Genomic DNA, 68664 nt, shown 5'->3' with positions numbered 1-68664 from the left:
AACATCTAAGAGCTACTGCTGTTTTTATTTTCCTCCCCTGCCAAAGCAAAAGCCAGAACTTAGTGTTTAAAAAGCAACATCAAAAGATGGTGGTGGGAAGCAGATGTTGCTCAATCAGTTGGGCACCAGCCTACCACATGGGAGGTCCTAGGTTCGAATTCTGATGCCTCCTGGAGAAGACAAGCAAACAATGGGCAGACAGACAAGAGAACACTCTGGGGCAGTGGGAATAAATAAAGTAAATAAATAAATCTTAAAAAAAAAAAAGACGGTAGTTGGGAGCAGATGTGGCTCAAGCAGTTGAGTGCCTGCGTCCCACATGGGAGGTCCCAGGTTCAATCCCTGATCCTGGTACCCTAAAAAAAAATGGTGATTGTGCCATGTCTCTGGGTTTTGGGTGTCTTGCAATGAGCAGAGTCTTCTGCCAACCTGTATTGGTCAAGTAGCAAGAGCAAGAAATTAACCTCAGTTTGGTTAAGTCACTGAGATTTGGAAGTTATTTGTTACTGCAGCATAATCGAGCTTATCCTGACCAATACAGTAATAAAATTATTTTTAAAAAGCAAGGGAATGATAAACACAATATTCAGGGTAGTGATTACTTCTGAAAGGGAGGCAGGTGGATATGATAAGGGGGGAGCACAGAGGAAGACACAAATTTTGTTTTAAGGTTCCAGATCTTGGGTTGAGCTCAGAGTTCACAGGTGTTCTGTTATATTATAAACAAACAAGCAAGCTAAATAATTAAAGTGGCCTTGGGCCAATCAGAAGAGTGTGTCATAACCAAGGGTTGTGATTAATCCCATTCTGTGTACCAGAGGTCCACTTTAAAAAGAAAAAGGGATAAGCTAGAAGCCCTGTCACTGCACCTGCCCAAGGCAGCATGAACCTCGACTTGCAGGTAGTGGGCACCCACCAAAGGGCAGAGGGCCCGGAAGGAGACGAGCTCAGAGGTGAGTTTTTTCCTAATTACCTAAGATCCTGGCCTGAGATTTCATTCCCCGCAGCAACTCCTCCAGGCCCCTTGGAGAAGCTGTCACTCAAGCCAGCTGGTTGGGGAGGTGGGCGACAAGAGGATCCCAGAGCCCTTGTTCCTAGCAAAGCTGCCACAAAGCCTCATTTCAATGCATTTGCATGAGTTTCACCCCAGCTGCTGCTGCTCCCCACTCTCCAGCCTCCCCCCACCCCCCGAGGTGCTTGCAAGGCCTGGTTCCAGCTCCACGACCTCACAGACCCCCGGCCAATCCCAGGTCCCGGGTGATGATGTCAGATTTTCCGCGAAGACGGCTGCCTTCTCTGCACCTTGGGCATCAAGGATCGTACATTATCCATGTGGTGCAGCAGTGCTCAAAAACGTCTTCACCAAATGCAACGAATGTCCCATTATTGTTCATACGGGAGGAGTGGGGTGAGGGGGGGGTATAGGGGGACCTTGTATTTCTTTAATGTAACATTAAAAAAAATAAAGACCAAAAAAATATTGTGCATTCATCACCACAAAAAAAAAAAAAAAAAAGAATCAAACCCAACATTTTCCCTACCAATCTTGGTGCTAAAATCATGACATTCAGCGGGGAGTCCCTGAGGAGTTTTAAGCTGGAGAGGGATTTACAACCTGAAAGCTCACTCCTGCTACCAGCGAGGGGCGAGGCCCGAGGCAGCGAGAGCCTTGAGGCAAGACGTGAAGGGCGTCTGGACTGGGGAGGGACAGAGGTGATGGGGCCACCTGGGCAGATCTGAGGGCCACTCGAAGGTGGACTCACGGGCCCTGGCAGTGAGCCAGAGGTGGCAAATGCCCCGGAGAGGCCTGGCTGCCCTGGGGCGGGCCTCGCAGCTACGCCTTCAGCCACCCCACCCTGTGCGCCTCCTGAGAGGATCACAAGGTCAACTGCCAGAAGAGGAAGAAAAATCATAGGGGAAATGCTGCAAGCAGGAGGGTTGCCACCTCCGGAGGAGATGGCATGGGAAGCAGGGGCAAGGCTGGGACTGCCAGGTTTCAATGGACCTTTAACTCCACTTGCATGTACTAGTAGGACCAAAAAAATTTCAACTAAAAAAAGACAGACAGCGCATTAAAATCAGGCTCCTTAATCATGGACCTTAACATACGGCACAGGTGAGCTGCAGGGAGCTCAGGATCCCCAAAAATTGTGCAACAAATGGGGTCTGTGGGTGCAGGTTTTTCTAAAAAAGCATCCATATATACTATTGAATTCTCAAAAGGGTCTATGACCTGGGATTAATGATAACATTTAACATATGTATAACCCTTGCTATGCTTCAGACATCGTTAATGTATATACATATTTGATTCTCACAACAATATTCTATTGCTGTCCCATTTTACAGATGTAGAAAGTGAGTTCCAAGGAAGTCAAGCAAAGGCCAGAGCTTGCCCAGTTGGTTAGACATGAGCCGCTAGAGTCTCAACCACTGCCCTACACCTGGTCTGGCCCGCTCTGGGCAGGTGAAACCTCTGGGCATGGAATGGGCCATCTAAGAGCTGGCCAGCCAGGACAGTTGTCCTCCAATCTCCCAGCCCTGCTCGGGCCCTCGCTTCAGGAGTGATAGGCTGCCCTTGTCCCTGGCAGGGCGCCCTCATCCCTGCCCGTGGCCAGCATTGGGGAGGGGCCTCCCACCCACAGGACCCAGCCCCTCCTGGCAGCCCAGGCATCACTGCAGAGGCCACCCCATACTAGCAGATGCCCAGCAGGGGCAGGGACTTGTCTTCTGGGCTAATAAAGTTTTATCATATCTCTGGCCTCTCCTCTACGCCTCCACCCTCAGCTGCATCTGCAGCAGCTGACCTTTCATGGGACCCAGCACTTCTGGCCTTAGTTTCCCCATCTCCTCCCTCTAGCCCTGCCCCAGCGGGTGTTGGTCCCTGTCCACGGGGATTTGCCCTCGGAGGCTTTGTCTGGGGCTGGTCCTCCTCTCAGGCGTGTGTGCCCCATGGTCAAACTGAAACCACCCTCGGTGACTCATGGTGGAGGCAGGACCCTGGAGAGGAGGTAGGAGAAGGGGCTGCAGCCACCAGCAGGGAGGGGCTGCCTCTGGAGGCAGTGAGGGCCCCATCCCAGGAGGCATGTAAGCAGAGGTCAACTGCCCACCTTGACCTGGGAGGTTGCCTGGACCATGCTGGGGCCTCAGGTTCTCCCGCAAGGACCTTGTGTGGAGAAAGGGGACACTTGGGCTCTGGCCAAATGGGCCTCAGAGCTGGTATCCAGGCCAGGTCCCTGATTCCCCTGAGGCCCAGGGAGGGACAAGGGCTTGCTCAAGGTGCCACAGCATCTCGAGCAGCACTAGGCAAAGGGAAGCCTGGGGTCCCAGGGTGGCCGAGGGGGAGGGGTCTTCCAGGGAGAGCTAGAGCTTGAAGGAAGGGCTGGGGCATTGAGCCTGAGGTTCAGAGGAAGTTCCTGGAGGAGGGAAGACACAGATGAGGAGTCACCAAAGTAAGGATGGCTGGACAGACACCAAGAGCAGGGCTTGTTCAGGCAGAGGAGAAGAGAGCTGGAGTCAACATGCCGGCGCGGAATCTCCACGGGGACGTTGGGCCAGAGCCCAGAGATCTGGAACGCCTAGCTGAATAGAGAGGCCACCATCGACCCCCCCTCCCAGCCCACCCAGGACAGAACCCCCTTCCAAGCCAGGCCTCGGCCTGCAGGGGAGTTCCTCAGTTATCCTAACAATAGGGTGAGGGGCAAGGTGGGCCCCCACAGCCTTCCCAGGGCAGGGCCGTGACCCCACCAGCCCCAGCCCACCTCTGGGCCCCAGCAAGCAGACACGGGAGGGCTTGCCCCAGCCACCCCTCCTGAGCCGGGTCTTCCCAGGTTCTAGCAGACAGCAGCTGTCAGCATAGCGGGCTATTTTTAGGGGGCTCCCGGCAGCAGCAAGCTGGCTCGGAAGTACCAGCATGGTCGGTTCCACACTGTTCTCGGCTTTTAGCTCTTGCAGGGAGTGATTCTCGCACCCAGCACGTTTGGATTACCAGGGTGACCTGAGCAGCTGCTGCAACTCTCCTGGCCATGCTGGTGCCCAGGGGGTAGTGGGTGGGGTAGATTAGTGGACTTCAACGACTTAATCGGCATGACACACCCTGGGGCTGCACGGGGTGCCAGGCACATTTGGAGAGCCCTCCGCTGCTTCCGCCCTGGGCAGAGGGACACATCTTGGAGGGGAGGGGTTGGGTGTAGGTCACCCCACTGAAAGAGGAGCTCGAGAGAAGAGCCCCACGTTCCCCTTGACAGGGCTCAGGGGTTCGCCTGCTTTCTGGGGAGCGCAGGGGCGCCAGGGGTGAAGCGATTTGCTCGAGGATTCCATGCTTTGCATGTAAATGGTTCGCGTCAGTCTTCAATTCCACAGAGGCACCTATGCACACTGTGTTGATAGGTCTTCTAGTTTTCTAAGAGAACTTTAACATTCAAAATTTGTTGTGGAATCTCGCAGGTTTTAAATGTTGGCAACCAGGTCACATTTTTTAAAGAACATTGTGCAGTTTAAACAAAACATTGACCTTGGGCTGGGAGATGGGAGTGGATGTTAAAGGCGGGCCCAGTTTCCAGATCCCTGCTCTGGCTATACTATACCAACATGAACCCCTTGGGAGGTCCCTCCAGCCAGAGGTCCCCAGATCCCAAACACTAGGGCACCGTGCTTTAAGGGTCGTTCAACATTTTCCAAACAATCCTCCAGGAAAACCATCTCCTGGGGATGTTCACAGATATTCCTTATTTATGGTCTAAACACTCTGGGAATCCCTGGGCTAATAAAACAAAACAGACTTCTTGATGACAGGACTTCTCAGAGCCTTTAATATGCTGACAAGATGCCGCGGGAGTTTCCAGGAGGGGAGCACAGATTCCAAGGGAAACCCATTTCCAAGGCACACCTCTTAACTCTGGAAGGACGTCGCTGTCCCCTGGAAGGTGGTTCTGGAAGCGTGGTTCAACGCACTAGCCTACTGACCATGATGAATTCACCTGAACCCCGTGGCCCTGTTCATGAAACAGTGGAGGTGGAGAAACCCCGCTCTGTGTTACTAACCAGGGCCCTTGGCCTGGCTAGGTCCTGGGCTGACTTCCCCTGGACCGCAGGCCCCGGCCCTCCCCACCTCGGCCCTCATGGAATTCAGATAGAGCATGCGCCACCCAGCCTCAGCAGCAACGGCGAGTTTGCACGTTATGGCGTTTTTTGATTCTGGACACCAAAGGTTTTACTGCAGCAAGGAAGCCAGACGATTTGCAAAAACGGAAGCAGCGTCCAGCTTCTGGGGATGGAAGCAATTTTTATGGATATAAAAAGGAAGTTAGTTTGAGTCCCGTGGATTGGTTAGGGGTTTGTCCATCGTACAAGGACAGGTTTAGGGCAGGCGGGCTTTATTTTATATCAGGTCAAAAGTAAGTAGTTAGAGGCTTGATTGGCTATCTGGGTCGGCTACCTTGGTGGGGATTTCAAATTTCAAAAGATTTCAAAGGGAAACTCAAGAAGGAATTCAAAGAAGAAGTAGGGCACCTGTTGGTTTTTTGTTTGGTTTTGGCTCTGAGGGGGGTCTCCAGGGCTTTCTCCATATAGTGTTATCAGTAAATTCAGGAGATAATTCCATGTCATCCACATACCCTGCTGCTTGACTGCGCCCTCCAGTCCTTTCCCACCTAGCTCCCCAGTCCTTAAAAGCTCTCCCGCCCTCTGTCAGTATTGCATGTAGCTCTCAAAGTCTTCCTAGTCTACGTAGCATCACTGGTGGCTGCTTTTTTCTTGGCCTCTATCCATTTCACAGATCATCCCTCCCATGTGACTGGAGCCCGATGATGGCGTGGGGAGAAGGGTGAAGGAGAAGCGGGGCCTGGTGAGCAGGTCAGGAGTGTCACTTTGTCCTGGGGGCAGTGGGAGCTGGGAGGGTTTTAGGCCTGGGAGGAAGCTGGTGGACTGGAAGATGAGAGAGAACCCTGCGTGGGGGTGGACTGAAGGAAGGGGACAGCTGGGAGGTGACTGCCGTCACCCAGACGGGAGGCGCCGGCACGACTGGGCCAGAGGCAGGGAAGCTGGTGCAGAGTGGGCAGTCACAGCGACGTTTTGGAAGTAGGAGGAACGGCCAGGGCTTGGGGACTGAGGGGACGTGGGGTGTGCGAGGGAGGGGTAAGGACAAGGCCAGGTATCTGCAGTGGCTTAAAGAAGATAGCTCCTCCGTGTCCCCCACCCCGCAGCGCTCCTCAGGGAGCCGGGCTCCAGGCAAACTTCAGCCACCTGGGGTTCCCATGGCAACTGCAGGAAAGCAGCAGCCGGGCACCTGGGGGAGCGAGGAGGCGAAGTGGGTCAGGGGAGGGGGCTACTAAGAACGGGGTCCTGCAGGCCTGGTCAGTGCCCTGCAGGCTCCAGGGACCCAGAACCTGGCCACCCCCCCTCCAGGACAGCTGGCAGTGGGCAAGGGGGCGACCAGGAGAGGCAGCCCCGCCCTGCTGCTACCCCCCAGAGCACCTGCGCTGAGAGCAAGCCTAGGAGGGTGGTCCAGGGGCCCCACGCCTCTGCAGGTCCGGCTCTGTGTCCGTTTCTTTCCCCACAGCCCTGGTCGTGACCTCTGAGGGGAAAGGGGGGGGGTCGATTCCCACGGCTCTCTCCTGCTGCCCCCACAGTCATAAGGCTAATTTTAGCTGCAGCCGGAGGGTGCTGGGCCCGTGAGGACCATGTGACTGCCCAGCTCTAAACGCAGGCCCTGGGGGCCAGCGGGACCAACGGCCGGCCCACCCTCCCGGGCAAGCAGCAGCCCCACCAGCCCTGGCACTGCCCCCCCTCCCCGGACTCCCAGCCACGCCCTTAACTGGCGCTGGCCCTGCCCGTTATTTTGGTCAATCCCCGCTGCTCTGGGCTCTCACCAACCTAATCAGGCCATTGGTAGCCAGCCAACCCCCACTCTCCTCTGAATCTTTATCCATGCCGTGCCTTCTGGGCAGGATGTTTCCAGACATTTTTAACACAACCACCTGTTCAAATCCCCACCCTGTGGCTCCGATCAAAGGCCACCCCTCCCCGGCAGCTGCTTTCTCTGTGACCTGAGCTCCCTCTGTGTAGCTGTCTGCGGACGCACTGTCACCCCAGGAGGCTCTAGGCTCCCTGAAGGCAGGGACTGAGTCTTGTTCATCCCTCTATCCCCCACGACGCCCGGCCGCGTGTTTGACACACAGTGGGCCTTGCTGGGGCTGGGAGGGAGGGAAGGAGGCGGCCAGGGCTGGCGCTGGCAGGTGGAGGGCTGCCAGCTCCCCGTCCAGGCAGCTGGATGTCCCCGAGCCTGCCGAGTCTCTGTCCACGGGTGCTCCTGGAGAGCAGGGGCCTGGGGTCTGTGTGACCCACTGTGGTGACGCCATCCCCGAGAAGCCCTCGGTGGTGGTGACGGAGGAGACGAAGATGGATCAAAGCAGGAGGCAGGGAACGGAAGGTGCAGTCCTGCTGCCCAGACCCACCCCAGCCCTCCTTCCCCAGGGCCCCTCCCGCCCCAGGCCCACCCCAGCCCTCCCTCCCCAGGGCCCCTCCAGCCCCAGGCCCACCCCAGCCCTCCCTCCCCAGGGCCCCTCCAGCCCCAGGCCCACCCCAGCCCTCCCTCCCCAGGGCCCCTCCAGCCCCAGGCCCCCCCCAGCCCTCCCTCCCCAGGGCCCTGCCCACCCCCAATCCCACCTGTGCCCATCGGAGCCCTGCCCGAAACCAGGCCCCGGGGTTCCACCTGGCAGGCTCACAATGCCAGTTCGAGGCCCCGTCTCCCATGTCAGGCTCCCCTCGGCCAGTCAGGCGGCAGGCCCCTGCCCAGCTCCCCTGCCCCGCCCGGGCTCCTGCTCAGGTCGGGGGCCCAGCCACACCCCTTCTGAGAAGAAGAGGCTCAGGGGCCCCAGAAGGGCCCCAGTGGTGGGTGCGGTCCCTTGGAGGTTAAGGTGTCTCGCTGTGGGGAGGTGGACTGCCTCTGTCCCAGCCCCGAACCCCTCAAGGTGTGCAGGCTGCAGGGATCAGGAGACCCCAAGTCCATCTTCTAGCTCTGCGGAAGGGAGGCAGGGAGTTGCCTCAGGGCCTCCACTTGCCTGCCCATAGAATGGGCGCGTCCTCAGACAGTGGAAGGTCTGGGTGAGTCAGCGTGGGGCAAGTCCCCTGTGCTGTGCTGGGGGGACAGAAAGTGGACGGGCCTCGGCCCCCCTCCCCATCCTGCTGCTCCACCTCCCAGGCTGGGGCTGTGAGCACGCCAGGCTGCACCGCAGCCCACACAGAGGGATGCCTGGAGGCCACCGCTGGCCCTGTGAGTCCCCTCCTGGGCCTCGGTTTCCCCATGTGTGAGCTCCCAAGGGCGGGACCCAGGATGACTTCTCCATTCCCCAGTCTGTGCATCAGGGCTGGGCACCCTGGCACAGATGTGGCTGCCTCCCCCCAGGAGGTGCTGAAGGAGGGGGCCCCAAAGGCCGGGAGCAGAGCAGGCCCAGGAATGCCCACCCCCCGGCCCCAAGTCCCCGAAGAGCCACCTCTGCAGTAGAAGGGACCCAGGTCGCAGCTGGCAGTCCCAAAACCATCTCGAAAGGGCCCCTGACGGCCGAGCCTAAGTGCCCGAGGCACCATGGACAGCAGAGCCATAATTACCGCCGAGGGTTGCACCCCCCAACCTCCGTGTTTATATCTGCCTCGGTGCCCGAAAATGGGTATTTATGCATCTTCAATATTCAGGGAGGATGCACCGTCACTCAGTCACCCACTCCAGACACGTTCCCTTCCACCTGGTTCACCAACTCCCCGCTTCCCTCCAGGGTGGGGCAGGACCCCAAGACCCCAGTCCCATCTGCAGGCACCTGTCGCCCAGGCTGGGGATGGAAGGGAGCCGGGGGCCAGGCTGTCATCCCCTCAGAGCCTCAGCCCCACTCAGAGGCTTGATCTGCTCCCCAACTTTACAGATACAATAGCCAAGGCTCAGAGAGGTTAGGCAGGGTCACACAGCATCCTCGCTAGGTCAGAGTTCCTTCCCCACACCCCCTGTCTGTTGCTCTCTCTCTGAAATGCTGTCTCTTGCTTCCCTAACTTTTTTTTAAACTGTTATCTGATTTCTGATTTCTTTTTTTTTTAATTTTTAATAGATTTTTTAAAAGATACATAGATCATACAAAATGTTACATTAAAAAAAAATAAGAGGATCCCATATATCCCCCCCACCCCACCCCACATCACCACATTCTTCCATCCGTATGGCACATCCATTGCATTTGGTGACTACAGCTTGGAGCACTGCTGCACCACATGGATAATAGTTGACTTTGTAGTTTACACTCTCCCCCAGTACATTCAGTGGGTTATGGCAGGATACATAATGTCCAGCATCTGTCCCTGCAATATCATTTAGGACAACTCCAAGTCCTGAAAATGCTTCACATCCCACCCCTTCTTCCCTCTCCCTGGCCTCAGCAACTCCCGTGGCCACTGTCTCCACATCAGTGCTACAGTTTCTTCCATTGCTGGAGTCACCATAGTTCTATAGTAGAAGACCAGCAAGTCCACGCTAATCCATATTTTATTCCTCCATCCTGTGGACCCTGGGATGGCGATGTCCACTGCACCTGTAAATCAAGAGGGGGCTTAGATCCCACGTGGCTGATGGGTAGGATTCTCCTGCTTGGAGTTGTAGGCACTCTTGATTCCCTGGTGTGGTGTTTGACCACCCCACCTCCCTGCCAGCTGACCTGGGTAAGTCCAATGAACTGGAGAGTAGGAGCTGCAGTTCCACTGAGGCTCAGGGCCCAGCTGGCATATGGACAATCCAGAGATTCAAGTCTCCTGAGCATACACCAACCCCAGTGCCAAATACAGGTTCAGTAAAAGTGACAGAAGAGGCATGTGCAGAGAGCTCACACCTGAGTTCAACTCCATCACACTCAGGAGCACGAATTCCAAAGTAGGGCCCACCACAAGGCACCGAGCTCCAGAGCCAGCCGCCCTGCCCATAGGACCTGTGCGTCTCCGTAGCCCGCAGGGGCACAGTCCCTGGGTTGTGTCTACGCTGGCTGTCTCTGGGATCCTGCTGAGACGTGCATAAGCACCACCCTCTGATGATCTCCCCGCTCACTTTGAAGTCTCTTAGCCGCATGAACTCACTTTTCCCCCTCAGTTTGTTTCCATCTCCTGTCTTTCCTGAGCTCTGGCTCTTTCCTTGCGCCCCTTTACTCTGCCGTAGTCTCTGTCACGCCCTGTCTCTGGTTCTTTCTAGGCTCATGTCGGCGGGTCTCGGGTCTGACTGGCTCTCAGGCCTCCGTCTCTCCCCATCCCCGCTCTCTGTTCCAGGCCCACCCCCGGCGCACGCGCCCTCTCTCCGCTTCACGCCCTGTTCCTCCCTCAGAGCCCCTGGTCTCCTCTACCCGCCCCCCCCCCCCCCCCCCCCCGGCTCCCTGACATGGTCTCGGGGCCGAGGCTCCAGGGCCAGGGCCAGGACGGGGGGTGGGGACAGCTGTCCAGGGGTCCAGGAGGGGCCTCCGTGGGCGGTCGTGTCTCCCCACCCTGGCCCTTGAGAGGAGGGCACCCACGAGCCCGGACCCCCGGACCCACAGCGCAGAAGCAGGGCTGAGGGCGGGAGACCCCAGAGCAGACTCCGGTCAGTGGAGGCAGGCGTGGACCCCCACGCCCAGGGCCAGCAGGGGGCCTGCCCAGGAGCTGCTGTGGCCGCTGGTGCCGGCCCCCGGCTGGGGCGGGTGAGGAGCCCCCAGGCCTGCGCGGGCTGAAGAGGCTGTGCCCCTGGCCCGCCTCCCCCTTGCCCCCATCTGCCCCACCCCCTCCTCCTGCAGGGCCCTTCTCCTCCCTTCCTCCCTCCTTCTCCCTCTCTTTCTCTCTCCATCCCTCCCTGCCTCCCTATCTCCCTCTGTCAGGAGTGATAAGAATTAATGAAATGTGTCCTCATCTCCTGTCTCCTCACTGCCCCAGGGAATTACCTGGTCCCTGTACCTCAGGCCTTGTTAGACTCCAAGAGAAAAGGAACCCTCGTGTTTACACGTGCGCGCGTGGAGGTGGACACAGTGCAGCAGCCCACGTGCCTTGCACGTTTCTGCAGGCCCGGCCTGCAGGTTTATCAACGTGTCCACGGCTGTGTACAATCCCACGAGCACGCTGCGTCTGGAGGCACATATCTGCACGTTTGTGCGAATGCAGCCACGGGTCTTGGTGTGTGTGTCTCCACTCCACGGGGCTGGCCCCACGGGCACCGCGTGCCATCATGTTTAGTGCACCTCTGCACACGTCTCTGTATTGAATCTATGTGCTTGTAAGTACGCCGCAGGGTGTGTGTGCTGCCATCTGAGCCTGTGTTTGGGTGTGGACATGTACAACGCTGGATTTTGCATGTGTCGGTGTGCGTGCCCAGCCAATGGCACAGCTTGCATGTGTGTGCATATTTTGTGTGCGTGTCTGTGTGTGCACTGGGCGCTGGGCACTGTGTGTGTGCAGTGGCCACCTGGCGCACACATCTCCTGGCTGCCCCGGGAGCCGGCAGCGTTTGCTCCGAGAGGGCCATCACACTGTGTCTCTGGGGTGATGTCAGTGGTGGCGGTGGCGGCGCAGGTGGCAGGAGCCTGGAGGTAGGAAGGTGGTGGGGTGCAGGGAAGAAGTCGCTAATGAGGCCGCCTTCCTTGCCGGCCTGGGAGCCGTGCCACTAATTATCGCCCCAGTAAGCAGCTCCCCAGGGAAGGGCTGCCAGAGCCCTGCTCGCTCCTCCCCTGGGGCCCCTTCCGCACTCCACCTGCCTCTGTCCCAAGGCCCTGTCCTCCCCGTGGGCACCGAGAAGTCCTCCTCTGCCAGGGCACGGCCTCTGTGAGCTGAGCACTGGACTGGGAGTCAGGTGGGAGGCTGCTAACCCCAGGCCTGTGTGGCCTAGGGCAAGTCCCTGTACCTCCCTGCCTCGGGGTCCTTGTCTGTAAAATGGAGGCAGAGGATGGGAGTCACTGTCCTCGAGAGCTGGCGTACGCAAAGTGCTTTCAGACGGTGCGCCAAGGTGAGCATCTGCTCTATTAACTATGTATTTGTTTTCCGGTATACATTTTCATCTCTCTATGCATCTGTCCCTCTGTCCACCTGTCTACCTAGCCTAAGATATCACTTAGGATAAGGCTAAAACACACATTTAATTTTTCAGGTGAGTCATTTTAAAGAAAAATGCTAGGCAAAGTACAGCTGGCATCCGAATATGACAAAAGTCCTGATGGAAGTTGACAAACGACTGGAGCCCTGGGACACTGGGTTTCTAAGGCCCTTCCCCACCTGAGGGGCTGTGGGTTCCAGGCCCCAGACCCCCTAAAATGAGAAATGCACAGGCCGGGTCCCTGGGTCCCACTTTGTCCCCTCATAGTCCCCAAGATGACACGTGTGTGAATGGACAGGGAAGGGGCTGCGGGGAGGGGGGCGGCCCGTCCTGGCCACAGGCCCCACAAGCTCTCAGAGGACACAGAGTCCCCACGGGTGGCCTCTGGGGCGATCTAGACCACATCAGGCCAGGCCACAGGAACGACCCAAGCTGAACGCGCTCGGGCTGGAGGCCATCTCCCGAGCTGCCAGGGAGGGGGCTACCTGAGACCCCCGGGCCTGCGAACGCCATGCCCGCCTGTTCTGCCCGGAGAAGAGCAACCTGTCCCGCAACCCCAGATACCTCTGTCCTCCAGCAGGCCAGGTATGAATCACGGAAATTTACAGCCGGGCCCGGAGCAGGATTTATGGGCCCGCGGCGAGCCAGGCCGGCTGGGAGGGGCCGTCCTGTCGGGCCCCCATTGCCGCTGATGGATGAGGTCGTTCCCTGCCAAGAGAAACTCTCCTCTGTGGCAGGCAGCAGAGAGAAGGCTCCCAGGACCAAGGGCCGGCCCGTCCCCCTACCCGTCCCAGATCCACAGCCTCCTCAGGATGCCCCCAGCCCCACAGGCCGACTGCAAGCAGGAGGTGCGCCTGAGGGGCCCGGCGCCCTGGCCAGAGTTCTGCCCTCCCAGCCTGGCCCTTTGCTCCCTCCTCCCCAGTGCCCTTCAAAACTGACCCATCCCAGGTCCCGAGCTTTGGAACCTGCCCAAGGCAGGATGCACCACATTCCAGAACCAAACTCAGTCAGAGTCTGGGACCATCCAGCACACACACACATACACACACACACACACACGTCACAGATGAGGGACCCGAAGCCCAGAGAGGGACAGGCTGTGCCCACAGTCACACAGCAGCACAGTGGTGAGGCTGAGACCTGAGCCCACAGGGCCGCCAGACTGGCCGTTTTAATGTCTGGTTATAGCTGTGATGTCACATGGCCCATGGCCCTGGGGGTAGTTCCACCTCTAAGCCCTTCCCAGAGAATGGAGAGGACACTCCTGAGTTTGAATCCCTGCTCTGTCAGCTTGTGTTTGGTTACAAGCTCACTGTGCCTCAGCTTCCCCACCTAGAAAATGTGCTCAAAATAGGAAGGTTGTTGGGAGGTTCAGACGGGAAGCCCCAGCACAGGTGACGCCCCAGCACAGAGCCCGGCCCCTGGTGGATGGCCCCCCAGGGGGGGAAGATGGTCCTTCACCACCTCTGACGTCTCAAGGAGCCCCACTGGCTAATTTGCTGAGTTGGGGGGCAGGGAGGAAGGGGCACGGGGGAGGGCCAGGGCAGGGCAGGTGGAGCAGGAGGGGCATGGAGAGGCCATGTGTGGGGCTGCAGGGCAGAAGTGAGGCCACTCCTTACTCGGGGAGACCCTAGGAGGCTCCCTGGAGGAGGTGGCTTCAAGCAGAGGATGCAGAGCTCTGCCTCTCTTTCTCTGAGGCCGTTTAGGCTTTCTGGGCTGAGGGGATGCTCTCTGCCCTGAAAGCCATTCCTTGGTCCCACCCCCAGCTGTTGCCCTGGATAACCTGGAGGCAAGTCCCTCCGCTCTCTGGAAGGATCAGACATATCAGACATCCGCCCTAGAGGCGCCTTCCTGCTCTGACCCTTACGCCAGCTGGGGTCCCGGAAGCCCAGCCTGTCCGGTTTCCTGCAGTACCCAATTCTTCCCACTAGGCGGCAGCAGAGAGTCCAGCCTCCTTCCCTCCACTGAGGCAGCCGCCTCTGCTGGCCAGTCCACCCCCCCACCCCGCCCCACTGGGCTTTGCTCCCCCACACCATAGCTGGGTCTCTGCCAAACCAGAGTTGGGTGGCCACCTGCATTCAGACATTTGCAGAGCACCCAGCATTCTCCTCACCTTTCAGATGGGGAAACTGAGGCCCAGAGAGATGTTAAAGACCCCACAACCAGGGGTGGCAGAGCCAGGGACTCCAGCTCTGTTTCCGAGCCCCAGTTCTCACAGTGGAGTAGACAAGTCTAGCTGGAATCCTGGCCCCTGCTACCCTGGCTGTGTGTTAGTGGGCAGGTCACCCACCCTCTCTGGCCCTCAGCTTGTATACGAAGAGCCTGGCGTGCAGCAGGTGCTGGACACTTGCAGCTACTGCTTTGCTTTCAGTAGATTTCACGCTCCACAAGAGAAGACCCATGTCTGTCGTAGGGAGGTGTCCCCACAGCCGCACAGAAGCCTCCCCAGATGCCTGCACGGCACTCGGCATTGGGGCCTCCTTCCCTGAACCGCCCCCCCCCCCCCACTCCCAGATCAGCCCGGAGCCCTACCCATCACCTTCCCACTCTTCGGTTCCTCGGCTGCCCTGCCTGGTGCCACCCCACCCCACCCAGACGGCCGGGCCCCAGGGGCCCCGGCCCCCATTTCCCTTCCTTCCCCTCTTGCCCTCCCCCTGACTCTCCGACTCCCAGCCCCCTCCTCTCAGGCCCCTCGTCTCTGTCCCTGCCTCTCCCTGTCCCTCTCCTGCTGAGCCCCCACTCGGCACTACACACTGTTTACAAGACAACGATGACAGCTTTTTATTCCTCCCTTTTGTCTCCCTTCCTTCCCTGAAGGGAAACGTGCTTACAATCTCCCAGGAAGAAATGAAGGCTCCAGACAAGAAAAGCAAACAAAGGACACTGGGGGCTGAAGGACGCCCCACCTACCCCACCCACCCCCCATAAACAAGCACGTGTGCACGCGCGCGCACACACACACACACAGGCACCCAATCTTCCTCGGGGCCTCCAAGAGCGGCTTTGCTATGGGGGGGGGGTAATTGAAAATGTCGATCTTTATCTAGAGTACAAACTGGGCGGAGGGGCACAGGGAGCAGGAGGGAGAGCGAGAGAGAGAAAGGAGAGCCAGTGGGAGCCAGGGCAGGGAGAGAGCCTAGAGCGGGAGGAAGGACGGGAGCACGGGGACAGAGACGGGAGGCGGGAGGGGCGGGAGCGCGCTGTGCTCCCCGCCAGCTTCCAGCGGCTGCCTCCCAGCCCCGCCAGCCTCCAAGGGGAACTCGAAGGGGAACTCGTCCCCAAACAACCCCCAAGGGTGAGGAGCAGGGGAGCGGGGCCACAGAGCGCCTTCCTCTCCTGCCCTCCTGTCCAGGATGGGCCCTGGGCGGCGTCCGTGTGCTGGGGGCGGGGACAGGGGACCTGGCTTAACTTCCCGGAGGCCCCGGGAGCCACTGACACCCCCTGACCAAGTGCACCCCACCACATGGGGGGAAGCCCCGGGGCTGCGTCAGCCGGCGGGTCCTCTGGCCTGGAGCTGGCGAGGGAACCACGAGTGCCAAGACCCTCCCCGCTCCCGCTGGGCCTTCCCCGGCCCTCGTGCCCCCGTGCGTGCGTGTCTGGGGACGCTGCCATGCTTCGCGTCCTTTGGCTGTGCAGCAGGGGTGTGAGTGAGCCCGGGTGGACGTGCGCCTGTGCGTAGCCAGTGAGGCCCTGGGGGAGGGCGTGTGCTGGTCCGTGTTTTCCTGTGTGTGGTATAAGGCATGTGTTTGAGTGAGTCTGTTTAGTGTCAGGCATGTGTGTGAGGGGTGAGGTGCAGTGTCTGTGTGTGCGTGATGTAGCAATGCACAACTCCTACCTGTCCTGCCTTGGAGGGTATGTCCGTGTGTCTCCGCAAGTGGAGCCGGCGGACGGAGGCGCCCCCGGCTCAGCCACCATCCCCGCGACTCCGGGGAGCCACAGTGACGACTGGCCTCTCCAGGAACAACTGGACAGCAGCGACCAGGGCCCTGCCCGTCGTCCAGGGCAGGGGAGGGGTGCTCACGGGACTGCGGGTCTACCCACGAGCCCCGGCTGGGGTGACCCAGCGCGGAGGCCAGGCCGCTCCCCGGGGCCCCTCCCAAGAGAGCGGAAGGAGCTCCAGGCGGCTTCCTCGCTGTGCAGGGAGCCTCGTCCACCTCCAGTGTCTGCTCCTGGTTCCTTCTCATCGTCCCACTGAACCCTGAGAAGGCAGAGCTGAGCCTTCACTATCTCTCTGTACCCCAGGCTCAGTCAGCCTGACATAGGGCAGGGACTCAGCAAATGTCCGTTGAACGAATGAATGGATAGTCGTGTGTCAGGTGATCGAGTGTCAGGCTCCGTCCTCAGCCAGGTCTGGGAGGCCACCCCTTCTGACCTTCTGCAGCTCGCCTGTCCAGGGGCAGCATTGTCAAAGGTCAATCCCAAGCTTGATGACCCTGGAGGCCACATCCCCTTCTTGGTGGGATCTGAACATCTTCATCCCCCCAAATTCATCCTGAACCCTTCCTTCTGTCCTTCCCTTGAGTCCAGAGATGATAGGGATCCCAAACCTACCCCAAGGGCAAGGTCTAGCTCCAGGGACAACCGCCAGCACCTACCTGCCTCTGGTGGTGCTGGGGGGGCAGGTTGAGGGTCTGTCATAGAAGACTGAGGCATAGAAGAAACCACTAGGACTTCACCCTAATATTGGTCAAGGGTCTCACCCAGACTGAACCCTAACTCCTCTCCCAGCCTGAGCCCTGACCCCTGGACACAGGTCTACGGCCTTGGTCACAGACCAAGACTGGACCTTTCTTTAGAAACAGGCCAGTGAGAGAAGCAGACTTGGCCCAGTGGTTAGGACATCCGTCTACCACATGGGAGGTCCGCGGTTCAAACCCCGGGCCTCCTTGACCCGTGTGGAGCTGGCCCGTGTGCAGTGCTGATGCATGCAAGGAGTGCCCTGCCATGCAGGGGTATCCCCTGCATAGGGGAGCCCCACGTGCAGGGAGTGTGCCCTGTAAGGAGAGCCGCCCAGTGCCAAAGAAAGTGCAGCCTGTCCAGGAATGGTGCCACACACGGAGAGCTGACACAGGAAGCTGATGCAACAAAAAGAAACAGATTCCTGGTGCTGCTGATAAGGATAGAAGCCGTCACAGAAGAACACACAGCGAATGGGCACAGAACAGACAACGGGAGCAGGGGGACAGGGGGAGGGGAAGGGGAGAGAAATAAATTAAAAAATAAATCTTTAAAAAAAAAACAAAACTGTCCAGTGACTTGTCATATGGTTGTGGCCAGAGTTCTCCCAAAGTCTGGGCCTTCGTTTCCTCATCTTCAATGGCAGGCCTTGGACTGGGCTGAGCATTAAATCAAAAATCCCTCTTCAGAGGAGGAGCTGCCCAGAGGTCAGCCAGCAGCTTCCCCGACCTGCTGACCCGGAGGAGACGGCCTGCTGCCACCTGCCAGCCTGCACCCCGCCCGCCACCTCCAGCGCAAGCACACTGATTTTTGCGGCCGCCGTGATAAATGGCATTGTCGGCAAAATGACGTCTTTCTAATCTGCTGCAAGACAGATGGGTCCCCGCGCCAACTCGCTCGCTCTCGAGCCTGCTCGGGCCAGCCTCGCTGGGCAGCGCGGAGGCCAGGGCAGGCACACCGCAGGGCCTGGGGGGGCGGCCCAGTGTCAGGCACGTCCACAGCGTGGTATTCTACAAGCCCCTCTTCAAACAGACTTAGTTGTGTTTTTCGTTTTTTAAAAACTCCAAGTATAGTCTCTGCTCTTTTCTGTCCGAAGTTACATCTTCAATGAAAACCTGAATATTGCTCAAACACGCAAGGACAAGCCACCGGACGGCAGGCCGAGTGGCCGATCGTGTCTCCGCGGGCACGGGGGAGAGTGGCAGGGGAAGAGGGGGCCTCTGCCTGAGCCACGGGCCTGGGGCGTCCAGCACTCCCCCTTCCCTAGTCTCGCCCTGAGTCCCCGCCCCCAGCCCCTGAATTGTCCTTAGCCATCACACACACCCCCATTGCCCTCAGGCTGCCAGACGGGGAGAACACTCACACACACCACCTTCCTGCGGGCAGGGGAGCTGGGGGACGGGCGGCAGCGAGGGTAGGGGGGCGTCCGAATTGGGGATCAGGGTGCCAAGAGTTGAGGAAGGACAAATACTAGCCACGAAGACCTGCAGCGTCCCCAGAGACCCCAGCCTCCTCCAAGGCCAGCAGGGGAGCGTCTGACCAAACCGGGCCTCGCTGGCAGGGGGCTGAAGGGCGAGGAGGGGGCCTGCGCCCCGTGAGCGGGGCGCTGCTGCCCCCTGCCGGCTGGATCGCGGCTTCTCGAATGGGCGCCGCCAGGCGAAGCTGCAGAGGCTGGGGACCTCCAAGCCACCCTCCACAGACCTCAGCGCCACGCGAGCCCTCTCCGCCTTCAGAGCAACGCCACCGTCCCCTCCCAGCCGCCCGCGGCCTGGCCCTGGTTATCAGCACAGCCTCCTGCACCCCAGCCTCCTTTCGCCCTGTGCCCCCCAGTTCCCTGCCCCTGTACCCTCAGGCATCCTCCAGGCCTATGCCCAGAGGGAAACCCTGAGGCCCAGAGAGGGCCGGGAGTTGTTCCAACTCACACAGCACATTGGGACTAGAACTCAGACCTCCAGACTCCCTGCCCAGGGCTCCTTGGAGGGACTGTCGCCGCCTACCCCATGAACAAATACAGAACTCCCCGAGGACAGAGACCCGTTCGGTGCCTCCCAGGATCCCGGCCCCCTGCCCCGGGCAAGGCTCAGAGGAAGGAACTGTGGATGTTCACAAAACAAAGAGCAAATAAACGAAAATATTTATCTAGTGCTTTCCGTGCGCTGGGCCCCCGGCAGACACCAGCTCTCTACTCCGTATCATAGTTAATTGCTTAATTTGGCGTAGAAAAATAACATCTGCAGGGTGGGGTGGTGAGCGCCCCGGGCGAGCTCAGTCCCGAACGTGGACGACCAGCGCGCACAGGTGCGGGGAGTGCTTGGCGCCCATGGTGAAGGCCGGCGTGCGGGGCTTGTGCGCAGTGACCTGCTGGACCTCGTGCGCGCCAGGGCCGGGCCGGGGCGTGCGGTCCACCGGGTAGGCGAAGCGCCTGGCCAGGCTGTAGGAGGGGCCGCGGTGCTGGTAGACGGACGGCTCGGGCCGGGCGTGCGCGGCGGGTCCCGGGCCCCCGGCGACGTCCTCTCTGTAGAACCAGTTCTTGTCCAGCGAGGCCAGGCCGTGGCAGGGGGCGGCTCGCGTGGCGGGAGCGCTGGGCCCCAGCAGCAGCGGCAGCGCGTACTGGTTGGGAGCCGGGTTGGGGTCCTTCACTCTGTACGGGCACCGGTAGCCGATGGTGTACTGGGGAGCCCGGCGCTCCCCCGGTGGGTGGATCTTCTCCAGGAAGTAGTGGGAAGGGGCTGGGGTGGGGCTGTGGCCTGAAAGTGGGCAAAGGGCGGGGAGGGGTCTCAGGGCGGGGCCATCCAGCTGACCAGTCCCAGCAGGGAGCTGAGGACAGGCTGAGGCTGATGCACCATCAGTAGATCCACCTCGGCCTCAGGGCAGGGGCGTCACGACCCCCGCACGGGGGGGCTGAGGGACAGCAGGGCGGCGGCTTAGGGTGCCCTGATATCAGGACTGGGACCCTGCTGTCAGAAGGCAAGAGCCCTAAGTGTCACCACCCCCTCACCCTGAACAGTCCCCACCCCGGCCTCTCCCTGAGCAGCGCCGTGCGCGCATGCTGAGACCATCACGGCCCGGCCCAGGAGCCCAAGAGCATGACCCGACCACGACACTTTGACCATAACGTCACCTCTGTGACGTAAATGTCATGACGTTGGCTCAAGTCCTAAGTAATGGGACACAACATGGTGACATCAGTGTCTCGACGGGACACTGCGGGGAGATGCCAGCAGCCACGGACACACCTGGGGAAGGTGGTTGTGATGCTTTTTGCCCCCTTGCTCTGGTCCTGAGGGGGCGCCCCTCCTCTGCCCCCCACCTCTGCACTCTCTGCCCTCCGTGCCCACCCCAGCCCCATCTTACGCAGATTGGAGAGGTGCTCCCCCATGGGGACCTGCGGGCAGCTGGACATTCCAAATCGGGTGATTTTGGGATCCAAAGAATAGCAAGGCCCAGGAGTGCACACGTCTGTGATCCCTGCAGGACGGTCAAGGAGAGGGCGGGGTCAGCCCCAGAGGCCACTCCACCCCGCGCCTACCCTGCCTTCGGGCAAGACCCCCCTCCCCGCAAGAGAGGAGCAAGGGCCCCCTTCTGATCCCTGTGGCTCTTGGGTGTTCCAGGACCCTTTGTCTCCTAATCTGTCCAATGGGGCTTTTTTTAACACATGGAACAGACAGCATCCTGGCCAGCTGTCCCCCTCAACAGGGACTGATGCGAGGGGTAAGAGCAGCCACTGCAGCCACTGCTGGTGCAGGAAGGGGCCCAGCCCAGGCCAGGGGATCCCTTGCTGAAAGGAGCTGTCTCCCAGGGGGCTTGGCAGGCGCCCAAGAGCTCAGACCCCCAAATCCACACTCCGTGCTCAGCCTGTCGCTCCCTGGCCTTGGCAGCAGCCCCTGCTCTTCCCTGGTCCCTGCTGCCACCTCTCCAGAGAGCTCTGGGAGCCTCTGAGGACCCACCCCCCTCCACACCCACCAGGTATCCCCGCCCAGCCGCTGTGACAAGCGAATCCAGCTGGACACGGTGGCCAGCGCTATCAGGTCCCACCCAAAGGCCAAGCAGCAAGCAGACCCTGCTCTGCCAGCCAGGTGGGCACGGCATCCCTTCGACCTCCCCGGGAGTCCCGGCTGCGAGCCATCCACAGGGGGGCCTTCGGAGGGGGTAGGCCACTTGGGCGTCCCTGCTGGGCCCCCACAGGGCAGGCCTTGGTTCCTGAGGTCTGTGGTGGCAGAGAAAGGCCCCAGGCCGCTTGCTGTCCCCGCCATCCCCACCACACCCCGCCTCCAGGGGACGGCGGGCCTGGCCACCACTCACGCTTCTCCGAGTGCCGGCGGTGCAGGGTGGACGCTGGCTCCTGGAACATGGAGATGTCGTGGTCGACGAAGCCCGTGCAGGACGGCCGGAGGTACTTGGCGGGCCCCGGGCCTGTGGGGACGCACAGAGCAGACTTCAGCTCGGGCCTGCCGCACAAAGGCAGGAGAAGCCCCCACCACCGTGCCCGTGAGAGCTGTGGGGTCTTTGCTCCCACCAACGTCACACTGCCACAAATCCCACCACTGAGACGCTTCCTTTGGGGAGACGCAGACTTCCCAGGTAAACTGCAACTTCCTTTGGCCAGGCAATGCATAACGATAAAGGTCAGAGTTAGGATTAATTGGGAACTTACTCCATGCTAAGCATTTTATATGGATTATTCTAGTCAAGCCTCCCAACAACCCTATAAGGTAGATGCTATGGTTTTTCCCATCTTACAGATGAGAAAAGTGAGGCTTAGAAATATCAGTTTGGGGAAACGGACTTGGCCCAGTGGTTAGGGCGTCCGTCTACCACATGGGAGGTCCGCGGTTCAAGCCCCGGGCCTCCTTGACCTGTGTGGAGCTGGCCATGCGCAGTGCTGATGCGCGCAAGGAGTGCCGTGCCACACAGGGGTGTCCCCCGCGTAGGGGAGCCCCACGCGCAAGGAGTGCACCCCGTAAGGAGAGCCGCCCAGCGCGAAAGAAAGTGCAGCCTGCCCAGGAATGGCACCGCCCACACTTCCCGTGCCGCTGACGACAACAGAAGCGGACAAAGAAACAAGACGCAGCAAATAGACACAGAAAACAGACAACCGGGGGAGGGGAATTAAATAAATAAAAATAAATCTTTAAAAAAAAAAAAGGAAAAGAAATATCAGTTTGCCCAAATTCACACCACCTGATAATGTGAAAATTCAGAGACAATGAGCAGAGCCCATTCAATCATTATATTAAACCACCTCCAACTTAAAGCAATAATCAGTCACTCACAATGTGGTAGGAATTCCTTTGGCAGCTCTCAGCTGAGAGTAAGATGCAAGGGACCTGAGGAGAGCTCCGCGCAAGTCCCTAGCTTTTCTTTCCACTGCACACCCCGTGCCCCGCCCTCTCCTCCCCACCCTGAAAAGTCCCGGCGGCTTCTCCTCCTGCGAGGCTCGGCCGCAGGTGCAGGTCCTCGGCAGGCTTTGAGGAGGGTCTGGCAGGCGGGGCCGCCTCAGCCCTGGCCAGGGGTTCTGCTCTCACCTTTGATCGTCGCCAGGACGACAGGAGTCTGCTTGATCTCCTGCCACGAGGGCAACTGCTCCTTCTTCTCCGGATGCTGCCCATAAAACACAGGGTGCTTGGTCCCCTCGGAAAGCCCCATGGCTGGGGCTGGGCAGGGGCCGATGGCAGCTCCTGTGAGACGGAAGCAGCAGGCAGGGGCCCGAGACTGGTGGGCCTCGCGTGGGGTCTCCCTGCCCCACGCCCCTCTGCCCACTCTCTCGCCGACTCTGGGGGCTCTCTGAGGGCTGGGGAGGAAGAGGGTCCTCTGGCTTGAGCAGCTCAGGCCTTCTGGGATGCAGCCAGCCACAGGGCCGGCAGGCTAGAGCTGGGCGACGTCACGGCGGAACTTGGACGTGGAGCCCGGAGTGTTTATTTACCCTGGTTGCCGTGGCACCTTGACTGTGGTTTAGAAATTCTGTGCTGGGAGCTCAGGGGTGGAACCCTAAGAACACTCTCCCCCTGCCCCTGCCCCCAACCAGGCTAAACAGCCTCGGGGTCCCTAGGACCCTGTGTTGGGGAAGGAAAAGGGAGAGGCCAATTCATCACCTCCCACGGGTGCCCTAAGGTTGAAAAAAGGGAGGAAAAGAGTGGGTGGATCATCAGGGAAGGGTTCCTGCAGCCTACACAGCCCCCTTGAGGGCCCTCTACCCCAATACCCCAATGTCCCCAGGCTCTGTTCATGCTGTCCGTTCTATCAAAACCTGTGTTTCATAGATGTGCAATGGACACAACCAATCCAAGGTCCACAGAGAAAATGTGGCATTGGTGTGGGAAAAGTGGCCATGGTGGCTGCTGGGTGCGGGGAATGGGAGGAAGAGATGAGATATGGAGGCGTTTTCGGGACTTGAAGTTGTCCTGGGTGGTGCTTCAGGGACAATTACCGGACATTGTAGATCCTCCCAGGGCTCACTGGATGGAACGTGGGAGAGTGTGGGCTATGATGTGTACCATTGACCATGAGGTGCAGAGATGCCCAGAGATGTACTTACCAAATGCAATGGATGTGTCGTGATGATGGGAGAGAGTGTTGCTGTGGGGGGAAGTGGTGGGGTGGGGGTGGTGGGGTTGAATGGGACCTCATATTTTTTTAATGTAATATTTTTTAAAAATGAATAATATAAAAATAAATAATAAAAAACCTGTGTTTCCTGGGAAAAGGATCAAACCAACTATTTCATACTAAAGTGTGACTGTCTAATAGCACTTTCCCAGGCTTCTATCCCAGGACATGGTATCTCTAGAGACCCATGTCTGGCTGCAGGAAATCTCGCCTGCTGGTGGCATTTCAGGCAGGGAAGGAAAGCACATAAAGGAGAGATGGAGGGGTGGTGCAGAGACCAGAGACCACTTCCTGTGCCTTGGCAGGGGGAGTGTGACAGAAAACACTGAGGGTTAGGGAAGACGCCCAGCCCCCTTTGACTGACGGACGGGCCCCAGGACTGAGGGAACACTGGATCCGAACCAAAGAAGAGGGTTTCTGCCCCGCGAGCCAGATGACTGCTGGCTTTACTGAGGGTCTCTCACTGCCCGGTCACACGGATGCGGAAAGCGAGGGCCAGAAAGGAGGAAGAACTGGCCAAAGTCTTGCATGGCATCAGTAGCCGAGATGGCACCGGCAGGACATGACACCCGCTTTAAACTCCTGGGCTGCTCTCCACCTGATCTGATGGAAACCGCATCACGCCCTGAACTCATCCCAACCAGCGGCGCAGCGAGGACGCGGAGAAGCAGACTGGAGGCCTGGTGGGCGCCCCGGAAGCCTCTTGAGGAACCGAGTGACTCAGAGCCCTGGGCAGGGGCCCACCCCGGTGGCAGCTGACCATTCCCGGGGGGCAGCCACGCCTCCGGTTTCTGAAGAGGCGAGTGCAGAGCAAGGCTGAGATTGGCGCAGCTTCCACTGGCCTCGGGCCGTGGGCAGTGCTGCCCTCACCTCCTTCCTCAACTTCTCCAGCCCCGCGTCTGGCAGGGAGCTAAGGCCTGAGGGTCCCCGGTGCTGCTGGGGCCAGATCTGTGCTGTCTGGTGGGGTCTGCAGTCATTTCAGACCCAGGGAGCCTCCTGGACCTGTCCCCGCACTGCTCCTGTCTGTCGTCCTTGGGCACGGCTCTCGTGGGGAAACCAAGGCACCCCAATTCTGCTCCAAGTCCTCCCTCCCCTCTGGCTTTAACAGGCACCTGACTCCCCCTATGGACGGCCCTCAGCCCTCTCCAAAGCTGGCTCCTGCCCTGTTATACCTCAGAGTCCGAGGTGGAGTCACTGGCCTCCTTGGTACCCGGACGTCACCCTGCGCCATCAAACACACGGTTCCCCTGGGGCGCCAGCCTCCAGGCATTTCCCTCTTCGCCTCCTCAGGCTGCACCTGCCCCTCACCTGTAAACCTGGTGGCCTTGGCCCGCTCCTTCTCCGCCCACTCCTGCCTTTACCCCAGTGGCTTAGGCCTCCCCAGGGGCCACCCACCCATCCCCTGGCCCCGCAGTTCCCCGACCTCCTCATCTCCAAATACTTCCCCCCACTCCTCTATCCCCCCCAGCACTAACCATATGCCTCCTTCTGGGATGCTGTCTCCTGTCCTTCCACTTCTCTGGCTCTAGTACTCTCACTGAAAAACTTACCTTCCCGGGCTCCACTTTCCCACCTACAGGTCCCCCTGAGGGTCCAGCTTCGTTCCTGCTGACCCCCAGCCTGGAACCGCTCAGGTCTGCCTTGTCCACCTGCACCAGGCAGCCGAGAGCTGCTGGACACAGACACCTGCCCAGGCCCCGGCCTCGTCCTCCGTGCACCGAGCATCGCTCATTTCCCTCTACACATGCGGCCTCTCCTCTGGTGCCCTGCTTGCCGCCTCCTCAGCAGAGAAGACAGAGGCTGTCAGCCTGGACTTGGACTTGACCCCTGCCCTAGCACACCCTCCTGCCTCCCTCCCGGGCCTTGGCAGGGCCTGCCTCGATGTTCTCCTGTGGACATTCTCACCCTCATCCAGGTGGGCACCCGGGCTGCACTGGGCCCAGACGGCAGCAGCACCCACGATGCTCCCCTGGTTCCCTCCTGCCTCTCTGGCCGCTGCTTCCCAGGCACTCCTCCTGGCCCTCCTTCTCCAGCTGACCTTTAAATGTTGGCACATGCTCATTCGCTGCAAAGGGAAAAACAGGAGCTTTGCAGTGGAGAACCTGGCAGGCACCGCCTCGCTCAAGCGCGGCACGTTATCAGCACCAGCAACGGAGGAGGGGACCTTGTGTCCCTCCTGATCGGACGCAGTGCAAAGGACGCGGCTTCACTTCTGGGGTGCTCCTGCTAAAGAGGCATAACCTGAGTCTAAGCCTGAGGAAACATCAGGCAAACGCAAATCAAGGTCCACGCTGCAGAATAACCGGCCTAGGGGAGCAGGTGTGGCTCGAGTGGTTGAGCACCTGTCTCCCAGGTATGAGGTCCCAGGTTTGATCCCCAGGACTCCCAAAAACAAACAAACAAATGAAAGAAACAATTCTCATTGGGGAGCGGATGTAGTTCAGTGGTGGGGCACCTGCTTCCCATGTACAAGGTCCTGGGTTCAATCTCCGGTACCTCCTGAAAAATAAATAAATGTAAATAAATAAATAAATAACTGGCCTACACTTAGCAAAAAATGTCCATATCATGAAAGACAAAGAAACACTGAAGAACTGTTTCATGTTAAAAGAAACTAAAGAGGTATGACAACTAAATGCAATGGGAGCCAAGAGTTTCTTTTGAGAGCAAGGATCTTAAAGGGAAAAATCGCAAAATCTGGAAAAGGTCTACAGAGTAGATAAAGGTACTGTACCAACGATAATTTCTTAATTTGATCGTTGCATTGGGCTTATGAAAGGCAGTTCTTGTTCTTATAAAATACACACTGAAATATTTAGGGATAAAGGAACATTATGTCTGCAATTACTCTCAAATGGTTCCCAAAAATTAAATGTAGACGTCGAGAGAAAAATGTGGTAAAACATTAACATTTGGGAAATGTAGGTGAAGAGTGTATGGGATATATTTGTAGCAGTCTTACCACTTTTTTGTAGATCTGAAATCATGTCAAAATAAAAAGTTAGGGGGAAATGTGGCCGTCTCAGCGCTCAGGCCTGGCCTTCCTCCAGTCTCCCCCGATGCCCCTCCGGGCTATCTCACCTCCTCCTGGGGCTTCAATCCCACTATCGACACCCCAACAATTCCCACATTTGTATGTGTGTTTATACATACATTCCTCTGGCCCAGACTGTTTCCGGCTCCTTGGACCAATGTGTCTAACAGCCTGCCCCACGTGACTTAGGTTTCCCACAAACACCTCAAATCAACACGCCCAGAACGTCACCTGTGACGTTCCCCCCACCCTGTCTCAGCAAAAGGCACCACCAACCTCCAGGTGCCCAGGCCAGAAAACTGGGCTTGTCCTGGACACCTCCCTCATGTCGCTCCTCACCTCCGAACAATCGCAAATCACGCTGGGGAGCGTGTGAGCTCTCCAGAGCAGGGCTTCTGTCTGTTATTCTCCACTGAGTCGCCAGCCCCCAGCATAGCGCCAGGCACACGGCATGTGCTTAAGAAATGTTTGTCAAACAAATGAATGACTATAAATCCATTTATTAAGAAACACCACTCTTTCCCATGGGAGCAGAGTCCCATTTTCTGAGTCCCAGACAAAAGCCCGGTCTGGCTCAAGGGATTGCCATTTACAGTTGTGTGGGTTTGTATCCATTGTCTATTGCTGTGGAACAAATTACCCCTCAAAACTTAACAGCTTAAAAAAACAATAATCAGGCGGCGGGCTTGGCCCAGTGGTTGGGGCGTCCGTCTACCACATGGGAGGTCCGCGGTTCAAACCCCGGGCTTTCTTGACCCTTGTGGAGCTGGCCATGCGCAGTGCTGATGTACGCAAGGAGTGCCGTGCCACGCAGGGGTGTCCCCCGCGTAGGGGAGCCCCACGCTCATGGAGTGCGCCCCGTAAGGAGAGCCGCCCAGCGCGAAAGAAAGTGCAGCCTGCCCAGGAATAGTGCTGCACACAAGGAGAGCTGACACAACAAGATGACACAACAAAAAGAAACACAGATTCCCGTGCTGCTGACAACAGAAGCAGACAAGAAGACGCAGCAAATAGACACAGAGACAGACAACTGGGGTGGGGGGGGAGGGGAGAGAAATAAATAAATAAACAAATAAATAAACAAACAAAAAATAATCATCTTGCACAGTGTCTTGGTGTCAGCGGTTCGGCAGTACCTACGGCTTTAGGAGTGTCACGAGGGGGCGGTCAAGATGCCATTAGAGGCTGCAGTCATGTTGACTGGGGCTACAAACCCACTTCCAAGCTGGATCACTCACTTGGATGACGAGCTGGTGCTGGCTCTTGGCCGGAGGCCTCAGTTCCTCTCCACACGGGCCTCTCCACAGGCTGCCTGAGTGTCCTCACAGCGTGGCGGCTGGCTTCCCCCAGAGCAAGCAATCAAAAGAGCAAGGTGGAATGTGTTTTATGACTTTGGCTTAGAAGGTACAATCATTTTTGAAATACCGTGCTGGCTAGATAGGTCAGCCCTATTCCATGTGGTAGGTGACCACACAGAAGGTGAAGTTCACGGGGGGCGTCTGGGAGGCTGGCTACCACAGGGTTTCTCTCCATACAAGGGCACCTAGCCAATGGGAGCAGCAGGGGCTGAACGCCAAGCTGTGTGTTCTTGTGTAGGGTGGCATGCCCACTAAGAGCCCATAAGGGCTAGCGACGGCCCTGCCAGCCTGCTCTCCAGCTGTCTCGTGGTGGTCAGCCTCCAGGGAGACTTGCAGAGAACAGGACGCTGGCCTAAACAATTGCCATCATCATAACCACTCTTTTTTTTTTTTTTAAGATTTATTTATTTATTTACTCCCCCCCCACACACACACCCCAGCTGTCTGTTCTCTGTGTCTATTTGCTGTGTCTTGTTTCTTTGTCCGCTTCTGTTGTCATCAGCTGCACGGGAAGTGTGGGCGGCGCCATTCCTGGGCAGGCTGCACTTTCTTTCGCGCTGGGCGGCTCTCCTTACGGGTGCACTCCTTGCGCGTGGGGCTCCCCTACGCGGGGGACACCCCTGTGTGGCAGGGCACTCCTTGCGCGTATCAGCACTGTGCATGGGCCAGCTCCACACGGGTCAAGGAGGCCCGGGGTTTGAACCGCGGACCTCCCATGTGGTAGACGGACGCCCTAACCACTGGGCCAAGTCCGTTTCCCCATAACCACTCTTTATAAAGCCTCGGCACCTCTGTTAGAGGCCACCATCCCCGCAGCATAATATTCTCTAGTTTGCAGAGGAGGAAAATGTACAAAGAGGTGAGGTGACTTGCCCGAGGCCACACAGAGAAGGTTTGGAGCACCAGACCTCTGGCTTTGAACTCCACATTCTTGCCAGGCCGCCTACTGAAACACACACCCCCTCACACCCTCTGCAAGCCTCATCCCCCGCCCTGAGCTGGTGTTTCTCCTCGTCCTTTCAGGAGCCCCGCCCCTGCCCCATGCTAGACCCGGAGCAGGTAAACTTTCCAGCCAGCCGGGGAAGCAGCATGGCCCCTCCCAGAGCTCACTCTACAGGCGGCTAGATGTTCACCGGCAGGGCCCAGGAGGGGTTAACAGCATGAACTAATATTTGGAAATAGCACAACCCCAAGGGGAGTCAGCTGTGGCCAGCTGGCCATAGCCACTGAAGTCACAAACCTTTGTGGACATGGTGTGGGAGGCTGGTGCCTGGTCCTGGGAACAGAGGCTCGGGGAAGAGTCCTCCAGCGCTCCCAGTGCTCCCAGCCCCCCATCTTGCCAGTCCAGCTTGGGCACAGCCAGAGCCTACTGCTGGCCAGGGCACAAGCCTCCATCCGCAGCTAGCTCCCGAGGGCAGCAAACATAATTTGCAGCTCCTGAATTGTGTAATTGTTGGGAAGAGCCGCTCCCGCCCCTCCTCAGCCGGCTGCCTGCACTTGGAGGAGCCCCACAGACACGGCCTGCCAGCAGCCCGAGCAAGACCCCTCCAACAGAGGCCGCTGGTCAGAGGCCCGAGCGTGGGGTCCGCCGCTGTGGCGCGCCAGGCCTGGGGATTGCAGGGCCCCCGGCGGCGGCCTAAGGCCTGTGGCCTCTTGCAAAGGAGTGGGCTGGGCCCTGAGTCCTTCATGGCAGAGGGCCAATTCCCAGAGGGTAGGGCCTGGGCAGCTGGAGCGTGCCCTGCTCAGGCACCACCCCATCTTGGCACAAGCCAGCAAGCTGGCTTTGGCCACAGGCTTCTTGGGTGGGACCCAAGCAGTCAGGGTACAAAACATAGAGGCGTTCAAAATGCTGCGTCCTAGCCAAGGGCAGGGCCAAGCCATAGCCGTGCTCAGAGCGGGCAGTCTTGATCTAAGAAACATTGGGGGTACGAGTGACCTGGAGAATCCAGTCCACCTGCCTGGCTAACACTGCTGGCAGGGAAGTGGGTGTTACCGTTCTTTAATCATTTCTTCCAGAGGCAGATCCCTTGGAGAAACTGAGGCAGCACACACCACCGTGTATTTTAGCCTCAGAGAATATTCGCCCGTAGGGGCAGGAGCAGCATCCTTCTTCATTCTTCAAGCGTGTTCTGAGTCCCGCCTCCCCTTCCCCTGCACCCTGTCCAGTGCTTTGTTGGGTCAGGGGAGGAGACGCTCCCAGTTATGCATGCTCCAGGGGGCACAGGAGTACTACAGAGATCAGTGGAAGGAGAGGTCAGTAGGTGGGACGGAGGGCCAGGAGGCCTTCCCGGAGGAAGGTGAGGTGTGGCCAGGGAGGCAGCGGCCGTCAGGAGGGTAACCTAGGATGCCCAGCCAACTCAAGCCAGGGAAAGTCACGGCAAAGGTCGGAAGGCAGAAGGGAGAAGGCCTGAGCCACGCATGCCAGGGAGGCCCGATCCGCTCTGCTCAGGGCTGGGGCTGCAGCACCTGAGGGGAGCGTGCCCAGGACGCCGGGGAGGGGACAATGGCCTTTGCTCTGAGGCAGTGGAAGGCAGCTGCAGAACCACACAGGGGCCTCAGCCTTGCGCCAGTCTGTCTGGCATGACATTGGTCAGCATCAGCCCAGGGCTCACCTCCTGGGCTGCAGGCAGAATGAGGGCCGGGCTTGCGGGCACCAGGGCCCAGCACCCCTTTTCCAGTGAGAGCAGGTTTCTTCCTGGGCAAAAAGGGAACACTTGCCCCACACACACTTCGCAAGGTGAATGTTTTGTAAGCAGCGGGGAGGTCCCAGCAGAGGTGCGAGCGCAGGGTTTCTGCTGCCGCGCTGAGTGCTGTTCCTCTTCGGGCCTGGGCCTCTCTCCCCTGGGTGCCAGGCCTTTTCTGGGCTGTGCCTCTCTCCCCGCAAGCTCCAAGGCAAGGGGAGGCTCCAAGCTGCTCTGGACTCGAATCGCGGCTGTGGCCAGGCACTCCCTGCCTGGAGGAGGCACAGTCAGGCCAGACTCCTGACAGTGGTGGGTAAGACTGTGTGGGTGGGGATCAGGGAAGTTGGGAGAAGTTAGGGGGAATGGGGGAGCATGCGGGTGAGGGGTAAGGACAGTGGAAATCTCCACCCAAGTTTCTGATTCATAAAGAAGTGAAAGACTTCCCCTCACTTCTTTGTTCATTTCTAAAAAGAAAACTCTTTTGCTCCCAATACAGCCTTCCAAGCAGCCACCCCCCAACCCAGCCCCAGGCACCAGTTATTAGTCTCCCACAAGGACCAGGCGCCTTGTTGATGGTGGAGAATGGAAAACAAGGGTCAAGTTGTTGGATCAATTACTTTATTGCCACCGAGGCCAGCTGAGTGCAGCCCAGGCCGGGCCTCCAAGGTGTCCAAATAGGGGTATCTAGGTCCGCCCGACTCCCCGCAGAAGAGCAGCAGCTGCCTTCCTAGTCAATCCCAGCAGGCATTTCTTGAACACCCACCGTATGCTCCTGCCTCTGGAGGGGAAAGTTCAAGTCGGGCCTCAGAGGGCTGGCTTTCCATCCCGGGAGACAATGTACATGAAGCTGTGTGCATACTGGGAAGCACTGGGAAGATGCTGAACACCTGCCGTATGCCAGGCCCTGGGCTAGGCACTGGAGGTACACTAAAGTGTTTAATCCTCACACGCTCAGTTTACAAATGAAGAAACTGAGGCACTGAGAGGTGAAGCAACTTGTTCAAGGTTGGACAAATAAGTAGAAGAGCTGGGATTTGAACTCGGGTCAGTAGGGTTCAAGACCAGTGCTTAAAACCACCACACAGACGGCCCCATCACACTGTGCTGTGGTGGTAAGAGCACAGGGCCTCGGGTGGAAGGGCTGGAGCCAGGCCCAGCTCCACCCTCAGCAGCTGTGCAGACTTGCTCAAGCCCCGTAACATCTCTCAGCCCGTTCCTTCTTCAGCACGATGGAGCTCCGATTGGGAGACGATACAAATAAAGTCACTGCAAACTGTAAAGTCTTGCACACACTGAGGGACTCTCCCTGGTCCTGGGGAGGGCCTCGGGAGAGGAGGCAGGAGGAGTAGGCTGCAGCGGGCGTCAGTGAGGGATGGGAGAGCCCTCCAGGGGTGCTCCTCCACCCAATGGCTAGGTAGAGAATCAAGCCTGAAACAATATTGCCCTTTCTCCTCTAGTTTGGGACAAGGTTAATATTGTTGCCTGGGAAGGAGCCAGAGGAAAGAGGCCCCAGGCTGAGAACCGTTAGGTAGGAGCTAAATCCAGGGCCAGATTTCCAGGAGGCAGCCTCGGGAAGTCGAAACGCCCGGATTCTGGGTCGGGAGGCCGGGGCTCCTGGCCCCAAATGGCCAGCGACCTCCTCTCAACCTAAAGCCTCACGAGAGCTCCTTCCGGCTCTGAGCCTCACTGCTTCCTCCTGCATAAAACTGGGTCCCCTACACGGCATGGTTATTTGAGACAAATGATTCCAAGGAGTTGATGAGGTGCTGCAGGGCAGAGAAGGTCAAGGCCACCGGGCCAGTGGACACTGAGCCCTCCAGAACCCCAGGCTGGTGCTCCTCGGCCCAGTGGGGTCCTGCCCAGGCCTCAGAGGCAAAGCAGCCCAGAAGCAGCCTGGGGGGCCCGGGGGCAGGCAGGCGTCTGTCCTTCCTCCTTGGCCTGGAGTGTGCCTCCCCCCAGCAGAGGGAAGAGGGAGAGAAGCAGAGAAGTGAGGCGCCGTCCCGTCAATCCTCCTTCCTAAGGGGGCTCTGGGAATGCCTGCAGTGAAAGCTCAAGAGGTCTGCTGGGACTTTTGCCCCAAATCTCCATGATGGGGGCCTGGGTCTGACTGAGAAGGAAGGGTCCCCTCACCCCTGCCCGGGGAGGAGCAGCCCAGCACGGGCCCTTTAAGAAGGTGGGGGCCGAGGGGTGGGAGGCGGGCGATGGTGGTGGGGGGAGTCCCAGCCTGAAACCGGAGCAGGCGCCCGCCCCGCCCACGGAGTTAAGAACCGCGGGCGCTGGGGACCCGCGCCGCCAGCCGAGCTGCGCTCCCTCCTCTAGAGTCTTCGGGTGTCCCGGCTCTCAACTCTGCTCCGCTCCTGGCAAGTCCGCCGCGATGCGCTCCCGCCCGCGGCTCCCGCCTCCAGCCCCGACCCTGGCCCTCGTTTTGGCCTTGGCCATGCTGACGGGCCTCGCGTCCCCAGGTGAGTGAGGGGTCTGAGACCCGATTCAACCTGTCTAGAGGGCTGGGGGAGGGGGCGGGGGGCGGAGAACGGTTCCTCAAGTCTAGGGACGGCACAAGGACGGCCGGAGGTGACCCCCAGATGGGGAAATGAGGGGGCAGCATTTCTCCCACCTCAGATTGGGGTCTCGGGGAATTCGACCCTGGGGTGGACGCCACCGAAGGCACTCGATCTCGGGGTATCCCTTGTGGTTATTGAGGTTGTCCGGCTCCTAGCCAGGGCACCCATCCGACTGCCTAGGGCGTGGCTCTGCACTGGCGGATCGTCCTGACACCCAGGAGGGAGTCCCAGCCCCTCAGGGCTCCATGCACCCAACAGCTTGCAGTGACCATGTTGGTGCCAAAGGGCACCCAGTGAGCTGGGAGCACAGACCTCAGCCTCAGGTGCCCTGGGCCAGGCATGAGGGGACGGCAGGGTGGGAAGTGGAGAGGGAGCTGCTCTGCCCCACTCCGTGGGGGGCACACACACACACAGCCTGGCCGCTGTCTCCTCCAGCCTCCTCAAGCTTGTCCCCAGCTCTGCTCCGGGGTCCCCTCCCCTCGTTTCCAGGCGGCTCTGTCTGTCTAGACTCTCTGCTGCTCCTTTCCTCCTGCTCCCCTCGCCCTCCCCATCTTCCTCTTCCTCAGTGAGAGAGCCTGGTTGGTGACATACACGACCACCCACCCCAGGCTTCCTGGAGGAAGGGCTGGTACCCCTCAGGTACCCTGCACCCCAGCAGGGACTTGTCCTGCCCCAGCCCCGGACACTCCCCGCCACCCCTCCCTGTTCATGGCATCGGTGCCCGACCTCAGCAGAGGCTGAATGCAAGTTTGCCTTCTGCGAGGTGCTGGGGCGTGTCCCCTCGCTGTCACGTGGCCAGCAATCCGCCATTACAGGTTCTCCTTCAGTTAAGGCAGAGTCTAGTTATGCCATAAGAAGTGTGGCCTCGGGCCCATCCGTCATTCCTCCCCTTGTGTGAATCAGTGCCCTAGCCTACATGATTCGGGACCATTCCCAAGAGTAACTGAGCAGAGGAAGGGCCTGAGTCTCCCTTCCAGGGGCCCAGCCACGCCCTCTTCCCCAGCAGATGGAGGCGCCAGCCCTAATACAGAGCACCCCATGGCACCTGGAGGGGAAGTGAGCCAGGGGAGGACCCCACACCCGGGGACGAGTCAGGGCTGGGTCCTGGGCTCCCAGACCCTGTCCCCAGGGACCCCGCCTCCAAGGCCTCAGGGCCTGGGTGACGGGTTGGGCCTCTGGAGAGGTGGGAAGTGGACACCGGGGTGACCGGGGTGGTCAGGTCCTCCAGCCGCCAGCCAAGGAGAGAGCCAACATCCCCACCCTCTTGGGCTTCCACGGAGGGCCATTCTCAGACACCTTCTCAGCACCGGCACGCGCAGGCAGGGTGCTGGGCAATGCGGGGTGCACGAAAACGGACAGGCTGAACTTGGACTCATTCAGGAGGCAGAAAAGCAAATTAAAATGCAAACAGCAATTCCTGCTTATGTCTATAAAGATCCAGAGGAAGTATATAGAGAAGAGAAATTGGGGGGCAAGCTGGAGTAGAATGGGGAGTAGTCCTTGATCCCAGCCTTGGAAGAAAGAAAGGGGGTCAGCAGTCCAGGCAAGGGGCTCAACCTGAGCAAAAGCACTGCGTAAATATAAGCAGAGGGATGTCAAGACAGGCACGCCTGCCTGGCTGGAAGGCATATTTTGAGCACAAGGCCAAGGAGAGCCATTGGGCGGGTGCACAGAAACCCTAAATGGCTGGGCAAAGCCCTCAGCCTAGCTGGGGAGCCAACAAAGTGGAGCAGCTTGGCGGCATGTGGGCATGGGGAGGGAGTGGGACAGCCGCTGTCGTCTCCCCTCCCAGGCAGAGCTCCCTGCAGCCCATCTCCACCTGCACGCCTGACCCAGCCGCCTGTCCTGGCCTCTGCAATAGGGGCAGCCCCCACCGAGCTGGGTCTCTCTCCAGCCCCCAGTGCCCTCGGGGTCTCAAGTACAGCGTGAAGTGCACTGGGATGCTTTCCCTACTCATCAACATTCCCGAGTATCCAGGTCATGGTGCCTGGAAGTCAAGCACCCATCTGGGCCAAACTTGTTCAGATAGGGAAACCGAGGCCCTAGAGAGGAATCAAAGAGCTCTAAGTCCCACAGAACCCCTGGCCTGCTTTGAGAAACTGCTGGGGGGGGGGGGGTGGGGGCAGGCTTGGGCCACTAGGACAGTGTGGGCAATAAGTGTGGTATCCAGCTCCTTTCTCAGCAGAGGGACAAGCCCTGGAGGAGACTGGATTTGAGCTGATGCTTGAAGAACAGGCAGAGAAGGAAGAAGACACATTCCAGGCAGGGAGACAATGTGAGCAAAACCTGGGAGGTCAGAGCCAGCACAGAGCATGCAGGGACAGTGGCTCTGCATCTCTTCTCCAGCCTGACAAAGCTGACTTTGAAATGTGAGGGGTTGGAGTGGAAGGAAGTAGTTGGCAGGGAAGGTCCTTGTGTCACCTGGATGGGGGTAGCAGCATCCTGGGGACATCAGGCATTAAATCAGGGTGGATTCTCCTGGCTCTCAGGATGGTTCGGGGGGACTAGTGATGCTAGGGACAGACCTAGAGCTATGTGTGTACTGCCGGTGGCCTCTAGGGCAGGACAGGGCAGGGGCCAGGCCCCTTGGCCCAGCCCACCGGGGCTCTGGAAAAGCTGTTCCAGAACCAAGGATAACTGAGCACCGCCCCCCATGTCCGCCCGCCCAGGCAGGACAAGAAGGGCCTTTCAGAGCTGCTCGCCCGGGGGGCCGCGGGAGGGGGCCGCGCCAGGTGGGCCAGGCGGCTGTGCTGGTGATGACGGGTGGGGAGTGGGGCTCCTGTGGAGTTCGCAGAGGAAGTGTATAGGCTCTTCTGGGAACTGGGCGTGCTGCCCAGGAGTGGGGAGCAGGGGAGGGAGAGTTGGAAAGAGCCCAGACGCACACACTCACTCGCACACACAGATGCGGGTGCACACGCGAGTGTGCCCAGCCCGTGCACACAGCCACCGCAGGCTGCCGAGGTGCCTGGGACCGGGAGCCCAGGGCGGCTGCTGCCCGGCGCCTTTGAACTCCGAGCCCGCACCTCGTGGACCTAGGCCGGTGGTGGTGCTTCGGCCAATGCTGTGAGGACAGGGGAGGGGAGGGAGGGGAGCGCCGGGGTCCGGTCAGTGCCAGGAGCCAATGGACAGGGAGGCCTGTGGGTCCCAAGGCTCCCTTCCTGGGCCCTCTCCTCCTTCACAGCCCCTCCCCAATTTCTAGTCCCACCCACTCCCCCGCTTGTCTCCAACATGCCCCGCCCCGACACCTGTCCAGTTCTGCAGAGTCTTCTAGCGTTAGGACACCCTCCACGCACAGGCTTAGGGTGACCCCCTCTGGGATTGTGTGGACAACGTCGTCCTGGCTGCCCTCTGGGCTGGGGGTTCTGAGCTCCCTCTGCTTCTTCGGAGGGTCCATAACTCCAAACACGAGAGGATGGAGCTACCTTGTCATTGAATCCCTACCCCAGGCTCGCCCCGTGGTAGATGGTACCTCCACGGCGTCCTGCAGCCTCCCTGCAGGCCTGCGAGTCAGGAAACATACCCATTTTACAGTCGAGGGCACTGGGGCTCAGAGAGGAGCCTGGATCGCCTCAGGTCAGTCCCTGGGCACCCGGGCCGAGGTGTTCGCATTCATCCAAGCAGCAGCCAGCTTTCCCTGTTCACACCGTGGGCAGGCACCCCCCAGCTCAGGCCCCCCCGGCGGGAGAGGGAGACCGTCTCCAGCCTCACAGGCTCCTGAGGATGGCACATCTCCATCCTTTCCTCCCCATCCTCCTCCTGGCAAGGCCCCCCCACCCCCTCGACAAACTCGCCCCACTTTCTCATAGCATGAGCCACTCTCCTCTAAAAAAAAGCCCCCCTCTGACAACTGGGGTGGCAAATGGAGCCACGTGGGTCTCGGGTGTAGAGTAGCAGCTCTGGGGGCTGCCGCCGGGGGTGTCTTGGTGGCACGGCTCCCCCACGTTCCAGAGGTGGGGTGGGTAGGCCCAGCCAGGGACAGTGCCCGTCCTGTTGACCGTTTCTTCCTCCCGCTGAGCTCCTGCCCACACCCCGGCCGCCTCCCAGCCTGCGGAGGAGCCGGCGCTGCCCGGTCTGCCAGCTCTGGTGTGCGTGAGCCAGGCCTCCAGCCACTGCTGATGCTTAACCACCGCAGGGCGTATGACTCACGGTGCGTCCCAGAGGCTCCCAGCCCAGACCCCGCTGCGGAGAGCCCCAGCCCAGCCCAGGTCCCCATGGTTTGAGGGAAAACAGGGCCCAGGGAGGGGTGGCTGCTGGCTTAGAGTCATACAGAGAGTCCTTAGAGAGTGGGAGCGCGGCCCCTACCCTTTGCCCCCGTGCTCTGGTTTGGGCTGTGGCCTGGCCTGCAGGACTGGCAGCTGCCTGAGGGCAGGCATCCCTCCTGCTTTCCTCAGGGCTCTCCACCGCCTTGCCGAGCACAGGGCTGGGCCCATCAAGGGGCACAGAAATCACTAAGCCCACCAGCTGAGGGCTTTCAGTACCCCTAGGTCCCCAGGGCTTTATACCTGGAGGCTGCAGAGCCTGAGAACACGGGATGCCTGCCTACCCCAGGTCACACATAGCAGTTCCACGAGCATATACTTATAGATTGGGATTTTGTGTATGTACGAAGTGGTTTTGCTAAAGCGTTCTCTGGCTTTTAAAAAATTACTTTGAGTGGAAACAAATTGAGATCGGGGACACTCAGGTCAAATGCAAGGAAGAACTGCCTGGCTTTCAAAGAATCTACATCAAAATTAATACTAAGGGGTAGTGGATGTGGCTCAAGCCATTGAGCACCTGCTTCCCACGTGGGAGGTCCCAGGTTCAGTCTCCGGTGCCTCCTAAAAACAAAAAACAACAAGCAAACAAATGGAAAAACCAGTCGATGGAGTCAATGTGGCTCAGTGGTTGAGCACAGCCTTCCAATATAAGCAGTCCCAGATTCAATCCCTGGCCTGGTACCTAAAAAAAAAAAAAATATATATATATATATATGTATATAAGGACCCTTGGAAAATATCTTTCCCCAGCTGGAGCATGATGGGGCACTGAAGGCAGGGAGCACAGCACAATGCCAGCGTCCTCCCGGACAGGTAGGGCCTATGCGGTCTCTCTACCTTCCTTTCCCACTCCCGCCCTCAGGACATTCCTGAGCATCCAGGTGGGCAAGAGCCTCATGGAACCATCCACCTGCAGACCTAAAGGCACCATTATTGTTCTGTGCCCTCCTTCCCCCGGTGCATCACGTTCCAGCGATCCTGTGAGCAGGTCCCCAGGCTGCCTGGTAAACTGGGCCACCAGGTAACCATCCACGATAATGCATAACCTCTTGCACCCTTCCACCGTGGTTCAAGCTGTTCCCTAACACTTGGCCTTCCCTTTCTCCCCATGCGTCAAGGCTCAGCTCCAGCACCAGCTCCCCCCGGGGGCCGTTCCCAGCCGCTGCCCTGAGGCCTGCCCCCCTCCTGGGAAGCTGCCCTCCATCCGCCCTGGTTCAGGACCCCGGCACTCTGGCACCTCGTGGGTACACCCAGGGCTGCTCAGCAGCCTGGCTTGGAGCCGGGAAGGAGGCCGTGCAACCCCTGGGCCAAACCCTGCACTCAGGACCCCTGGCCCCCACTCCACCGCCAGAGCAGGGCCCTGGCCTGGGTCAGCTCGCTCTCTGGGGAGATAGAGGGGACTGGGGAGAGGAGACCAACTTCCGTTCCCACCTAAGAGTCACCCTTTCCAGCCCGCATGGCAAGAGGGGCAGCTATAAATATCGGTAGGCCCAGGATGCGGATTCCCACGACACCGGCCCCTCCCGCCCCCTCCCGAGCACATTGGGCTCTCCTGCCGCTGGAGGAAGGCCAGGCTTTAGGCCCAGACACACGCGCTCGCGCTCGCTCACTCTCCATCCTGGCCAGGGAAGGAACAAATCACCCTTTTTGGGCGTCTGGGAGCAGTTAAAAGTGAGCTCCCTCCCCCCACTCGGTCCTGACTCAGGCCCTGCATCTCCCCCTTCCTGAGTCCTCAGCTCTGGGAACCTCTACAGGAATGGGGGAGGCTGGACAAGCGGGGGAGATTCAATTCCAGCTCGGCCACTTACTCACCGCGTGACCTTGGCCAAGCGACTCCAGCCTTTCTGTACCTCAGTTTCCTCCTCTCTAAAATGGGGAGAATTATTATTCCTACCTCTTACGTGTGTTGGATTAAACAAGATACTGTAACGCATTTTCCAGGAGTGAAGGCTCAGTAAGTGCTGGCTGCTGTTATTCTCTTACCATCTTCCTCCCGGCGTCGGGGCAGAGCTGGCAGTTTGGGGCTCCCTGATTGGGAATCTTTGAGAAAGGCTCCAAGGCAGGGGATTGGACGTGGTGACGCTATGAGAGGCTCTGTGTGGAGAAGGGGAGCTGGGCACCCGCGGGTGTCAGGCAGCTGCTGCCCACCAGCCAGGAGCCCTTCCGAAAGGGGGATGAGGAGGAGGGGAGGGGTTCTGGCCCCTGGCTGAGGACCACATGCCCCTCGCCCTGGGCTGCTCAGCTCCCTGGCGTGGGGACGATGCCTGAGGCTCCTGCATGTGAGAGGTTGAGGGGGGCAGGTGAAGGGAGCTGCATCTCGGCAGACGGATGCAGAATGGGTGGGCATCCTGGGGCAGTGCCAGCCACATGCTCTGGGGTCAGGTCGCCAGGTCAAGGTCCAGTGTGGGGGTACCCTCAGCCTTCACCCGCAGAGATGCCTCTTTCTAACAGACCATGGGCAGGGCCCAGCTAGCACCCCAGATCTGTGCTAATGGAACCCAGGTGCCTGCCCCCTGCCAGGGATCAGACTCCGGGCAGCTGGGGCCCCATGCTTCCAGCCATCCAGCTGGAGCCCAGCTGAGCTCCTGCAGCGGTGGATACTCCAGCGGGGGCCTGTCCTCCAACTGATTGACAGCCCTGGAGATCTGAGCCAGCTGTGCGATGACAGCCTGGGACATTTTGCCCTGCTATGTGGCCTTAAGCTGTCCTTCTCTGGGCCTCTGGATGGTATCTTCAGGCTCCAAAGTCAGCTCTAAAAATCTGAGCTCAGTTCTCTTGGGAACAGTCAGGGGACTCTGCTTTTCAGAGAGAGCCAACGGTTTGTCCCGGGCCGCACAGCATGGCAGGCTGGGCCCTGGAACGGGGCTGGCAGGCGCCCGCCTGGCCTGCCAGGGCTCTTTGGCATTGGGGAATCTCTTCCCTAAGTGGGCAGGGAGCACTTGGGCTCTCCGGGGATCCATGGTGGCTCCTCTCACCCCGGTTCCCATCTCCCAGCCCCGCCCTGCCAAAAATAAACCCAGACCACCCCATCTCCTACCAGCCAGACCCACCCAGCCCCTCCCAGCGCCAGCTGAGTCACCGCACAGAGCTGCTCCTTTTTTTAACTGTCTGAGTCACCAGTTGTGGCAGTGGCTCCATGACAAACGCCCCTGGCTAAAAGCCTGCCTGCCCTGGGCTCTGCAGCCACCCCCTTGGCCTCCAGTGGGCACAACCAAGAGAGCCACCTGAACAGTGGCTGGCAGCAGGCGTGAGTCCAGCTTGAAACTGCCAGGCCTGGGCCTCCCACCCTGACTTCCTGAGACCACCAGGAATAGAGGGCCTCACTGGGATCCAACTCAGCCTCTAGCCACTGTGCGGAGGGCCGGAAAGGACTCTATGCGACAGAAAACCCTTCTGCAAGTCACCTTTGCTTCTTCTGTCTCCCCTCGACGCCCAGTATCAGCGGGTTGCCCACCTCCCCTCCCCCTCCCCCATCTCCCATCCCCATCCCCCATTCCCATCCCCTCCCCCCTCCCCATCCCATCCCTCCATCTCCCCTTCTCCATCCCCCATCCCCCATCCCTCCATCTCCCCTCCCCCATCCCATCCCTCCACCCTTCCTCCCCCATCCCATCCTCCATCTCCCCTCCCATCTGTCCATCTGCCATCCCCATCCTCCATCTCCCCCCATCCCTGACCTGCCATCTCTCTCTTCCCCATCCGTGTCCCACCACCTACCCCCCCATTCTTGTCTTTGTCCCTCTCTCCATCCCCGTTTCCCTCTCTGTCCTCCCCATCTCTCTGGCCCTCCTCTTTTCTCTTCTCCTCAGGCCTTTACCCGCCCCCCCTCAGTGGCCGTCCAAGGTGTCCCCTCTGCAGCTGGAGTCCGTGCCCCACACCCTGGCCTCCTCTGCCTCCTCTGTAGACACAATGACCTGATGAACCCTCACCTCCACCCATTCTCACGAGGAACTCTGGGCCCCCAGGGACCAATCCTGAGAGAATTTTCCATCCCCCTCACTCAATGTCCCCCCCCCCCCCCCAGAAGCAGGCTACATCCTGTCCCAGGGAATGTCAGAATCCCACAGGCACTTCCTTGGGGGCTAAGAAAGGGGAGCAGGAGGCCTGGGAATGGCCCAACCCCAGCCCCTACCAAGGGAGCCTGCGCAGCCTCAGACCCCAGGGCTCCTGCCTGTGGCTGGGCCTCCAGCTATAAATAGGGGCTCCAACTCTATTTACTTTAAAAACAAGGACCAGACTCAGTCACCACAGGCCCAGCAAAGCATTCCCTGTCTGAGACAGGTCCCCAGCCACACCCCATCCCGGCCAGCCCCAGCTCCCTGCCTCTGGGCACTGGCGCCCTGGAGGGGGAGAGGACTGGGAAGGAGCCTGGAGGTGAGGCCAGACTCAGCTCCTGGGTGCAGGCCCACCTAGCCAGAGCAGCTGGTAGCATGCCACCCACCCCTGTGCACCCTGCGCCCCCGCCGCTTTCTTCTCACCTCGCTTCCCCAAAGCAGGGCCTGAGGCTCAGGTGTTGAGAGAAAGGAGTAACACTAACCCAACTCCCCAAGCCCACTTTGTGGGTCTCTGCACCCCACGTGCAGAGAAGGGTGGGGGAGACTTTTCCCTGGAGGGACATGGGAGCATTTCACAGCCAGAAAGGAAAGCAGAGCCTGCCAGGTGGAGGGCCCAGTCAGAAAAGGCAGAGGAGTGGGAGCCTGCTGGGTGGAAAAGAGCCCGAGGTCCAGTGAGGCTGGCACCTGATGTCCGAGGGAGGTGGTCCGCAAAGCCGGGCAGGCAGGCGCGAGGTCGCCCGGGGCCTTGGGTGCCAGGGGGTTAGCACTCACTGATCCTGGGGCAATGGGGAGCCATTGAAAGCTTCCGGTCAAGGGAGGCTGGTGGGGCAACTTTCATTTGAGAAGGTTAATTCTGGCCACTGTTAGCAAAGGGGGGCAGGAAATGCATCAAGGCAGACAAGGGATGGTGGCCGTCTGCCTTGTGGGACGGTGCAGAGGACAGAGGTGGAAAGATGAACTTGAAGGAGAACTTCGGGGTTTAGTCAGTTGCAGGGAAGGAGACGGGAGACAGTCAAAGAGGACTCTTGGGTTCCACTCAACAATGGGAGGATGGTGAGGGGGTTGGGGCAGGGATGACTCTGAACCCAATTCAGGAGGGGTTGGGGTTGGGGGGGATCCTGGGGTGTTCTGTGTAGATGTGCAGGGGGCATTGCATTGGGTGGGTCCAGAACCCTGGAGAGCTTGTGGTGGACCCAGAGATACGAGTGCCATCGGCAAGAAGGAGGCGCTAAGGCGGGGGTGCTAGGGGGGAGAAGACACGGCCTGGAGAGAGCACGGTATGGGTGGACACAGCTCCAGAGGGATGACAGGCTGATGGGGGCCCAAGGAGATGGCAGGTGGGGGTGTTAGGCGGCAGGGGCTATTCGAGGGGGCCTCCCCCCTTCCCCACCCCTGCTGGCACACCATCAGCGACAGGGAGCTCGCCGCTCCGCCCGACTGTTGTCAGGCTGCTCCGCCTGACAGAAGCCCCTAGCAGGACGCTGAAGCCCACCTCTCGGTGATCCTCTTCCCTGCGAGGCTGCTTCTGGCCCCGGGGTGCGCAGAAGCCCTGGGTAGGAGGATCCGGCCCTGGGTCCTGTCCTCAGGCGCTTCCAGTCCACCAGGCCTGTGGCCATTTTGGTCAGAGGAGACTCCGCTGCACCCACTGGAGCGACCACACCTCTCCGCCGGCCACTTCCTGCTGGGCCGGGCTGCGCTGGGCTGGCCGGGGACCAGGCGTGTGTCTGTCTCCCCACACAGATAGGAAAACTGGGCTAGAGAGAACGTGAGAGCATGTGGCCTGAGTAAAGTGTGTGTGTGTGTGTGTGTGTGTGTGTGTGTGTGTGTCTGCGCGCCCGCGCGCGCACTCGGGGGGAGGCGACTCCCGACCCAAGCCTCCTGGACATGGGACTTCTGTCTGTGAGGTCATCCCAGCCCTCTTCCCTTATTTCAGATGGGAGAACTGAAATCCAGAGACGGCTTCTCCAGGGCACACCGCCTGTTAGGCACAAAGCTGGGCCGCTGGCCTTCAGCTCCAGGCCTCTGTCCAGACCAGCTGTCATTGCTTCCACCACGCCCCCCACCCTACCCCAGCTACACACTCACTGTCTCCAAACCCAGCCTGCCAGGCGGCGGGAAGCCCTGGGACAACTCCCCAGCGGCCCTACCAATATCGGTTTGTCGTCTCTCATCCCAGAACTTGGAGATAAGCAATGGGCTTCCCTGCTCTGGACTCTGCCCAGCAGCCTCCTGGGGGCAGCTTCCCCACCCTGGGCAGAGCCCAGACCCCGTCTTTCCACCCTCTGCCCTGGCGGGCAGGACTGGCATATACCAACAGCCCCCGGAGCGTGCCCCCCCCAGCCAGCTGGAAAAAGGGTCCCTCCCCAGGGCCCCACCCCATTCGGCCCCACCCCATTCAGCCACACCGGGGGGGGGGGGGGGGGGGGGGGGGGGGCCCGGGCTGCCCAACTGCCCAGGGAGAGCAGATGCCTTCCCCTCCCTTCCTCGCGCCCTCCCACCTCCGCCCCAACCCTGACAGAGGAAGCCCCAGGGACAAGAAAGGAAAAAGCCTGTCTCCCCCAGGCAGGGGGCCAACCCTCACACCCTCCTCCCGCTGCATTCCCATTCACCACCAGGCCCCGCCCCCAGCTCTTCTGGCTCTTGCACACACTCACACTCCTTGCACACACACCCTCACTGAGGAGCACAGCATCCAGCGCTGGGGCCAGCGCCCCTGGAGCGTGAACGCCAGCTCTGCTGCTGCTCCCTGCAAAGCTCAGAGGCTGCCCTCAGAGCCTGGGTCTTCTCCCCGTGAATCGGGGATCCCTCACCGGCACCCTGCAGGGTGGAGGGCCCGAAGTTCGGTGAAGGTCCCTTACTCTTGTCTCTTCCCTGCCAGAAACCCTCCCTAAGCCCGGCCTGTTGAGGGGAGGGTCCCCCATCTCCTCTAGGACCAGGAAACCAGGGGAGAGCGGGTAAGGGAAGGGCCTAGAAATCCTCCACCTCCCTGCTCAGAAGGAAAATTATAAGGTCGGGAAAAGCCTCTTGGCCCGGCTCCCCACCACAGCGGCCCCACCCCTCCTCTGGGCCGGGGGAGCAGGAGGCTCCACAAAGACGCGCTTGAGTCCCTGCCCCCCGTCCGCCCCTCCGGGCTGGGCGGCCTCTGCGGGCTGCCTCTTCCAGCAAAGCCTCTCATTTCCCTCCCACTTCCTCTGTGCCCCACGTGGCTCCAGGGTTGGGACACGTGGCTGGGAGCCCAGGACACCAGCCCCGCCCGCCAGGGTCCTGCACCCAGCTTAGCATCTCCCACCCCATCTGCCCCTGCTTCCTCTCCAGGGCACTCAGCTTCCAGAGGGGGCCCTTAAGTTGGATGTTTTTTCCCCAATATATGCCCCTCGACATGGGTGGCCTCAAGGCACTCGTGAGCTGTGGCAGTGACCCGGGACTGGGCTCAGCCAATAGCTCAGAAAATCGTTTTCCTGCCCCAGCCTCCTTGACCTGGCAAGGGACCCAAAAGCCAACCAAGTAGAAGGTCAAGTAGCCTGAGTCTCATGGCTCGAGAGTACTTGTGGTAGAAAGAATGGGCCACCCTGACCCCCGAGGCAGAGGTCTGCAGTGTTGGGACATGGCGGCTATCTGCCCGAGAACACCACGGCGCGGCCGTCCCACCACTGGAGTGTGCTCTGCTGGGATAGGCCTGGTCTCCTGGGGGAGGCGGCTGCTGTTTGAAGGTCTGGGTGATAATGAATGAATCCACTGTTTGTATGGCAGCAGTCACTGGACCACTGGGATGGCCTGGTTCTGGGACCCCAGACTGGACTCTGGGAGGTAGACAGCTGGTACTGCGGGGTCTGCAGGTGTTGCGGGCATCCCCTCGGCAGCCAGCGCTGCGAGGGATGGGCTGTCCAGCCAATGCTCACGTGACCCCAGTGTCACTGCGGGACAGGGGATGTTGGCCCTCTGGTCTGAGTTATGTCTGTCCCATGTAACCTCCCCCTGTGTGACGGGCTCAGCCCTCTGGCGCTGGCCTTCCCAGGACTTGTCAATTCAACTAGTATTCGCTAAGCAGCTACTATAGTCAGGGCTTGTGCAAGACAGAGAGGGTCTCTGTCCCCAGGAGCTTACGGTCTCCTGGAGGAGACACATACTCAAGACCACAGGCAATTACAGAGGCAGCATGGTGAGTGCTTTGATGGCAGGCCAAGGTGCTCCCCGGGTGCAGGAAGGGCCCCAGCACTGGCTGCCGAGGGTGGGGGCGGGGCTAGAAAGTGGTACCTAAAGGGAAAAGATGATGAGGTATTGAGTGATGGGAGGTGTTGCAGGCGGGCAGGCAGTGTGTGCCAAAGCCTGCAGGCTGCAGAGCTCAGCCTGTCTGGGCGAGCGTTCTCTGTGGGGATGTGGGGTGGGGATGTGAGGTTGGGGCGAGGGTGGGCCAGGACCTTTTGTGTCCAGGTTCAAGAGCATGGACTTTATCCTGAGGGAGCCGCTGATGCATTTAAACGGAGTGACATCCTCCAGCTTGTCCCCTAGAACGGCCCCTCTGACGGCCATGTGGAGAAAGGATGGGAGATTGGAGCCTGGGGGTCAGACTGAGGGAAGGTGGCCTCCTTGTTTGGGGGACTGGGGTGTGCTGACGGAGGCCCGGCTGGGGAGTGTCCGGGAGCAGTGGCATCTGAGCGGGCACACAGGTCAGCCTCCCTCTGCCCCAGGGGCCCACGGGGCCATGTCCAACCAGATTGGGGGCCCCAAGGCCGCAACTACCTTGCCCCACGCTCACTCGGGCACACCGTGTGCACACGCACGACACTGGCCCACACACCCGTGCGCACGCTCACCTACCCCTGCCCTCGGCGGCCGGCCAGGAGTCTTTGGTTCTCATTTTAACACATTTCAAGCTTTGCTTTCCCAGCTCTACATCGGGTGGGGGCAGGATACAGAGGTTTACCCCCGGGCCCTGGGGGCTGTAGCACTGGTTCTAGATCAGAGGAGCCCTCCCACCCCACCGCAGCATCCTCAGAGGTGCCCTGGCTTGAGGGCAGAACCCTGGCAAAGAGAGAGTCCCTTGGAGGCACAAGTGAGGGAGATGGGCTGAGGCGTGGAGGGCGCGGGGGGCCTCAGGACGGCCTGGCTGCGGGGGCGGCCCCGGCCTCCCTGCTCTCACCCAGGGCTGGCACCAGCCCCAGGTGGGCCGCCCCACGCACAGCCGTGAGGAAGACAGAGCGCTCCTGAGCCCGGCCTCTGCCCACCCAGAGCACTGCCCCGGGGACTCCCCAGCTTCCCCCTGCCTGCCCAGACTGAAACCAGGGTCTGCCCCGGGTGCCAAACGCCCAGGGGCTGTGTCGGAGAAGATTGACTTGGCCCCAGCAGGACGCCCCCCCCCCCCCAGCTGGCTGGCTGGGTGCCCACCCCTCCCTCACTCCTGTCCACGGCAGCAGGTTCGCCGCCAGCCTCCCGCGTTCTCTGTCACTCTTGGTTTCTTTGCTCCATCTCCCTCCTAGGTCTTGTTCTGTATCCCGGGCTGAGGCTTTGTGGGGAGGGGGTCTTAATTTCTCGATCTCTCTCTCAGGCTTTCTGCCCCTCCCCAGTTGACTCTTTCCAACCCCATTGCTGCATGATTATATTTGTGATTGAAAGAGTGGATGGATGGATGAACGGATGGGTGGGTGGGTGGATGGGTGGGTGGAAGGAGTTTCTTTTCTCACCTCCTGCTCATCTTGGTACACTGGGTGCACCGCCCCTGCGTCCAGGTCTCCCGTCCCTCACGTGTGGGTTTGGGCACTCGGCACTGGCCACCCCGGTCGGCAGCTCTGGGCTCCCAGACTTTCTCCCTTATAAAGTCAGGCGGCAGCAGACACCCAGGAATGCTGCCGCTGCCCATGACGCATGCCGGCCGCGGGCTGCCGGCTGCCCCAGGCAATAGGAATGTGGTGGGAGCAGGGCACACGGGTTCAGATCGCCAGGCGGCAGGGTGGGGTGGGGGGGTCCCTGAGCCGGGCGGGGGGGATGCAGACAGGTGGCAGAGGCTCTCATTCTGCTTCACTCTGTCAGATGGCTTCTCCTCTGAAGCCTCAGTTTGTCTGTCTGGAAAGTGGAAGCCGAGGATCCTGCCGAGGCACGGGCTGCCGAGATTTTTGAGACTGGGCCTGGCTTTCCAGATGGTTCTGCGGCAAGGGACCGTGCTCCCAGAAACGGCCAGGAAGGGCCAGAGGGAAGGGGAGGGGGCGAAGACAAAGACAGGGAGAGACAGGGACAGGGGGAAACAGAGGCAGGGCGGGCCACAGGGCTGGTGGAGACGGGCTGGCTAGCCCCTGGGTGTTCTGAGGACTCGGAAGGGGCACCCCAGATTGGAACAGGGCCCCGTGCTTGAGATCTGCCCCTGGCCAGGCCCGGAAGTGTGCGGGGTGCCTGTGGGCAGAGACGCTGGCTGCAGTGACCGCTTTCCCCAGGACCTGCCGACCCGCAGAGGGCGGGCGCATCCCAGACACAAGCCACAAGGTTGGGGCCTCCCAGGGCAGCCCTCATTCACCCATGCCCTGGGAGTGCCCCCGGGAGCCGGGAGATGCTGGCACCACCAGCGGCCTCGCCAGGGGACTTGCTGGAGGACCGTGGCCTCCACCCCACCCTCCCGGGCCCTGGCTCCCCATCTGAGCACAGCATTGGCGGGGAAGGACACAGGCTCTCTCTGTGCCCCCAGCCCTGGGGCGAAGGAAGCCGCCCCACCCCGGGGCCCAGACAGCAGTGCCCTGTTCCCTGACCGTGGGCAGGAAGGGTGGGAAGCAGCAAGGACTTCTCCACCTTCAGCAAACTTCTCAGATGGGCGCCGGGCGAGAGGGGCAGGCACCCTCCAACACACGGCGCCTTTCACGGGGCAGGCCCAGCCGCTAACGGCAGGCCAGCACCGAAGCGCGGGCAGGCCCGGGCACAATCGCCGCTCTGTCCCGGCAGCTCCCGGCCCACACGCCTGCACACACACAAACACACAGCCTGACGCCAACCCGAAGCACCCCCGGCAGCCACCCACACAGTCACACACATGCACACAGCCCTGTCCGCTCACCTACGTGCCTTCCAGACAAACCCGCCCGTGCCGCCCCCTCCCGCTTGTACCCCACGCCATCTGGGGCATCCTGCTGCCCCCATGCCACAGGCCGGGCCCCACGCGCACAGCCCACACCATTAACTCCCCGCATGTCACAGGTAAAGCCGACTCGCACCCAGGAAGGGAGCGGGACTAATCCGCTTGGACACGAGGAGGAAGGGGCGAGAAGGGTGCCCGTTTTACAGAAGGGTGGCCCCTTCCCCTGACCCCTGCAGACTGGCCTTTTTCACGATTTTGAAAAATCGTGGTCATCCTGATCCTGGAGAGTCCCAAATCAGGCCACCGAGCCTGGCTGGGCCCATGCTACTTTTCCCACTACTCCTCTGCCTTCACGTTTTTCCAGAGCCCCCAGGGCATGAGGGGGTAGAACTGCCCTGTTGCCCACGCAGGGGAGACCTGTGAACCCCTGCCAGTTCTCTCACTCGGCCTTGCTGCTCTCCACTGAGAATGCCCATTCCCTTCCCAGTCTGCTCCTCTATTCCAACCTCACCTCCCCCTAGAAGCCCTCTGCGATTGACTCCTGGCTCATTCCTGCTTCCTCCTGTACCTCCTCCCCAACTTTCCTCCCCCCAAACAGGACTTCTGGGTTCTTGTAACTACAACCCCTCAGAGACAAGCGAGAATCAGAAGGAGACAGGAGGTAGGGGAGTGGCACTGTCAGCGTTTCCAAAGCCGGGGCTAGGAGAGCCTCCCAGACCTCTGCTGGGGTGAGGGGGCTGCCCGGCCCGCCGCTCCCGGCCGCACAAGGCAGCCTGTGTGCGCCCCTCCCGCCCAGCCCCACAGGAAGCAGCAGGGCCCAGCCCCTCAATGGGCCCATTCAGACCCCAGCTCTCTGGAAAGTACCTCTGCTTCCTGCCACCCTCCCACTCCGGCCTCGTGAACCAGGCCAAACAGATTGCTACTCTCCCTCACTGGGAGGGGCCTGGAGACAGGTAGTTCAGTGGTTAGGACAGGCCACCTGGTGCAGTCCTGTCTGGTCAGACCCCGGAGCTTGACCGTGCCCCAACAGGTTTATATGCACCCCTGGTGCAAGGGGATGGGGGGAGTCACTCCTGCCCAGGGCAGGGGCGTGCCCCCTTCCCCATGGGTGGAAGGTAAGTAAATGCTTAACATCAGTCTTTCATGGGGGCGTGGGGCCCTGGTCTGTTGTGTTTTCCTCTCTTTGGGTGGTGTAAATATTCCCGCTACGGCAAAGGCACCTGGCTCACAAAATTCCTGAACATTCAGCCATCGGCTCTTGCCCCAGTAATGAGCGCCCGTGAGCCAGCTGCAGCCTCCCTGGGCGGTGGCCCGCCCTGCAGGGCCTGAGGCAGCCCTCGGTGACCGTGCAGGGCTGAGCCCTTAAGAACCCACGCCCCTGCCATCAGGCGCCCCCTACGCGCCTGCCGCTTGCCCACTCCCCCGCCTGTCCCTCGCACCCGAGGGTGCCGGGCCCCTGGGCCGTACCCACCCAGATGGTTCTGCAGGTCTCATTTGATTCCTTTAGTTTCCCAGGCAAGGTTCTGGTATGGCCAGCCAGTGCTGGCAAGAGACGATAACCAGAGGGGATTTCAGCTCCGTCCAGGGGGAAAGCATTATCTTTCTTGGACATCCTTCCCAGTGGTGTTTGCTGCCCTGAGGCCATACAAGTCTCAGATGCTGCTTCCTCCTGGTAGTGTCAGCTGGCTCTAGCTGCGCCGGAGTGTGTGGCCACCAAGGCCATCGCTGTTGCTTACTCACATGGGGTTTAGGGGGAGCAGGAATGGGACGGATCAGCTTTTTAACTCCTTCCTGTCTTCCTCCGAGGCCTGGACATCTACGGGGCAGAGTCAAGGTTGTATTTGGCCTTAACTTCTGCAAAAAGAATGGACCAGCAGCAGATTGGAGGACAAGGAAGGCTAATTTGGGGAAACGGCCTGAAGGAGGTGGCAGCTTAAAAGGAGACCAGTGTGGGACAAAAAGGGCCCTGCATAGTAAACCACTGCCCCTGGGCAAACCCTGCTGCCCTGAGAGACCCTCTCTGCCCTGCCTAGCAGGCCCTCAGCCCCTCCCAGGCCCTGTCTCCAGTCTTAGGCCCTGGGGGAGGCAGGGGCTCAGCATTCTCATCCTTGGCTCCTTGGCCCTGATGGAAACAATGGGGCCGGATCTGACCACTCATGGGGGACCATTCATAACTCTACAGCTGGAAGCAATTTGGACCATTGGAGGAAGTTGTGGCACATTCTGGGTCCAGCACTGCACATGTTCTCCATCGGGCCTCAGAGCCTTTCTGCTCCCACGTTCAGGCCGACCAGCTGCCAGCCTCATTCCTGAGAGCAGCTGGGTGCACGGCTGGAGAGAAGTGAGGGTGGATGGGCTGCCCGTCTCCACACAAACTCTGGGCACCAGCCATGGCTCCCGCCAACCCATGGAGGTTGGCATGGCATGGCAAGGGCTGCTCAGGAGCCAAGTGCAGTTAGGAGAAAGAATTCAGGGGAGTTCAGCCTTGGGTGGGGGTGGTTCTCCTGGAGCTCCAGTCCTGGAGAGGTGACACCAGGTCAGGTGGTCAAGTCAGTGATGGTTTCATTTGGGGCCAGAAAGGGACCAGATCCCGAATGGAGATTCCACTGGGGTCCAGCGGAGGAGAGCCAGAGCTGGCAGAGGAAACTCCCCGAAGGAGACCTGTGTTTCTGGGAATTGCTGGGTTCCAAGGTCCAGGCTGGACACAAAGTTAGGGCATGCCTTCTGGTGCCAGAACCAAGAGGTTCAGGGGACCTGGCTGATGTCCACAGGGCAGCCCCACATAGGAGAGCGAAAGGGTGGGCCGGCATGGAGCCCCTGCCTGCAGCCTACCCGGCCATCTCCGAGGTGTCCATCCTCCTCCACACAAGAGGCCGAGCCTCGACCACACTCCCTCTCTCACACAGCCTCCTTCTTCGGTGGGAGCCATCTGGAGGTGCCTGTGGCCACGACCCTGACTGACATCGACCTCCGGCTGCAGTTCTCCACGGCCCAGCCCGAAGCTTTCCTGCTCTTGGCAGCGGGCCCAGCTGACCACCTCCTGCTGCAGCTCTTCTCTGGACGCCTGCAGGTCAGTGACATTCCCCCCAGGGTCAAGGACAGGATCTCTTCTCTGGCTTTGAATGGCCCCCCACTGCTGTGGGACCTTATTCGAAAGTCCCTGTCACCTTGGGCTCTCGAGTTCGCACCTGTGAAATGGACACCACCAGCACCCCATAAAGTGTGAATCCTCATGAACTGGCTCAGCTCTCCTGTGCGCCTCAACCTCCCTTCTCACACAACCCCAGCTGGCCCCTTTTGCTCTGACCACGCTGAGCCACCTTCTGGGCCCTGGGCATCTCGGGGTCTCTGGCCACCAGCCTTGGCTCACTTACTCCCCCTGCCTCATGGGTTCCGTCCACTGGCTCCAGCCTCCCCTGAGATCTCCCTGTGGGTGTCCCTTCCTCCAGGAAGTGTCCTCACCTGGCACTCACCTGGATGGGGCCCTCTCCTGGGCTCTGCTTACACACACCCAGGCATCCCTCTGGCAGAGCACCAGTCACCCTGAATTGCCATTATCTGTCGATGATAGTGGCAGCACCCGTAAAGCCACAGCGTCCTTCTCTTTCCATTTGCTCACTCAGCCACCACAAGCAAGGAGTTTTCTGGTTCTGTCTGGAGGATTACCGCTCATGAGGTCTTTGAGAACCCTGAGGTCATACATAGTACAAATTTGGGGATCCATCTGCTTCCACACCCCAATGGGGATTCAACTGTGGCCTCATCACCTGCTGCTGCCATTGCTTCTCCCACCACAAGGGGTCACTGTAGGAGGCTGGCCCAGGGCAGCCTGGCACTGATGCGGCTCCACTGCTAGGCATACCAGGGCCATGCCCTTGAGGGAGTGCTGCACACGTGGCATGCATGGACGCCCAAGGTCATACTGCCTCATGCTCTGCTCCTTCAGTTCCCACGCTCTGCCACCACCCAGGCTTCCATCAGGCTGTGGGAACACCATGCCAGAGAGCCAGTGTCACGGAGATAGAACCACATCCCTCTTCTCACCCCGGGGATCCCCGCCCCTCAGGTCAGGGAGCTTTTCTCTATTAAACCTTCAAAACACAGGCCTCTGATTAGGCTACCTGTCCCTGGCTGCCCTCAGTGACCCCAAGGGGCTGTGGCCAACTCGGGCCAACTCTGGGAATTCCCAGGTGCCCGTTATTCCAGCGGGGGAGTCTTCTTGATTCCAAGGCAATCTTCTGGCACTTCTCGCCCAAGGAGAGGGGAAGAAGAAAAGGCCTAAGTGGAATCTCCTGGAGGGCGTCTTGCTAAATAGCAGTTGCCTGGGAGGTGCCTTGGGGATGGCAGGAAGGCGAAAAGGGTGCCCTGCGGAGCCTTTGCCCTAGGTCCTTCCCTGGGGATCCACGTAGGAGACCGCTGTGCTGACCCCACCCCGACTCCCCGTCTCTCCCCAGGTCCGGCTCGTCCTGGGCCAGGAGGAGCTGAGGCTGCAGACCCCGGCGGAGACCCCGCTCAGCGACTCCGTCCCCCACGCTGTGGTCCTGTCCATGACAGACGGCTGGGCCACGCTGTCAGTGGATGGGCTCCTGAACAGCTCAGCCCCAGCCCCGGGGGCCCCCCTGGACGTCCCCTATGGGCTCTTCGTGGGGGGCACCGGGAGCCTTGGTCTGCCCTATCTGAGGGGGGCCAGCCGGCCCCTGAGAGGTTGCCTCCATGCCGCCACCCTCAATGGCCGCAGCCTCCTCCAGCCACTGACCGCAGACGTGCTTGAGGGCTGTGCCGAAGAGTTTTCTGCCAGTGCCAACGTGGCCCTGGGCTTCCCGGGGCCCCACTCCCTGGCTGCCTTCCCTGCCTGGAGCACCCGGGACGAGGGCACCCTGGAGTTTACGCTCACCACCAGGAGCCGGCAGGCGCCCCTGGCCTTCCAGGCGGGGGGCCGGCGCGGGGACTTCATCTACGTGGACATCTTCGAGGGTCACCTGCGGGCCGTGGTCGAGAAGGGCCAGGGCACAGTACTGCTGCACAACAGCGTGCCCGTGGCCGACGGGCAGCCCCACGAGGTCAGCATCCACGTGGACACCCACCGGCTGGAAATCTCCGTGGACCAGTACCCCACACGTACATCCAACCGGGGGGTCCTCAGCTACCTGGAGCCACGGGGCAGTCTCCTCCTTGGGGGCCTGGACGCAGAGGCCTCTCGCCACCTCCAGGACCACCGCCTGGGCCTGGCCCCTGGGGTCACCAACGCCTCCCTGCTGGGCTGCATGGAGGACCTCAGCGTCAACGGCCAAAGGCAGGGGCTCCGGGAAGCCGTGCTGACGCGCGACATGGCAGCCGGCTGCGGGCTGGAGGAAGACGAGTACGAGGAGGACGCCTACGGCCCGTATGAAGCGCTCTCCACCCTGGCGACTGAGGCCTGGCCAGCCGTGAAACTGCCTGAGCCCTGCGTGCCTGAACCGGGGCTGCCTCCCATCTTTGCCAATTTCACCCAACTGCTGACCATCAGCCCCCTGGTGGTGGCTGAGGGTGGCACAGTCTGGCTGGAGTGGCGCCACGTGCAGCCCACGCTGGACCTGAGCGAGGCAGCGCTGCGCAAATCCCAGGTGCTGTTCAGCGTGAGCCGCGGGGCGCACCACGGCGAGCTCGAGCTGGACATCCCAGGCGCCCAGGTGCGGAAAATGTTCACCCTCCTGGACGTGGTGAACCGCAAGGCACGCTTCGTCCACGACGGCTCCGAGGCCACCTCCGACCAGCTGGTGCTGGAGGTGTCGGTGACGGCTCGGGCGTCCGTGCCCTCGTGCCTGCGGAGGGGCCAGACTTACATCCTGCCCATCCAGGTGAACCCCGTCAATGACCCGCCCCGCGTCGTCTTCCCCCACGGCAGCCTCATGATCGTCCTGGAGCACACGCAGAAGCCCCTGGGGCCCGACGTCTTCCAGGCTTACGACCCAGACTCTGCCTGCGAGAGCCTCACCTTCCAGCTCCTCGGCACCCCTGCCGGCCTCCCCGTGGAGCGCCCAGAGCAGCCCGGCGAGCCAGCGGCCGAGTTCTCCTGCCGCGAGCTGGAGGCGGGCGGCCTGGTCTACACCCACCGCGGCGGCCCCGCGCAGGACCTGACGTTCCGGGTCAGCGACGGGCTGCAGGCCAGCCCCCCGGCCACGCTGAAGGTGGTGGCTGTCCGGCCGGCCATGCAGATCCGCCGTAACACGGGGCTGCGCCTGGCCCAGGGCTCGGCTGCGCCCATCTCGCCCGCCAACCTGTCGGTAGAGACCAACGCCGTGGGGCAGGACGTGAGCGTGCTTTTCCGCGTCGCCGGCGCCCCGCGGTTCGGGGAGCTGCAGAAGCAGGGGGCCGGCGGGGCAGAGGGCACCGAGTGGTGGCCCGTGCAGGCCTTCCACCAGCGGGACGTGGAGCAGGGCCGTGTGCGCTTCCTGAGCACGGACCCGCAGCGCCACATCGAGGACACCGTGGAGAACCTGGCTCTGGAGGTGCAGGTGGGCCAGGAGACCCTGAGCAACCTCTCCTTCCCAGTGACCGTCCAGAGAGCCACAGTGTGGATGCTGCGGCTGGAACCTCTGCACACGCACAACACCCGGCAGGAGGCTCTCACCACGGCCCACCTGGAGGCCGCCCTGGAAGAGGCAGGCTCAAGCCCCGCCACCTTCCACTACGAAGTGGTTCAGGCCCCCCGGAAGGGAAACCTTCGGCTGCAAGGCATGCGGTTGTCCGACGGCCAGGGCTTCACCCAGGACGACCTGCAAGCCGGCCGGGTGACCTATGGGGCCACGGCGCGAGCCTTGGAGGCGGCGGAGGATGCCTTCCGCTTCCGCGTCTCGGCCCCGCCCCACTTCTCCCCACTCTACACCTTCCCCATCCACATCAGCGGGGACCCCGACGCCCCTGTCCTCACCAACGTCCTCCTCTCGGTGCCCGAGGGCGGCGAGGGCGTCATCTCTGCTGACCACCTCTTCGTCAAGAGTCTCAACAGCGCCAGCTACCTCTACGAGGTCATGGAGAGGCCCCGCCACGGGAGGTTGGCGTGGCGAGGGGCACGGGACGAGACCGCCACGGTGACCTCCTTCACCAACGAGGACCTGCTGGATGGCCGGCTGGTCTACCAGCACGACGGCTCCGAGACCACGGAGGACGACATCCCGTTCGTGGCGACCCGCCAGGGCGAGGGCAGCGGCGGCATGGCCTGGGAGGAGGTGCGCGGCGTCTTCCGCCTGGCCATCCAGCCTGTGAACGACCATGCCCCCGTGCAGACCGTCAGCCGCGTCTTCCACGTGGTCCGCGGCGGGCAGCGGCTGCTGACCACCGATGACGTGGCCTTCAGCGACGCCGACCTGGGCTTCGCCGACGACCAGCTGGTGCTGACCCGCAAGGACCTCCTGTTCGGCAGCATCGTGGCCGTGGACGAGCCCGCGCGGCCCATCTACCGCTTCACCCAGGAGGACCTCAGGAAGAGGCGGGTCCTGTTCGTGCACTCGGGCGCCGACCGTGGCTGGATCCAGCTGCAGGTCTCCGACGGACAGCACCAGGCCACTGCGCTGCTCGAGGTGCAGGCCTCGGAGCCCTACCTCCACGTGGCCGATGGCGCCAGCCTCGTGGTTGCTCAAGGGGGCCAGGGCACCATCGATGCAGCCGTGCTCCCCCTGGACACCAACCTAGACATCCGCAGCGGGGACGAGGTCAGCTACCACGTCACCGCCGGCCCGCGCTGGGGACAGCTGCTCCGGGCCGGCCAGCCAGCCAGAGCCTTCTCCCAGCAGGATCTGCTGGACGGGGCTGTTCTCTACAGCCACAACGGCAGCCTTAGCCCCCGCGACACCCTGGCCTTCTCCGTGGAGGCCGGGCCCGTGCACACAAATGCCACCCTACATGTGACCCTTGCCCTGGAAGGCCCGCTGGCCCCACTGCGCCTGGTCCAGCACAAGAAGATCTACGTCTTCCAGGGGGAGGCGGCCGAGATCAGAAGGGACCAGCTGGAGGTAAGGGGCTGGGGGTAACGTGCGGGGGTATGGCCCAGGGAGAGGGGGCCCTGTCTGCACCGGCACCGGCCTTCGTGCCGTATGTTCTGGGCTGTGACAATGGCTGCTCGGGGAGCAGGTGTGTGCACATGTCTTGGGTGTGAGCTTAAACATGGACATGCGGATCTGTATGTTGTAACACATTTGCCCGTGAGGGGTGTGTGACTCTGTGTCCTGTGTACGTGCTGTGGCTCAGCATGCAGATTCCAGGGCCCACCCAGGCACATGGAATCTCTGAAGTGGAGCCTAAGACTCTGTACTCAAATACGTTCACTAGAATATTGTTGTGGGTGCTAAGCTTTGAGGACTGCTGGCCACGGAGACGGGCTCAGCTGTCCCACACACCTCCCGATAGTCAGCTCTTTCCCAGACCTCAGAAAGGGGCTGCTGGCCACCCAGGAACCATCCAGCAGGCCCACTGACCTGCTGTGTGGCCACAGCCCTGTCCCTTGCCCTCTCTGGGCCTTATTCTCCTCCACTGTCAAGTTCTGAGGCCCTTTGGGTTCTGGCTATCTGGACTTTGGGGCAAACTGAGGCTAAAATGCTAGAGGAAGCAGCATTTGAGCCAGCTTTGAAGAGTCTGGGGGGTCGATAGCAGGGTGGGGGTGGTATTCCAGGCAAAGGGACTGTCCCTGCAAAGGCTGAGAACCAGGAGTGCGAGTTTGGGGCTGGTGTGCAGCCTTCGTGGCTGGGTCATCAGGTGCAGGGGCGCTGGGCAGGGCCTCCCCGAGGAGCCTGCACCTCTAAGGAGAAGGGGCCCTCTGGTGGTGAGGGGTGGCAACAGCAGGGGCTGGCGGGAGCTCCAGGCAAACCATCCGGGTTGAGCGACAACACGGCCCCAGCAGGGGCAGCCTCTGGGCGTGTGCCTGTGTGCACACGTTGGTACGTGTGTGACGAGCACGTGTGTGTCAGCCCACACGTCAGGGTGCGGTGAGATGGTCGGTGGGATTGTGTGTCTCAGAGGCTGTGGCCTCGTGGCTGTGCTGTGGGCCTGGGTGTCTGCCCGTCTCAGTGAGCAGTGGCGTCCGATGCCCTGGGCCCTTCCTGGGCGTGGGGGGCGAGGAGACAGCCCGTTCCGCCCCGTGAGTCTCGGCACCCTCTGTCAACCAGGCAGCCCAGGAAGCAGTGCCACCCGCAGACATCGTGTTCTCAGTGAAGTCCCCACCCAGCGCCGGCTACCTGGTGACCGTGTCCCCCGGCGCCGCAGCGGACGAGCCGCCCCGCCTGGACCCCGTGCAGAGCTTCTCCCAGGAGGCGGTGGACGCGGGCAGGGTCCTGTACCTGCACTCCCGCCCCGAGGCCCAGAGCGACACCTTCTCCCTGGACGTGGCCTCGGGCCTGGGCGCCCCCCTCGAGGGCATCCGGGTGGAGCTGGAGGTGCTGCCCGCCGCCGTCCCGCTGGAGGCTCAGAACTTCAGTGTCGCCGAGGGCGGCGTCCGCACCCTGGCCCCTCCGCTGCTCCGCGTCGCCGGCCCCTACTTCCCCACGCTGGCAGGCCTCCGCCTGCAGGTGCTGCAGCCGCCCCGGCACGGCACCCTGCGCAGAGAGGAAGGACCTCAAGACGGGAGCCTGGAGGGCTTCTCCTGGAGAGAGGTAGGGCCAGCAGGGAGGCCCCGGGGGTGCGGCCCAGCCGGGGCCAGGGTAGGGGAGCCCCAAGGACTCCCAGTCTGGGGTACATGCAGAGAGGAGGCGGGGAGCTGATGTTTAGGGAGCTGTAAGCGCCTTATCTCATCTCCTCCCAAGTACCCTGGGAGGCAGGAAGCACTGTCCCCATTTTCCGCACCCAAAGGCAGAGCAGGGAGGGTGCTGGGCCTGAGACCCACCCGCGTGCCTGCTGGGGCCTGCCCGCCGGCCACCGGCCTGCTGTAGGTGGAGCAGCAGCTGATCCGCTACGTGCACGACGGGAGCGAGACGCTGACAGACGGCTTCGTCCTCCTGGCCAATGCCTCGGAGATTGACCGCCAGAGCCAGCCCGTGACCTTGACCGTCACCGTCCTGCCTGTCAACGACCAGCCCCCCGTCCTCTCCATGAACACAGGCCTACAGGTGAGCGCATCCCTGAAAACACCATCTCCCCATCCCGGAGAGAGAGCCAGGATCCCCCCCTTCCCAGCGGAAGAGTCCCCCTTTCTTCTCAATTTCCTCCTCTGTAAAGTGGGGACACGGCCATATGCCTTAGCACATTAGCAGGAGGAGAGAGGAGGCAGTGCTCTGAAAGTGGAATAGCTGTGTGAGGCTTTGTTGTTGGACACTTATAAGTGAGTGGATAGCCTTGTGAATGGCTGTGCTGGACCCTCCTCTTTCCTAGACTCATCCACAGCAGGACACTTTTTCTCCAGCTCAGGACCAGAACTCCCGCAGAAAGTTATTGCAGCCCTCGACGGTGGGCTCCGGGTGGGCAGCACTTAAGCTCCTCGCTCCCACCCCCAGCAAGGAAAGGCCACAGCTTAGTTCCCACTCTGTCCCCCCTCAGCAGAGGTAGAAGCTGAGGCCCAGGGAGGTGACAGAACTTCTCCACGGTCACAAAAGTTGTCACTGATGAAACAAAAGGGTGTGGCTAGAGGTGCCCACACAGCACGATGGTGGATGCGCAGGGCTCACAGGCTGGACTTTGGGGTGTGCGCTCCTGGGTCAGCAGGAGCCATGCAAGGTTTCAAAGGAGGATGACGGGCTGTCTCTGACATGGGACGCTGGGAATCGTCAGGATGTGCCTATGGCGAGGACCCAGCAACGGTCCACCAGGTGGCGCCATCCACCCATGTTTGCTCCAGGAGCCCAGGGCTAAAGTCTCACCCGTACATTGTGGCCCCTCCCTCTAGAGCTCTACCGCAGGTAGAGCCCAGGAATCCCAGCAGACTCTGTTCTGGGGGCATGGGAGTCCCTCCAAACACTGTTCGCAAGTTGTTGACCCGGGAGGATGGGCTGGGGACACGGGATCCTGTCCTGCTGAGCATGGGGAGGGGCTGTCTGCAAGCAGGCACCCCTCGCCCCCCTGCCTGGGACCCAAGACTATGCTGGGAACACCTGGCCCTCACCCAGAGCTGCCTTAGTGCTGCATGACGCCAGGCTCTCAGTCCTGGAAGGGCAGATATTTTAACTATATGGACAGGGCAAAAACCAACATTGCCACCATGTGCCCAGCCCCCTGCCCAGATGTGCTGTGGAGGGGTCCGAGGAGACCAGGCCTACCAGGAAGACACAGCCAGATTAAGCAGCACTGTCGTTCAGGGTGGGAGTCTCTGGGGAGCAAGCACTTGTGGGGGGGGGGGCATTTAAGAGCTGGGGCTTCCTGAGGAGGGGCCTGAGCTGGCCTGGAGGGACCGGCAGCACTGGGGTACATGGAAAGGAGGGGTTCTGGGGCCTGAGGTCACAGGGAACGGTGAATGGGGTTTAGGGGGTCTCTGTGCAGAGGAGCCCAGCATGGGGGGGGCCGGGGCCCGAGAGCCACCTGATGGGTGGGTGCAGTGCAGGCAGAACTTTGACCAGCCTTTGTCCCCAGGTGTGGGAGGGGACCACTGTGCCCATCCCCACCAGAGGGCCCTCAGGGGCACAGACAGAGACTCAGGGCCGGGGGACCTGGTCTACGCCATCGAGCAGCCTAGCAACGGACGCGTGGTGCTGCGGGCGGCCCCGGACGCCGAGGTGCGCAGCTTCACGCAGGCCCAGCTGGACGGCGGGCTCGTGCTGTTCACGCACAGAGGTGGGTGCTGAGGGGGGCCCTGCCCTGTGCTTGCAGCCCCCGAGGACGCCCTGAGGGGGGGGGCATCTGAGACTAGCAGGCCCCGATTCCACCCGCCCCCAGGAGCCCTGGAGGGAGGCTTCCGTTTCAACCTCTCCGACGGCGAGCACACTTCCGCCGGCCACTTCTTCCGCGTGATGGCCCAGAAGCAGCTGCTCCTCTCCCCTGGAGGGCAGCCGGACGCTGACCGTCTGCCCAGGTGGGTCTGCCAAGCGCTGGGCTCTCCCGCCTCCCAGCGGCTGGGGGCGGATGGCACGCTGCCTCGCTGGGGGTCGGAGGCCTGGCCCTCACCCCCCGCCAAAGGCCGACACACCCCTCTTGCCGTCCAAGGGTCCGTCCAGCCACTCAGCAGCCAGAACCTGAAAGCCAGCTCCAGCGCAGGCACGGACCCCCGCCACCTGCTCTACCGTGTCGTGCGGGGCCCACAGCTGGGACAGTTATTCCATGCTCAGCAGGGCAGTCCCGGGAAGGCGCTGGTGAACTTCACTCAGGCCGAGGTAAGGACCCACCTCTGCTCAGACTCCGTCCAGCCTCAGGGGGGCCCCGCCGTGCCGTGGACACCGGTGGCCATGGGTGCCAGCTCCAGCATGGTTGGCAGCAGGCACTCCCCAGCCTGCTGCAGCCTAGTTCTGCATGTCCAGCCCCCCAGGGGCCACCAGGCTGGGAGGGCAAATGAGGGCTGACTGCGCTCAGGGGGAGGGGAGAGGGACACGAGGCCCCCGAACAGGGACCGGTCCCGGGGCTTGGCTGCCAGGGCAGCTTTCAGAAGGAAGCCCGGGGACTGGAAATGCACCGTGCGGGGGTGCTCAGGACACCGCAGTGCCTAGGGAGGGCCAGCACATAGTTTAGGAGGTCGTGTTTGAGATGAAGGCAGCTGACGGGCCTGTGGGCAGAGGGGTGAGCCTCGGCCCAAGCCAGGTGCCGGCGAGAGAAGCAAAGCAGAGGAGCAGACAGAGGAGGCAGAGGTGCGAGTGACGCTGCCATCCAGCCCTCACAGCCACCAGCTGCTCCAGAGCACACCAGAGGCCAGAGGCCCGCCAGCCACGGGAAGAGGCCGACAGAACGCTGGGCTGGCGGCATCACGGGCTCTTTCGTGCCGCGTGCCCCAGAGGGGGCCAATGGCCATCACTTACACGAAACACTCCCGCTAAGGGCAGGGGTGCCAGAAGTCCCAGGACAGCCTCGTTCTCTCCCAGGGCAGAGCAGGAGTTACCCCAGGATGGGGGCAGAGAGCGCAAGACTCCTTCTCGGTCTCACCTGAGAAGGCGGTGGCCCTAACCCTCTGACAGCGGCTCAGTGGGTGTCCAGACCAGCAGATGAGCCGGGTTAGTTCTGGTGGGAAGGGGCCTCGGGTCGGCCCCGAGCTGGCTCTGCTGCGACTCCTCCAGGGTGTTCCCAGGGCACTCGGGGGACCACCCGGCAGAGCCCACCCCTGGGTCCCTTTCCAACCTCCCCGCCTCCCAGGGACTTCAAGCCCGGCCCACTCCTTCCCACCCCCGTCCAGGGTGCACACTGCCTCCGAGAAGTACAAGGGCAAATCTGAGGCCCCACCTCACCCCAGCGGGAAGCTCACATGGGGAGCTATCAGGCATCTTGGGGGACAGGGGAGCACGGGGCAGGGAATAGACGGTTTTAACCAAGGCAGGAAAAAGTTCCTTGGGTCTTTCACATCAGTGAGATCAGGCCCTGGGTTTCTCTGTTCTCTTGGAGCCCCAAATTCTGCTGTGGCCCCCTTCCTGCCCCCAGCTCCCAGTGAAATAGTCAGCAGGCTAGTGACTGCGGGCAGAGCACCTTGAGGTGCTGGGAGTCATCAGATGCCCAGGAAGGGGAGGGGATGGACCAGGGCTTCCGGCCCTCCCCCACCCTACAGGCCCCACATTAACCCAGCACTCCCCGCCCCCACTCCAGCCTTGGGCTGGCCTAGATCGAATGGCCACCAGGGGCCAGGCTGGCAACGCCACCCAGAGAAGCAGGTAGAGGGGGACGGGGATAGGGCAGGGCTGGGTAGTGCTGTGACTGCTGCTTGACACTCCGAGCTGGGCAGGGCAGGACCAGTGTCCCCATTTTGCAGAAAAGGAAACTGAGACTCACAGAGGTCAGGTAACTTTATTCAAGGCACGTGGCTAGGAAAAGGCAAAGTCAGGGCTGTGCCTTCTGCCTGCTCGTCCAAGGCCTCTTTCCCCAAAGCCACCGCTTGCTGCCCCGGAGCTCAGGGACCCCTCTCCACCTTGCCTCACCCCTCCGCCAGATACCCCTCATGGCCGTTCCCTACACCCAGGCTTCCAGCCTCCCGAAGGCCTCGATTTCTTTCCCCCCCCCCCCCCCCCCCCCACCCTTCAGCCTGAGACAGAGATAAGAAACTGGCAGTCCTGGCAGCAGCAGCTGGCTCACAGATGTGTTTCGTTTGCCTGCACCAACCATTTAATTTTTAAAAAGTAATTGTCAACATATGACCGTTAGGGGATTTCCCATAAAAACCTGATTTCCAGTTTCTTTAAAAGCCAGTGTTCCCTCTTACAGCAATCAGCTGAGGAGCAACTCTCCTCCCTTCCAAACCTAGATGCTGCCCCCCACCCCCTCCACCCCCAGTAGACTGGGCTCTGCTCCTCTTTAGACTGGGCTCTGCCCCCTGCACTGGTCAGGGCTCTCCAGAGAAACAACTAACAAAATACATGTGTAAATATTATGAGATTTATTATGGGAACTGGCTCATGAGACCGGCAAGCTGGTGTGTCAGAATTCCACAGGCCAGGTCGCAAGCTGGGAAGTCTGATTGAAAGTCTGTGAATTCCCCGGGAGGCACCAGCGGGCTGAAATTAGAAGGAGATAGAAATCCTTCTTTCTGACTGCTGAAATCATCATTTCTTCCTTTAAGGCCTTCAACTGATTGGCTGGGGCTTCTCTCATTGCTGAAGGCAGTCTCCTCTGTCGCTTGTAGATGTAATCAGCTATAGATGCAATCAACTTACTGATGGTTTAAAGCCACAAAATATCCTCATACTAACAGTTAGGTCCAGTGCCTCCTTGACCAAACAACTAGACACAATAACCTAACCAAGTTCACACGGGAACTTAACCATCACCCCCCTAGAGAGGACGGTGACCCCCCTGCCGATCAGGACCTACCCACATAGTTAGGTGGGGATCCTTTAGTTGGGGCAATGCTCCCCAGTGCCCCACAGACCCCTCTGCTCCCAAAGTGTCCTGCACACCAAACCCCGGTCCGTTTCCATCTTATTTTACACAAGTCCAGTTTTTCTGAGAGAAGGAATTTAGTTCCCTGTGTCCCCTAAAGGGAAAAGCAAAAGATAAGCCAAGAGGACACATTGTGATTTAAAGGGGGGGGGGGCATATTTCTTAGTGGAAGGGAAGAATATTCCCTGGTTTGTAATACGCAAACATCCTTCAAGAGCAGCAGGTGGGGCTGGGGCAGAGCGGGCGTGGGGCCTGGCGGAGGTGGGGTCCCGAGGGGAGCCACTGCAGGGTCTTGAGCACAAGCGGCCTCCCCTTACCTGCATTTCCAAAGACTCACTCTGACTTCTGGGTTAAGAATGAACAGTAGCATGAGCGGGGCAGAGGCTGAAGCAGGGAGACAAGAGGCTACTGCAGTAACCCCGTCAAGAAGATGGGGTGCAAGAAAAAGAGAGGAGTGGAGAACGGCTCCAGGGCTGGGACCTGAGCCCCGGGGATACCAGAGGTGCCAGCAGCTGAAGTGGGGGAGGCGGCGCGAAGTCCTTAGGCCTCCTGGCGGAGCCCTGGGGACGGGTCTGGAGCCCAGGCACGAGCAGACTGGGTTTGCAGATAGGAATGGGGGGGGCGGGTCATCTCCCTCGATGGCGTTAGAAGTCCTGAAACTGGGTGAGTGCCTCGGGGGGCACCTGCACATAGAGGAAGACCAACGGACTAGTGTTGGGGAGAACAAACCAACCAAAGTCTGAAGGGGCAACAAGTGAGAGAGTGGGATGTCCTGGAGAAGGGCGTGCTCAGCTGTGCCCGAGGCAGCTGAGCAGGTAAGACCTAAGAATCCAGCCACGCAGGGAAGTTCTGGGGATGGCGAAGCAGGAGCAGAAGCTGAGTGAGCTCAGGACAGGGAGGAGAGGGAAGACTGTTCTTTCGGATAGTTTTGCTATGGAGAAGCAAAAGGGGAGACAGCCACTGGTAGAAAAAGTGAAATCAAGAGAAGTGTGGAAGAAAGAACAGAGCATGTGCGCGCCGTTAGGGGAGGAAATAGACGCACAGGAGAGAAGGGAGATGGTGGGAGTGGCATCTGCAGGAGGCTGGAGGGGACAGTATCCAGGGCAAAAGAGGAAGGACTTGCATTAGACAGTGGCAAGGCAGGATTATTGCTTTACCCAGAGTTTCAGAGAGATGAGGTGACTTGCCCAAGGTGGCAGGGGTGTGACCTGAACTGGCTCCAGGACCCGGCTCTCCACTGCACTCAGTTGCCTGGTGAGCGGTGAGGGAAGGAGCCAGGTGCACAGAGCTGGGCACAGCCTGGAGAGCCCAGAGCGGAGGTGGGCACTGAGGGGCTGTCAGGGACACCCAAGCGCCCAGCGCGGGTGCCAGCCCTGGAGGCGGCTCCTGGGCAGCGGGGGCCGGGCCCACCTCTCACCCCCGTGGTGGTGACTCCCTCAGGTGCATGCCGGGGATGTTCTGTATGAACACGAGATGCCCCTCGAGCCCTTCTGGGAGGCCCACGACAGCCTGGAGCTGCAGCTGTCCTCGCCCCCTGCCCCCGACCTGGCCGTGACACTTGCCGTGACCGTGACCTTCGAGCATGCCTGTCCGCAGCGGCCCAGCCGCCTCTGGAAGAACAAAGGTGAACAGTGAGAGGGTCTGGCAAGGTTGGAGGATCACGAGAGGCCCAGGAAGAAGGGCCGACGAGGCCAGCTAGCAGCTCCTGTCCCCCACCCCCGGGGCCTGGGGAGTTAAACGGGGGGTAGGTGGGAGGCCTGGGGGGCCCGCTGTCCTGTCCTCCTGAGGCCCTGGGACTGAGGAGGAAGGCACAGCCCCCCACGTCCCATCCTGGGGGCTCCGGTTCAAGGCTGTCCCCAGCAGACTGGACCTTGATCCCCTGTGTCCCACCTGCAGGTCTCTGGGTCCCTGAGGGCCAGCAGGTTGACATCACCGTGGCCGCCCTCGACGCCGCCAACCTCCTGGCCAGCGTCCCGCTGCCCCGGCGGCCGGAGCACGACGTGCTCTTCCAGATCACGCAGTTCCCCACACGGGGCCAGCTGCTGGTGTCCGGGGAGCCCCTCCACGCCGGGCGGCCCCACTTCTTGCAGTCCGAGCTGGCCGCCGGGCAGCTGGCGTACGCCCATGGCAGTGGGGGCACCCAGCAGGACGGCTTCCGCTTCCGCGCCCACCTCCAGGGCCCGGCGGGGGCCCCCGTCGCGGGGCCCCAGACCTCCGAAGCCTTCGCCATCACCGTGCGGGACGTGAACGAGCGGCCGCCGCGGCCCCAGGCCTCCATCCCGCTCCGCCTCCCCCGGGGCTCCCGGGCCCCCGTCTCCCGGGCCCAGCTGAGCGTGGTGGACCCAGACTCGGCTCCCGGGGAGATCGAGTACGAGGTGCAGCGGGCACCCCACAACGGCTTCCTGAGCCTGGCGGGGGGCAGCCCGGGCCCCGTGACGCGCTTCACGCAGGCCGACGTGGATGCGGGGCGGCTGGCCTTCGTGGCCAACGGGAGCAGCGTGGCGGGTGTCTTCCAGCTGCGTGTGTCCGACGGGGCGAGCCCACCCCTGCCCGTGTCCCTGGCCGTGGACATCTTGCCGTCCTCCATCGAGGTGCGGCGGCGGGTGCCCCTCGAGGTGCCCCAGGCTTTGGGCCGCGCCTCCCTGAGCCGGCAGCAGCTCCAGGTGGTCTCAGATCGGGAGGAGCCCGAGGCGGCATACCGCCTCACCCAGGGGCCCCAGCACGGGCAGCTCCTGGTGGGCGGGCAGCCCGCCTCGGCCTTCAGCCAGCTGCAGGTGGACCAGGGCGAGGTGGCCTTTGCTTTCACCAACTTCTCCTCCGCTCACGACCGCTTCAGCGTCCTGGCTCTGGCCAGGGGCGCCAACGCGTCAGCCACCGTGAACGTCACCGTGAGGGCCCTGCTGCGCGTGGGGGGGCGCGGGCCGTGGCCCCAGGGTGCCACCCTGCGGCTGGACGCCGCCGTCCTCGACGCGGCCGAGCTGGCCAACCGCACGGGCAGCGTGCCCCGCTTCCGCCTCCTGGCAGCGCCCCGGCACGCCCGTGTGGTCCGGGTGCCCCGAGCCGGGACGGAGCCCGGGGGCGGCCAGCCCGTGCAGCAGTTCACCCAGCGGGACCTCGAGGACGGCAGGCTGGGGCTGGAGGTGGGCAGGCCGGAGGGCCGGCCCCCCGGCCCCGCCGGCGACAGCCTCACCCTGGAGCTGTGGGCGCAGGGCGTCCCGCCCGCCGTGGCCTCGCTGGACTTCACCACGGAGCCTTACAGCGCGGCGCGGCCCTACGGCGTGGCCCTGCTCCGCCTCCCTGAGGCTGCGCGGACAGAAGCGGGGCAGCCGGAGAGCGGCACGCCCACGGCCCGGCCGGGCCCGGCCGCCTCCAGCCCCGTGCCCGCCGTGGCCAGGGGGGGCTTCCTGGGCTTCCTCGAGGCCAACATGTTCAGCGTCATCATCCCCGTGTGCCTGGTCCTCCTGCTCCTGGCGCTCCTCTTGCCGCTGCTCTTCTACCTCCGCAAACGCAACAAGACGGGCAAGCACGACGTCCAGATCCTGACCGCCAAGCCCCGCAACGGCCTGGCCGGGGACGCCGAGACTTTCCGCAAGGTGGAGCCGGGCCAGGCCATCGCGCTCACCGCCGTGCCCGGCCAGGGGCCCCCGCCGGGCGGCCAGCCGGACCCAGAGCTGCTGCAGTTCTGCCGGACACCCAACCCCGCCCTCAAGAATGGCCAGTACTGGGTGTGAGGCCCGGCCCGGGCCCAGACGCTGATCGGGCCGGGGACAGGCCTGCCCAGGCCCGGCCCCCATCGACCCCAGGCCCTGGTGCTGGCTGGGTGTCCCCACAGCAAGACCCGGAGACACTGGGGATGGGGGATGCCCAGGGGCAGTCTCAGGGGTCCGGGTAGACTGAGTCAGGAGCTGCAAACTCCCGAGTTCTCTCCATGTCGGAGAACCAAGGCAGGCGGTGGGCTCAAAGTCGATGCCCCCGCCCCAGAGCTCGTTGGGGCTGTCAGAGTTAGGGTGAGTCCTAAGTGGATCAGTACCCCGAGTCTTCAGTCTGGGACCTTGGGTAAGTCTCACTGGCTGCCAAGAGGGCAAGCAGGAGAGTGTGCCCTGGGAAAGGAAGAGACTGACTGGGGGACTCCTGGTTTTCCCAACCCAGGCCTCCCTTTTTCTCTAACCCAGGGTGGAAGGAAAAAACTCTATCCCCCTGATTTTTTAGGGAGAGGGTATTCCCTGGAGCAGAGAGCAGGAAGAGAGAGCCGCTCTACTCTAGAAGGCATTAGCCTAGAATAATATATTCAGTGCGCAGGGCGGGGGGTGCTCTGGGGGTGGGTCTATTTAACGTGGTGCTGAGCTAGCCGGGGCTGATGGAGTCCCTGGGGCATGGGATGGAAGAGGGGCTGAGGCCACCTCCTCCCCAGGCCTCACCTGCTGGGCCAAAGCCTAGGCAAGCATCCGGGGGGCAGCCCGAGAGCAGGGAGCCTGCACGGTCCAGGCCACGGGCCACCGCAGGGCCCCAGAGCTGGGGGTGCGGCTGGCGGGGGCACTCGGCTCCACGGGGCCTGGATAAAGGGTGCTTTGAAGGCTCTGGAGAGCTGTGTGTTGTTTGTGTCTGTGCCCTGGGCCCTCGGCCACACCCACCGGACTCCCCTGGGGGCGCTGTCCCACCAGCGTGAATTGCCACTCCTGGGGCTCTCCAAATCTCCTCTGCCCCCTCTAGGCCAGGCTTTGCCTGATGAGCCTGCCCCTCGGTTGAGTAGCCAGGCTTGGTCTTCCCCAAGGAACTTAAAGAAAGAACTGAAACCAAGGGATGCTAAGAGCTCCCATCTCCAGATTCTCACCCCGGGGGTCCACCTCCCCACCACCTCTTAGGTGGCCGCAGCGGCAAGGTGAGGAGAGAGTGCACAAGGGACAGGGTGACGGCCCCGGCCCCTCCCCTCAGCTCCCTGGGGGTGTCTAAGAGGCATTCTGCTGGTAGAACTGCAGCTTTCTGACAGGAGACGGAGGGCGCTTCTTGAGGGCGGAGCGAGCAGCCAGGGCTCCGAGAAGCCCTGCGAGTCGTCGTGGGGCAGGAGTCCGTCGTTTGGACTGAAGATGGGTTATGAGGCCAGGGCCTCTCCAGAAGGCCCTTCTGTGGCTGAGCCGCTGAGAAGCCACCACCCTCTGGCCCTTTCCCTTTTGAGTCTTCCGGGGCTGGGGGCAGCAGGGACAGATCCGGGGGCTACTCGGGGCCCTGAGAGCAGGTTGGAGAACTCCTCAGAGGAAGAGAAGTGTGAGAGGGTTGAGCCCTGGGGAGGTGATGGGCCAGGGCCTGGGGCCTGGGGACAGAGCACAGCCCAGGGGCGG

At 61.1% G+C, this 68664-nt stretch overlaps 2 protein-coding genes across 3 annotated transcripts; one reads left to right on the top strand and one right to left on the bottom strand.

Annotated features, from left to right (window-relative positions):
* Positions 1-18868: 18868 nt before the first annotated feature.
* Positions 18869-25369, bottom strand: CIMAP1C (ciliary microtubule associated protein 1C). Of its 2 annotated transcripts, none has more exons than XM_071213104.1 (5): positions 25265-25369; positions 22279-22354; positions 21056-21166; positions 20108-20221; positions 18869-19500 (listed from the first exon to the last, which is right to left on the bottom strand). In XM_071213104.1, the coding sequence occupies exons 1-5, from the start codon at positions 25268-25270 to the stop codon at positions 19019-19021; spliced, it is 789 nt and encodes a 262-aa protein (XP_071069205.1). In that variant the 5' UTR covers positions 25271-25369; the 3' UTR covers positions 18869-19018. The 2 variants fall into 2 exon arrangements, with proteins under 2 accessions (XP_071069205.1, XP_004473556.4); XM_004473499.5 differs by having other exon boundaries at positions 22279-22431; positions 25265-25357.
* A 7295-nt stretch (positions 25370-32664) lies between these two features.
* CSPG4 (chondroitin sulfate proteoglycan 4) lies at positions 32665-67910 on the top strand. Its single transcript, XM_058294561.2, is given in 12 exon segments — positions 32665-32894; positions 51271-51434; positions 52819-56355; positions 57505-57987; positions 58264-58440; positions 59894-59926; positions 59929-60094; positions 60197-60297; positions 60299-60332; positions 60464-60630; positions 64769-64952; positions 65225-67910. Coding segments are annotated over 12 exon segments (6969 nt in total). The 5' UTR covers positions 32665-32806; the 3' UTR covers positions 67060-67910.
* The last annotated feature ends 754 nt before the right edge of the window (positions 67911-68664 follow it).

Source organism: Dasypus novemcinctus, chromosome 3 (assembly GCF_030445035.2).
Source record: "Dasypus novemcinctus isolate mDasNov1 chromosome 3, mDasNov1.1.hap2, whole genome shotgun sequence".
NCBI lineage: Eukaryota > Metazoa > Chordata > Mammalia > Cingulata > Dasypodidae > Dasypus > Dasypus novemcinctus.
The sequence above is the reverse complement of the archived record's forward strand: the minus strand, read 5'-3'. Positions and strand labels throughout refer to the sequence as shown.

What these genes read in the sequence shown, in the direction of transcription:
- CIMAP1C (XM_004473499.5), bottom strand. Translation starts at nt 22,399, where the DNA reads ATGGGGCTTTCCGAGGGGACCAAGCACCCTGTGTTTTATGGGCAGCAT. An exon ending in CGTCCTGGCGACGATCAAAG is followed by an intron (nt 21,167 to 22,278) that starts GTGAGAGCAGAA and finishes GCGTCCCCACAG; the next exon opens with GCCCGGGGCCCGCCAAGTAC. An exon ending in CCGCCGGCACTCGGAGAAGC is followed by an intron (nt 20,222 to 21,055) that starts GTGAGTGGTGGC and finishes ACCGTCCTGCAG; the next exon opens with GGATCACAGACGTGTGCACT.